A 72,089-nucleotide genomic window follows, 5' to 3' on the forward strand; every position below is an offset into this window, starting at 1 on the left:
CCATGTGAAACAAGTATTGGCAAGAGCCATTGGAAACTGTGTGAAGCAAGCATTGGCAAGAGCCATTGGAAACTGTGTGAAGCAAGCACTGGCAAGAGCCATTGGAAACTGTGTGAAACAAGCATTGTCAAGAGTCATTTGAAACGTGTGAAACAAGTATTGGCAAGAGCCATTGGAAACTGTTTGAAGCAAGCATTGGCAAGAGTCATTGGAAACTGTGTGAAACAAGCATTGACAAGAGCCATTGGAAACTGTGTGAAACAAGTATTGGCCATAGTCATTGGAAACTGTGTGAAACAAGCATTGGCCAGAGTCATTGGAAACTGAGTGAAACAAGCATTAACAAAAGCCATTTGAGACTGTGTGCTTTGAGAAACCAAAGATTGGCAAGAGACATAGAAATGTATGAAGAGGCAATAAATAAGAAGAGGCCAAGGAAGCAATGTAAAGGTAAAACAAGTAAGGTGTATCGGTTGCTTGACCTGTAATGGGTGGACTGTGTGGTCCGCCAACTGCACCTATCAAGCAAACAATAAATAAATAAATACATACATAAATAAAGTAGAGGTTGAAGAAAGAGGGTGTAGTGTGTCCTCCAATTCCCACATAGGACCAGAGAGATATCAACTGGCAAACGTGGATAGTGGAGAACACGCCAGAGGCTACCAGACCGTCCTCAGCGTGCCCAGAGCAGCCGTCCTTCTGTGGGCCAATCGGAGACCCACTCGCCGATATCACTGAGGGTTTCTGGGCACCCCGCCCATCCTTGCGGCCCCGGAGAGGCAGGCATCCGTTCCACCCAGAGAGGTGTACATCCTTCTGGGCATCCCGCCCGTCCTTGCTGCCATGGGAAGGCCAGCATCCTTTGCACCAGAGAGGTGTAAATCGCAGGCAAGCAAGCCTGCCCACCGAGTGCCGGTGTCCATCGCGTCTGGAGATGTGCACCGCACAGGAGCTGCAGCAACACGGTGAGCCGTCTGACACACCCACAACTCACCTCGCACCAGGAGAGAGGCCCGGCTCAGTCAGGCCCAACTCACCGCCTGCCTCACACCACTCGGGAGGCCTGACACCAGTGAGGGGCCGAGAACAAAGAAAAACACAAAGAGGGGGAAGACTTCAAAATCAAGGACAGGAAAGGATGTCAATAAAGGAAAAGAGAGCAAGCTCTGATCACCAAACTGTACACACACTGAATACTGACACCAGCAAAGGTGAACACAGTCCCAATGCCACTAATCTGTGGACACATGCTCGCAGATCGAAAAGGGGCAACCAGCAGAGAGCCAACCTGCCCGCACACCGCCTGGGACACCCGAAGCAGGGAACAGGCCAACCTCCTTGAGACAAACACCCCTACCAGACAAAGGAGCCCAACAAACTGACCAAGATGGTGAACCCAGCAGGAGAACAGGGAGCAGCACAGCAAAGTACTAGCAATGTAGCATTTCTAAGGAAGCCATGCCCATTCAGTCTCCAACCACAGCTGGACAGAGGTCCCAGATGTACTGCATGGGTCGAGGATTTTGTAGGCTTCATCAAAGCCTCAGGGAAAGAAAAGTTGCCAGTACTCAAGGACATCTTCACAAACCTGGCAGGGATGGAAATCAAAAGCATCATTAAAACAGTCCTGGCAGAAGACAGGACTGTGTGCAGCGTTCTTGTGACTGACTTAGACAAGAAACTAGTCTTATAGCCTCACAAGGACTATGAATTTTATGTGTTTAATCAATGCCAACAGGCATCCCATGAAACAGTGGAGGAATCCATCACTTGCCTTTGCCAAAAAGTGTTCCACTGCCAATTCTCAGCCTTTTCAGATGATGAAGCAATCCGACTCTGTGTTATCGAAGGATGCACGTCATCCGTACTTCAAAACAATTCCTGAAGAAGCCCCTAACAATCGATGAAGTAATTGAAACTGCTATGGTCCAAGACAGGGTGGAGATCCAAGCATTCACCATGGAGATGCCAAGGAAAAAGACAGAGAAAGACGACTCAGTGGAGCAAAGGAAGTAACTAAAGAAAGGACTGACTGGGCCCGAAAGGTGAGAGCCAAGGAGTTCGAGGAAGGAGAAGAATGACAGCACGCCTCTCAGAGTGACCGATGTGAATGGGACAATGGTGACAGCTGCCAACCCTCAAAGGGCGGTCACCAGAAATGCATTTTTCTTCAAACAGTTCATGCCAGAGGGAGACCCCGGTGTGGAGAACGAATCACGCCAGGAACAAAGGGTGCCAAAAGAAGAAGATGGAGAGCGAGTGGGTGAGACCCACGTACTAGCAGAAAGGGGAGAAGAAGCTGACCTAGAGGGACGGCATAGACAGATTGTCAAAAGCCCTTCAGGCTCATCGATGGGGAAAGAGCCTGCAACCTTAAGAGTTAAGGAGCAAGGTTGTAAGAGGAGGAGGAAGGGGATGAGCCTCAGGGAGGAAGAGGCGGCAATTAAAATAAAGTAGAGGTTGAAGCAAGACAGTGTCGTGTGTCCTCCATTTCCCACATAGGCCGAGAGAGATATCACACAAAATGCTGGTATTTTGATGGAAAATTACATCAGCGAGTAAAATTCGTCCAGAAAACATGCAGTCTTAAATTAGGTTTTCTGGCCAGTAAATATCGACAGGAGAAAAACGGTCAGTCAGATGTTTAGGGAGTATACAAACTAGATTAATATTTCTCTATCTAGGCAGTAATGTTACTGTTGTAGATATAATTGATTATATTAAATAAAGACCCCTAGACAGATCCAAAAAGAGCCGTTTTTGAAGGTGGTAACCTTATTAGCAGAGTGCAGTACACCTCCCATCTTCCTGTCAGAAGGCATGCACCTTACAGCCACCATAGAGCTAAATTGGAGGTCTCAATTAAAAGCAAACATTTTGCCTACGGTCCAGCAGCTTCCAGGCGTTCATCTCCCAAGGGCCTAAGGATAACTGTGCGTAGTATTTGTAATTTCCATTACCAACAGAATACCAAATCAGCTTTCACATAATGAATAAATGCTGCTTGAATCAGGAGATGGTAAGTTGGAAACTAAAACTTTTACTCTGAACCATTTAACGAACCATTTAATGACCATGAATATTTATATTTTAGGTACTGTTTGATCTTATGTTGCCAATTCAATTGCTAAAACATGGGGCCTCATTACAAGTGTGACAGTCTGGAAACAAGAGTGCCGGTAAGCTTGCCAGAACCCTTGTTTGCAGACCGCCATTCTACGAGTCTGCCTGCCGGGGCCACTGCGCCCGACAGGTCGGAGCCTGCCGGGCACATGCAGGCCCAGTAAACAGATTCTTCATGGAAGCCCCGGCACCGTTAGCAATGGTGCCGGCGTTTCAGTCTCCCCATGCCCATAGAGTCCTACTGGACTCTATGGAGATGGGGAGTTACAAAATCCGACGCTGGACTTCCCGCGCCGCCGGGACTTGTAATGTCCCGGTGGCACCGGGAAGTCAGGTGCTGGAGTCGGTGTTACGGGCCAACCTCGTGATGAGGCCCATATAATATTATATCCAGGTTTAGATTAATTAAATGTACGATTGCATCCTTTCTGTATTTTATCTTAAACCGATTTTGTTCATAGTCCCAGAAAGAGTGGAAATATGTGCTTCCACATCAGGCACCAATTTTCAATTGCACACAATAATACTATCTGGGTAATCTTGAAAGTTCTCTTGCAATAACTATACAAAAATCCCCAGTAAAAAGAGTACCTGGAAAGGGCTCGAAGTCCATTAGATCCGAAGTCTGAGTGCACCCGCTTGGTGGGGCTGGGGAAGTTGATAGTTCCTCAAGTATCTCTAGGCTGGTCATCAGTGATGAGGCTGATCCTGGAGTTGGCTGTGTATTCTCTACAGGTTGAACCTCTGGTGTCCACTGTCAAGCAAGGGAAAAATTGCATAGTTTGACGGTTTCTTATTTACTTATGGATTTGTTGTATCCACTAGAGATGCATGCAACGTCTTTATGGTTCATATCTCAAAATTCAAATGTCAGAGAATATCATGGAAGCCTCAGTCCCCCCCACCCGAAAAGCAATACAAATCCCATTGTATGGTTTCTATTAAAAAATAAGTATGACATCTATAAGGACTCTGCAGTAGGTGTTTCGATTCACTTCACAATCAATGGGTCAATGCTACAATGTATTGATCAAATCATATGGAACATGTTCAATCATGTTTAAATCATGTCCTGAAATGATATAGAAGGAAGCATAGCATTTTGATCGATATTCTTAAAGCATGAAGTATAGATGAATCATTCAAAGCCACATATTGGGGCCATTTTCAATGGCGTGTAAATTACACTGAAAAGGAAGTTGACTGCTAACAGGTGAGTCACCGCTGCCCTCTCAATGTAACTTTGATAGTTGTTTGTTAGGGGTGCAATGAAGACACAGGAACCCTGGTATGGTGTGTTCAATCGGATGTTTCTTGTCACTTGAAAGTGCAGTGAAAAAAAGATTCTCCCAGCGTGTGAATGTCCTGCTGAAAGCCATCTTGCTGGGAAATTGCATGCCTGCTTCTTGAATGCAGATAAAAGCATCCTTAGGTTTTCCTGCCTGTTTCTGAAGTTAGAGGGCCTCAAGTGTGGTGGTGCAGAAAAAAGGGTGCCGGTAAGCTTACTGGCACCCTTATTTTGGGACCGCCACACTAAGAGTCTGCCTGCCGGGGCCGTTGCACTGACAGGTCTGACCATGCCAGGTGTAGCGGACCCGGCAGGCAGAGTTGCCATGGAAGCACCTGCACCCCTACCGGGAAGTTAGGTGCCGGAAACGATGTTAGGAGGTCAGCGGGTTACCGCTGACCTCGTAATGAGGCCCAGAGTGTTTGGAATGCAGTTAATAACAGTCATAGATCTGATTGGCTGTGGTAAAGTGAATAATGACTTCCACATGCCAATATGATTTCTGATTATTTGAGGGCTTGGAAAGTAAATCAGAGCTAAAAAGGATAACCATTCGAAATACTAACTATATAAACAACCAACTCTGTGTCAAGTACCTGGTCACAGTTGGTCCGGGCCCATGGCGGGGATGTTTCGTTTCTGGGTCTTCTTTTGTCCTCCAATATTACAACCTTCTGTCCTCCAATATTACAACCTGTGGCCAATATGGCGTGGAGCCTGACCCCTGAGAACCCCCCTGATTTCAAAAAGGCAGAACAGACTCCCGGGGGCCAACTCCCCATGCCACGAGGTAGCTGTTCCCAGATTTACGTGGCGTGAGGACAGCGCAGGGTGCTGGCCGGGAAAGCTGATAGCGCTGGTGCAATAGATGTTGGGTAACACCAGAAAGGCAGTCCAGGAAGTGGAAATCGACTGCCAGAGGAACTGGATAACAAGGCAGGAAGTCAATGGCTGGAGGCAGCGAAGGGAACCAAGGTAAGGCATGAGAAGGGAGACCAAGGCAAGGGAGGAGAAGGGAGACCAATATAATGGAGGAGAAGGGAGACCAATGCAATGCAGGAGAAGGGAGACCACAGCAAGGCAGTCCCCAAGGAAGAGGAGAAGGTGAGCAGGGGAGAACAGCCCAGGCAGGGAAGGGAAAGGCTGTCAGCAGGAGGGAGGTAAGCAGACAAGTGAATTCTCCAGAGGAGCGCACATACAGAGCAACAGAGCATATTGAGAGGCACCTGTGTCATGGAGAGCTGGATTTAAATAGCTTGCCGTAGCGGGTGTCATTGCCTAGCAACTCAGGTCCATGGGCATAGCTTGAGCATAACTAGGCTGTGTCTGGGCCTCTGCGCATGGCAGTGCATCCCGCAATGGCCACACCCATGCCATGCGTCTACTGAGGATTCCTGCGCTAGACACTGAGACAGAGCCTGGATCCACCACCTCCAGCCCGCCAGCCAAATCCAGCATGACCCAGCCGCAAACAAGGGTACATTTGCCAGGTGAGTAGCCCCGGGACATGGTGGTGAAGAGCCCAGGGCTTAACACTCTGCACCAGATGGTCTTTCTACAGAAGCTATGTAGTTTTGCAGACGACCATGTGCTCAAGACTCACAAGAAGAAAAGTGTTTTTTGGATGTCACATGTTTTGTACTCTCAATCCAGGGTCTTTTATTAGATTGTGCTTAATGTTGTGCAATTATGATATACAAACAGATAACCAATTGTGAGAGGGAAGAGTGAGTGGGAGAATGTATACTGCGAGACAAGCATAGTATCAAGAAATGACACAGGCAAGTGAAACATAGTTTGAAAATCTTTATTCTCAATGGTCAGGATGGTATAATGCCTAACCTGCCTCAAAGATGGGAATGTTCCCTAAAGGAAAGCAAACTAAAGGAAGTCTAAGACTGTCAGTCCAAAAAAAAAAATACTGTCTGTGTCGAAACCTATGCTTGCCCTCACTTCTGTAGAAAAACAGAGTGTATGAGATTTGGTCAATTCAATAGTGTTCAAAATAAAGTTAATGTGACAATGAAGCCATTCCATAGCCCTCTTGCCCAAGTTCAAGACACTCAGGTAATGTTCAAAGTAAAGTTACTGTGACAATGAAACCCCTCTACAGATCCCTTCCCCAAGTTCAAGGCACTCAGGTTTAGAAAGTTCCACAGGTTCTCAGGATTTCTTTGGCAATTCAGATTGGCTTGACAAAACTTCACAGCACCTTTTTCTTGTCAGGATGTACCTCTGCAACAGGTCTCTCAGGCTTCCCTCGCCCCAAATTTTAAGATGGATTTCTAAACTATGACCTGATGGGCAAAGGTTTAGAAGTCCACCATAGTTTAGTGGAACAGGGGAACCTTCTGGACAAGCCAGACCAAACCAGGTAGCTTGGCAGGCGGTCAAGACTAAGTCTCAGGAGGGAGGAGAGTGATTGGAAGCCCACAATGAGAACACACAGCAATGAACCACAGTTTACTCCTAGTGTACATGAAAAATATCTATACATTTATTCTCAACCGGATCAATCGACACATGTAAACTTTATTTATACAAAAACAGTTACATAAGTCCTATACTAAGTAATATATATATATATACAATATGTTTCCTAATGCGACAAAGGAGTCAAACACAGCCACAACCTGTAAATAGAAGGATAGGTTAACACACTAGGAGCCTTAGACAATTCTTCAGATTAATTCCTAACTTTCCAGTCCAGCCCTACCAAGTGTGGAGACTTGTGTTCAACAGTTTGTATTTGTACTTTGCAGCACAGTACAGTTGTGCATAAAAGTGCACACCATAGCGCAAATGGAACGAAAAGCAAGTCTTCTTGAGGGGGCAGTAGTGAGACAGGAAGGGGCTTGAGGTGATGAAGAATTGGTTCCCACTATTTAAATAGGCTTTGCACTTGGCGGCAGAGCAATTTCCAAAAGGTGAGAATGGCTAAGAGCACAGACTAACCCAGCCAAAGCGAATACCTTTCAGGGATATTTGTGCATAAAGGAGATTGGTTGTGCCAGGGGTCACCGGAAAATGATGCAAGTACTCATCGACCCTCGGCACAGTCCAGGCCAATCTTTGCCAGTTTAGTCAAGGTCGCTAGTAGGTTTGTAAGAGGATTCAATCCAGCACTACAGCTAAGTCAATGCCTAGTCTGGGATACTGAATGGAAACCCTTATTGATATATCTTTATGTCCAGTTCAAGAGTTCTGGATGACTACCCCTATATAACACCCCTCTCTTGGAAACCCCCTGACCCCACTGAGCCAAGAAGTAGTTCTGTTTTGCAAGTTTAAAAGGTTTATTTGATAATTTAAACAATATATATATATATCACACTTTATAATAAATTAATAATTGAATATCACACTTAATCTGAGCAGTAATCAATAATGGATAGTCCGGCACTAGCACACTTCTTTATAATCAATGATGAGTGGTTATAGGATGGATACGATAGCAACAATACTTTTATGGTTTCAAATGGATGCAATGTGGAATGAAATGCAGTACAGAAAATAACTTGATAGGATTTCAGCAAAAGACAATGTAATCACTTTCTTGGACAATTCACCCCCCCCTTAATGCAATGTAAGGAGATGAATAGAATGGGACTCAGTTCTTAGGAATGCAATCAAATAGAATTCAGTTCAATTCCCCCCCAGCAGCTTATACAACAGATAGGAGTTTTGAAACACAGGCCCAAGTGCTTTGAATATGGTGACAATGCAATGAGAAATATGCTGAAAATGCTTTTAATTCCCTTCAGGAGGTTCAGGGTGAGTGGTATCTAGTTAATATTAGTCCAGGCTCACTCTAGCAATGATTCAGGGATGGTTCTTAAGAGGCGAACGAAATTTAGTAGTTCAGGCAAAAGCAGCTATCTTTTTACAAGTAAAGAAATCGGGCCAGATCGCAAATCGCGGCAAAATTCGTGGGTGCGACAATCGAGATTACGGAGAAAGTATAAGGAGGAGGAAGTTGGTTCTAGGCTTGTTGAAAAGCTGAGATTCTAAGCTTTCAGAGGAAAGTTAAACCAAGTTCCTAGCACAAACGGTTACGGGGTTATGAACGATTTTGTGAAGGTTGTTTTTCGGATTTAAAATTTTAAAAGTTCAAAGCAACAGGTTACAGCTTGCAGCTAGAAAATGACAGGTGACAGCTTTGCAAAATGACAAGTGACAACTTCTAGGAGGCAGTTCTGGTTAGATTAAAATAGTTTGGATTAGATTATTTTAACTAAGAGATTGGTTCTGCACAGTTCTGCTAGGTACTCACAATATATTTTAAAATAGGCCTCCCCACGGATCTGGTCAGGTTTTGGACTGGACTCCGGTTCTGGTCTCGGCACTTCACAGTGATCTGGGTCAGCTCTCTGGTTCTGCTAACAGCGGTCTGGGTCACTCTGGATCTCTGGCCTCTGGTTCTGGATACTGCTCTGCTTTCTCTGGGAACAGCACTGCTTCTGGATCTTTCTGCACAGCTTTCTGTGGATCCAGCGCTGATCTGCACGGCTCCTGGATGCTGCTACCGCTGTTAGGTTTGCTGGATGCTGAGGCCTACTGAGAAGAGTTCTCAGTTTGTGGGTTTAGGCCCTTGCCTTGAGTTCTGAATCAAGTTCTTTGGAGTTTTAAAGTCTAAGTGTTGAATCTGGTATCTTCTGGATGTTGTATGGTCCGGCAGCATGCTCCACAGCAAATGGAATTGAATGTCCTCTCTAGCTTCCAGTGGCTCTTTTTATGTCTTTTGAAAGAGGGTGTGTGTGCAGCATCACTAGCCAGCCCCTCTTTCAACTTGTCATTGGCCCAATTCTCCCCTCTCCCATGATTGGGGAAGGAACTGTGAGTCAGAGTGATGCTGTAGGTTTTATGGGTCAGAGGATCCTCCCCTGGTCAGTTTGCCCACAAATCTAAATTTGATCAAAATACACATTTCTCAAATACATAGTGGTTTGTCATTGCATGTACATATTACCTATCACATGAGGTAGTCTCTGTCCCAAATCTGCTCTTCCTGAGGGCTTGCATTCAGAAACGGCAACATTTTCGATTTTAGTGGGTTATGCAACCTTGGTTCTTCATTAAAAATTATACACATATACACGGCCTGTCCATACATACTCCAGTAAATTCCCATGTCTCTAGCTTAAACACAGAGTCTGTAGTATCCATAAATAGCGGGGTTTTGCCCCAGAACATCACACAAATTCCCAACGTGTCTTAAAATGTGCACAGAAAAATCACAAGAATTATGGTATCATTTAAATAATTTTGACAAGTCCGCACCATGAGTTATACATCTTTCTTAGAATCATATTCTGGCCAACAGGGGTGTGTCTTTTCAGGTCACATGGTGTAGAAACCAGTTTATCCAGTTTCTACCAAGCTCAGAGACCCTGCCCCTCCCAGCTTCTGCCAAGAGGAAGCTATTTTACGGCCACCCTAATAAACCATCTGCCTGGGCCCAGGACAGGCCTTTGTTCAACTCCCTGTAGCTGCTCCACCCCTAATCTAATCAGAGAGGTGACAACTCCTTTTGGCAAGGGGAAGAGTGGCTGAGCAGGTTTTAACTCCTGTGGGGGTAGATGTCAGGCAGAATTCAGTTTCATTAAGCCAGGTTTCAGATAAAATGTCACTTTTTGTTCCCCAGTTTAAGTCAAGACAATTTTTACATATGCAGCTAGAATGCTGATTCTAAGTTCAAAACTATGACATTTCAACAGTGACAAACTATGTGACACTCAAAAGTAGGTCACTCAGTTAATTTAAACATTTTCGATTTTTGGTAGTTTTAAATCCAGTTTCAGTTAGGCTGCTGCAGACCTGCAGAGCTCAGCCAGTCTTTTTATGAACATTCAAGTCACTTCAGAATATAACTTTACATTGTATCCACCTCTCAGTAAGTCTTTCTTTGGCCTGCTTTGGGTTCATTTATTCAGTTTTACACAAAAGTCTGGTGGTTTTAAAACGCCGGCTTTCTGATAGTGGTGGGTACTGGTAATGCAACCATTTTTGGGATTTAAGAAAATGAATTCCCCACAGTTCTAGGTTGCTTTTGGCAATCAGCATTGCCATTCCCAATGGTTTCAGGCTACTGTGTGGGTAGTCCAATGGTGGTTTTAGGCAGTGCCCTTCTGTGCCCATAACATCGGCAAAAATGGGTGGCAGCCTATTCTTCATGCATTTCCCTGGGCATTTTCTGGGAAGCTCTGGCCATCATGATGTTTTCAATGCCAGTACTGCACAGTTTTTGTGGTAGGGCTCGGATGCATGGGTAAAAACATCCCACAAGCCCCCCTCTTGCGATGGCCATTCTGTTCACTGATGGAACTCGCAAGATCTGGGATGTTTCCTCATCTTCTTCCAATAGATGGCACAGTTCAGCATCTTTTTCTCCATCCGGTCGGATCGATCGGTTCTCCTCGCCGGTCCTGATGGGAAGATTGGGCGGTACCCCGGGCCCCTTGCATCTCTGCTCCCGGTCTCCGGATCGTCCTCCCTGGCCAGTCTCAAGGTTTTCTTTCTCCTAGGACGACAAAGGAAGAGCGGCAATACCTATTCATGGACATTTCTCCCCCACCATTGATATAGTGGGGTGGCATATATATTTTAGAACTCAACAGATATGAACATGCACATTTTTTTAAATTAAGAGACAGGAACACAACTTGAGAAACACAGAATTTGATAGGCTATATGTAGGATCTTTTAAGTTTGGAACTGAATTACTCTGGAGCGGCACCCTCTGGTATTGCAGAGGACTCCTCCAGTTGCTGCAGAGTGTGCCTGGGATGGCAACACTTTAGCTGATTTATATGTACCCACTTGTCTTCCCCCTCTGCCAAACCGCCTTTGGGGATGCGGATCTTGTAGGCCACAGGGGAGATCTTGTCTATAATCTCAAAGGGTCCCTTCCATGTAGGCAAGAATTTTCGCTGTTTGGCCTGGTTCCTTTGGAAATTGTATAAATAGACCCGGTCCCCCACCTGATATTCCTTCCTGGAAGTTTTCAGGTCATAGTGGGTCTTCATACTCTCAGCTGATCTTTCTAGATTCCGCTGAGCATAGGCAAAAGCATGTTGAAGGTGTTTCCTTAAATTCTCCACATACTCATGAGTTGTGGAGGCATTTATCAACGTTTGCTCTTGGGTTCTGTAGAGCAAATGCTGCGGAAGCACCATCTTGCGTCCAGTCATCAACTCGAATGGTGACATTTTGGTTGCAGATGAAGGGGTAGATCTGATGGCCATTAGGACCAGAGGTAATCGGATATCCCAACTTGGCCCAGAATCTGCCACAAACTTTTTTAATATGCTCACAATGGTTCGGTTGTATCTCTCCACTGCTCCAGGAGAAGCTGGCCTGTAAGCAATGTGTAGCTTCCTTTTAACCCCCAGTATCTCCCACATCTTTGTCATTACTTCACTGGTGAAGTGGCTACCCCTGTCTGACTCAATCCTTTGAGGTAGACCGAAACGGGAAAAGATGTGTTTAATCATCAGGGCAGCTGCAGTTTCTGCCTTGCAATTTGGGGCTGGGAGACATTCCACCCACTTGGTAAACAAGCATGTAACGGTCAACATGTACTTGTTTCCTCTAGTCGAGCAAATCACAGGGCCTACAAAGTCGATTTGCAAATCTGACCATGGCAGTGTCATCCCCCTCTTTTGGAGAGGCGCACGGTGTGTGAGGGATGATGGCTGAAATTGTGCACACACAAGACACCCCTTCAAGTATTGGTCGAGGTCCTGCCCCATGTGTGGCCAGTATGCAACGTCTCTTAAGATTTCCAGTGTTGTGTGAAACCCCCTATGACCGGCGGTGGCCGCATCATGGGCGTGACTTAACATCAGGCTTCGGAATGAGGTAGGAACCACCCACTGATCATGGCCAGCTTGGGATTTCCTGACCAGCAAACCGTCTTGGATCCGGAACATTTTTGGACATTTCATCAACACTCTTAGGTCCTCTTTCCCAATGTAATCGGTATCCGTCAGGGGAAAGTTCTCATGGTCCTCAAGGTGTTGGTAAAACTTACCAATAATTGGATCCCCCTTCTGAGCTGTAATTAAATCAGCATCAGGGGTCTCCTTACTCCATTGTGCAGTGGAAAGATCATTGTGAGCATTTGTCTGGGACCTAGTGATAACAGTGACCTGGAGTTCCCCCAACAGGGACTCTGTTTCTATTAGATCCCCTTGGATGGCCCCGGTTTTGGCCAGCTGATCAGCTAAGTCATTCCCAGTTTTGTCTGGTCCCTCTACTTTGGAATGACCCTTGATCTTTTTCCAGTAGATGGTCATCCCATTCGATGTGACCAGATCATCAATGTTTTGGATCAACTTCCCATGTTTCAAGGGTTTCTTGTTAGCATATAACACGCCCCTGTTTTTCCAATTAACCAGGTGCTCCACGAACCCGTTCCGGACATAATCCGAATCTGTGATTATGACCAGTTCGTGGAGTGGATGTTGGACAGCGGTGAGGATGGCTTGATGCACAGCCATCAATTCTGCCACTTGACTACTTCGGGGACCAATTTTGTACCCAGCGGAGGGTTCTGGGAACTCCTTCACCCATGCATTCCCTACGCCGGCCACCAGTTCTTTTTCCCCGTTGTTGTCAACATGGTAAGAGCATCCATCCACATACACAGTGGGCATTCCCTCACACTTGTCTTCTTCAAAGACTTTGTGGGGGGAATTAAGGTATGCCTCCATGTTGTCCTTTATTTTTAGACTTTCGTCCTCGAGACAGTTTTCTCTGGCACAATCATGCAAGTCAGCCAGACCTTGCGCGAGGGGACTCTTCTTGTTTTGGCCATATCTGACCACCACAGGAAAGCCTTGCATTGACAGAATCCAGGAAGTAATTCGGGAATTACTCACATTTCCGGCCCGGATTCTGTCACTTTGGAGATATTGCAGAGGCTGATGTGGAGTCTCCACTATGATGTGTTCCCCCTGGATAAACGGGCGGTAATTCTTCAATGCCCACACCGTTGCCAGGAGTGCCTTCTCACAATCGTTGAATTTTTCCTCCACAGAGGATAAAGTTTTGCTCGCATAGGAGATTACTTTATTGACCTTGTCATGCTTTTGGTATAATACTGCCGTCAAGCACGTATTAGAGAACCCTGTCTCCAGGAAGAACTCCTTGTTTCTGACAGGGTAAGCTAGGCAGGGCGCTTGTGAGAGGCTTCTTTTGAGTTGTCTTACTGCCTCGGCTTGTTCTGGACCCCATTCCCACTTGACCCCCCCCTTCAGGAGATGAATCAGGGGTCTGGTGATCTCTGTGTAGCCCTCAATGAACTTTCTGCTGTAATTAGTCAGTCCAAGGAGGCTCCTTAGTTCCCGCAGAGTTGTGGGGTCTTTCAGTTTTTGGAGTGCTTCCACCTTCTTTTCCTGGGGACAGAGACCCTGAGGAGTAATCTCATGACCCAAGAAATTAACACGGGTCTTCACCACTGTGCTTTCTGAAAGGAAAGTTTTGTTCCGGCGGCCCTCAACTGCGTCAGAACATAACGGATCTCCGCTATGTGTTCCTCCACAGATGAACTTTTGATGAGGACATCATCTACATAAGCCAGGTTACCCCTTGCACCCAGGTCGGGCATGGCCTTGTGTAGGAAAATGTTGAATTCATTGCCGGAGTTGAGGTATCCGAAGGGAGCCCGGGTCCATGTGTACTGCTGGCCCCCAAAGGTAAAAGCCAGCTTGTATTGGTCCTCCCTACTGACAGACACAGTCCAGTATCCATTGGTCAGGTCTATTGCAGTGAATACCTGTGACCCCTGGATCTGGGCCAGCCCTTGGTCAATGTAGGGCAGAGGCCATCGGGAAGTATGGACCCATTTGTTGAGCTCCCTGAGGTCGGCACAGAGTCTCCACTGGCCGTTTGGCTTCAATATTCCCAGCACCGGCTTATTGAAAGTGCTGTGGACAGGACGGATTATTCCCCGGGACTCAAGGTTCTTAATTATTTCAGTAAGGGACTCCATGGATGCGAGAGGCAAACGATATTGCTTCACAAACACTGGAGTCATTCCAGGGTCCGTGGGGATTGTTGTTGTGTGGATGTCGGTGCGGCCACAGTCATATGAGTCTACCGCAAAGAGATCTTGAAAATCCAAGAAAACTTGTTTCAACTTTTGCTTTTGTTCCAGAGTCACACAGGCATCAGCTAGGTTGACTCTCTCTTCCACCATCTGCCTGAAGCCTGGAAAGACTTCTGGTTTGGCTATCTCAGCGGCCTCCTCCAGCTGGGTGGAGAAGTCCCTGGTCAGAGTGCTGATTTGGACTGGAGGCCTCAGGTGGGAAAGGCAACCCTCATGGACCTGGAAAATCACCTCATCCCTCCTGAAGTCACAAGTCACATCTTCCTTACCATAGGGGCAGGAAGTGTACACCAGGAAGTTCCCCCCATGCCGGGTAAAAATCCTGTCTGGTGTTGTATTGTCATCACTGTCACTGTCAAAACAGTCCTTGGGGATTGGTCCTAACAGTTCATTTCCTAAATCGATGGAAAAATGGCGGTCATCAACCGCCATTCCAATAATGGTGCCTGCGGCAAGAGTAATACTCTTTAAGTCGCTGTTATCCACCTCTATTAGAATGGTGTCATGTTCTATGTTGACTAATGGAGTTGGGTTTACCCCCAACCCTTGCTGTTGGAGAGAAGCGTTTAGATGTATGTAAGCATCAGGGTTTTTCAAATGTTGTCCTCTTTTAGCTTTCACTTCCAGGGAGAATTGTCGGGTCCTTTCTGGGATGGTGACTTCCTCTTTGATCTGAATTTCAACTGCATAAGGTAGCAATTGAGCTGACCTAAATGCTTTTTCTGGATCATCAAAGCCCATGGGATTATCCGCTAATCGGGACCAAGCTTTGAAGTTTATTAGGTCCAAACTAATGGCAAAGCGATTGAGAATGTCACTGCCTAAGTAAAAAGCGGCAGTGACGTCTCGCACGACCCAACAATTGTGGACTATGCTCTTGTTGCCAATGGAGATTTTGAGCATACACCTGCTTGGCAGGAGATGTTTAGAATTGGGTGCTTCCAGGTCCATTTCCCATTTGTCTATCAGTTTGAATGTGGGAATGGCTGGATCTTTTGGGAGTTGGCGGAACATGGCTTCGCTGATGAAGCTCTTACCATTGTTCACGCACACTTGAGCGAGAACAGAGTCCTTCCCATCATTTAACTGAACAGGGATGAACAACTGCTCTCCAATTTGCTGAATATCAGCCAGGCTCTGAGCTGATTTCACATCTTTCTGGACTATAGGAGTGAGAGTTCCTGATTGTGGATTAGTAAAGAATTTCAGGGTGTTTCCTTCCAGTGTGGAATACCACCTTAAACTGGAAGGAAGGTTGATTTTCAGAAATAGAGAGGACCCCCCATCACCAGTCTGTTGTCCTACTGCTATTACTGTCACGTCTGGAATTTGGTTGTTCTGGAAGTGAAATTCTACTTGGTCAGATTTTTGTTCAACCATGTGGCAGGTGCCGTTTAAACTAACATGGTTGACACTCTGTTTTAATTTTATTGGTCGGCTAGTCTGGGTCCAGAGGACCTTGTTTACACAATCTATTAGGGGTGACAACCTTCTCAGGAGGTCATTCCCTAGTAAACAAGGGGTGCCCTCTGGAGTCACTACTATGACCGGGTGTTTCACCTTGTGTCGCCCAATTTTAATGTCCAAGTCTGCAGTCCCCTCAACAGGAATTTCCTTCCCGTCAAAGTTCTGCAGTTGTCCAGGAAGAGAGGTGAGAGGAATTTGGTAATTCTCCCCCCTTCCTGCATTTAGTTCATCAAAGGCCCTTTTGGACAGAAGGGTAGCTTGGGATCCAGTGTCCACCAGTGCCAAAATTGTACCCTGCCCCTGTACTTGTACCGGGGCATAGTATCTTCCCTCCTTCTCCTCAAGGGGGCACAGATAATGCACATTTTTGGACAACTGGTGGGCTAACTTTCTGGTTTTGGACATTGCTAGCGAAGAGATTTGGGCAGAATTCTGTGGAGAACCTTGGGAATCTGAAAGAAAAAGTTGGCAACTGGAGATCAGAGCCATTGTGGGTTCCCCTGGTTCCGGGTTCTGGGCCGCCCCCCCTTCTTGGAGGCAGTCACCAGGATGGGTTTGAACCAGGGGATTTCGGTATTGTGGGTTCTGGGATGAGATGATGGGCGGCGGTAGCTCAGTCTCCATATCTCCCCAGTCTGAATTGACATCCCTTGGGACCCATTTTTCCTTGGGAGGAGTTCCCCCATCTCTGAAGGAGAAGATCCTTTTCCCAGGATCTTCTGAGGATCCCTCTCCCTCAAATTGGAAGACCTGAACCTCCTCCACAAAGTGGGTCTGTTTGGGTCCTTTGTTTCTCCTACCTCCTCTCTGCTCCTTGGGTGGCAGACTTTCAGGGGTAGGAGATTTTGTTTCCGGTTCCTGGTTTTCCAGGGGCTGTTTACAAGTTGGGAAGGAAGCTTCCTCCAAGGTTTTACACCCCCCTTCCCCTTGTGCCTCCTCCCTGGGAGCCGGTGTGTTATCGGGGTGCTGCCCCCGTCATTGTTCTGGAGCACCAGGTCCAGAGTTTGGGGCATTCTGCGGTGGCACGCTCATCTGAGGGTTCTGTTGAGCCCTCAGTATGTGACCCAGGCCCCGTGCCATATTTTGGACCTGGCGCTCTAACTGGGAAACCCGCTCAGGCTGATACGGGGCTCTATTTTCTCCCTGGGCTGATCCCGGGAAGGGTAGCTATCCCTTCTCTGGAAGTACCCCTGGTTGGGAAGATTTTGGTGCCCCTCCACCCTTGGCCTCCCATCTCCCGGATTAGGTTGTCTGGGTTCAGGGAATTGGGGAAAGAAGGATGGATGATTTTGGGGCTGGAAATTGGGTGGATACCTGGGGAAAAAGTTCTGCCCAGGATTTGGAGAATTTCTGCCCTCCTGGGGGAAGTTAGGAGGGAAGTTCCCCGGGTCAGGTGCTTGGCTGGATCCCCCCCCTTGGGCTGGAGGAGTCCACACATAACCCAGGATTGGTCGGTTTCCCTTGTAGCGGGGACTTACATAGTCGGGGTAGCGGGGGACCCCATTTGTGGGACTACCTCCTCGACTCCCTGTCTGTGACTGGTCCGAGGGCCTTCTGGGCTGTGAATTATTAGGTGCAGGTAGGTTTTTAGGCCCCCCCATCTCCAAATCCAAAACGGGGGTGACCTTTACCTCTGCCACCTTGGCAGCAGCAGGGGTGCTGTTGGTTTTGGGATTTTTCTGGGTATTGCTTTTATTTTCTATGGGCTTCTGCACCTCATAGATCCGGGTAGCCTGTTCAATGACCCAGTCTAAAGATCTTTTCTCATGAAAATCTCTCACGAGCTGGGTCATTATATATTTGGGCAAGGCATGGAAAAATGTATTGACAAATTCTCTGCTGTCTGTGCGCACCCTTCTGGTGGTCTGCGCAAAGGCACGTTTCAGTTCTTGCACAAATTCTTGTGGGGCCTGATCCTCCCCACATTGCAAATTGTAGGCTGCCTTGCGAGCCTCTTGAGGATTTCTGTGAACAGAAAAATGTTTCAAGATGGCCGCCTTATAGGTGGACCATCTTAAATGATTTTGGTCCTCCAGCCCCGCAAAGAAACTGGAGTATTCTGGGGAGAATGTCCATTTGACGTACTGGATGCAGCTACTGCTGTCCTTCAAATGGAAAGTCTCCATCATTTGCTCATAGAGCTCCAAGTGTCCCCATACGGAATACTTGGCGTTCTTATGATAAGGCGTGATAACACTCCTTATTGCCTTTATTTGCTTTAATGGGTCCTTAAGCAAGGCCCTTTTTGCCTTATTGGCCTTTTTGGTTCGGGTAACCCTGGTCCATTCATCCTCTGACTCCGAGGCACTGCTCCCAGAGGTTCCTGTCTGATCTTCCAGGTTTTCCCGGATTCTGCGAGCCTGGGAATGGCTGGCAGAATGTGGGGACCTGGTCTCCTGTGTCCTGTACCGTTCAGAGGAGTCTTCAGATTCCTCTTTGCTGCCAGGATTTGATGGGTACCCCCCCCACTGACCTAACTGGGCAGAGGTTTTCAGGATGCCCTTAATGGGCCTACTCTCCTGGGGTTCCCCACTAAATTGCACTGTGCTTGGGTGCCCATACCCGGATGCCCGCCCATCCATTCCTGGGAGGTACTGGCCTATGAGCCCCATGCTTCTGGCTGGATAGTAATCTGCCATCCCTGTGGCCCGGTGCTCATGTGCGCCAGGGGACATGGGGGTGGCAGAGTCCAGGGACTGAGAGAGATAAAGGCCTCTGGTACTAGGGCTCCTGAGGTTATGCTCAGGAGTTTCCCTTTCCCAGCGAACCTGGTCTCTATCCGCCCCTGCTCCCTGTTGCAATGCAAGAGCCTGCGCCTTCAGTTCCTCAGTTAAGGCCTTACTAGACTCTATCAGTCTCTCCTGCATCGCTACCTGTTGTTGGAGCCTATCATTGTGCTGGCAGAGAGCCTCATTCTCTCTCTGCGTTTCCTGAGCTGTGTCCCTATTGGCCTGCTCCTGTCTTGCCAGAGCATCCTCCACCCTCCTGGTGTGCTCTAGCAAGTCCTGGTGTTCTTTTTGGAGGTCACCCAGTCCCTAGTGGGCCAGGTGATGTTCTTCCATTTTTCTTCTTAAGTGGCAGACTTCCTGGCCGAAGGTGTCCCTTTCCTGACCAACAGCTTGAATTTGTGACGCCAGGTCGTCCCTTTGCCTTTGGAAGGCACCAGCTTTCTGGCGCTCCTGATCAAACTCTGCCTGGGTATCCAGGTCTTTCAGGATCAGTTTATTGCTCTCCTCTTTCTCTCTGTCTAGTTGGATTTGCAGGGTGGCTACCTGCTCTGTGCATGCCCTGTTGAAATTGATCTGTTGCTCCAGCTTTTTCTGGCTCTGCAGTAGGGAGTCCAAACTGTCTTGGCGTTCCTTCTGCAAAGCCAGAATTCTGGTATCCTGGTCAGCCTTTTCCTGTTGCAGGATATCCATATCCTTCTTTATTTTAATGATGTGCTGTCTACTCTCATTTTCGGACTCCTGGCTTCTGTGCAGCCTCTGCTCAGAAGAGTCCAGATCAGATTGGGCCTTCTCTAACGCCATCTGTCGCTTATTCGCCAGATCTTGGCTTTCAGTACATTTATCCTGCATGTCTCCCATATATAGGTACAGGTATGCCGCTATCCTAACCATCTTGTCTTGTTCATCCTTAGCTTTAGGAGCCATGTATAGTTCACTCAGGGCCACATGTAAGGGACCCTGATCTCTTCATATATCTGACCCTGTTTCAGTGACCTGTTGCGTGATGGCCTGCAACCAGACCATGCAGTCCTGGTGAGTCCACTCACCTCTCACAAATAACTTATGTAAGAAGTGCTCTCTGGCTATTTTCATGTCTACTAAGGTCGTCATTCTAGAGATTGGTCTCTGTCCTGAATTACAGAAGTTTGTATTTTATTTTTGCAAAACAGACCTTTTCCTTAGAGCGTTCCTTTGAGGAGTGCTTTACAGCGAACACAGCGTGGTGATCCGACCGGATATGTGTATCTGGTCAGCTGGCACGCTGTATTAATCTGCACAAGTGATAGATCTAACCCAAATGTCCGGCTCGAGCCCCCAATTTGTAAGAGGATTCAATCCAGCACTACAGCTAAGTCAATGCCTAGTCTGGGATACTGAATTGAAACCCTTATTGATATATCTTTATGTCCAGTTCATGAGTTCTGGATGACTACCCCTATATAACACCCCTCTCTTGGAAACCCCCTGACCCCACTGAGCCAAGAAGTAGTTCTGTTTTGCAAGTTTAAAAGGTTTATTTGATAATTTAAACAATATATATATATATCACACTTTATAATAAATTAATAATTGAATATCACACTTAATCTGAGCAGTAATCAATAATGGATAGTCCGGCACTAGCACACTTCTTTATAATCAATGATGAGTGGTTATAGGATGGATACGATAGCAACAATACTTTTATGGTTTCAAATGGATGCAATGTGGAATGAAATGCAGTACAGAAAATAACTTGATAGGATTTCAGCAAAAGACAATGTAATCACTTTCTTGGACAATTCACAAGCCCCTTAATGCAATGTAAGGAGATGAATAGAATGGGACTCAGTTCTTAGGAATGCAATCAAATAGAATTCAGTTCAATTCCCCCCCAGCAGCTTATACAACAGATAGGAGTTTTGAAACACAGGCCCAAGTGCTTTGAATATGGTGACAATGCAATGAGAAATATGCTGAAAATGCTTTTAATTCCCTTCAGGAGGTTCAGGGTGAGTGGTATCTAGTTAATATTAGTCCAGGCTCACTCTAGCAATGATTCAGGGATGGTCCTTAAGAGGCAAACGAAATTTAGTAGTTCAGGCAAAAGCAGCTATCTTTTTACAAGTAAAGAAATCGGGCCAAATCGCAAATCGCGGCAAAATTCGCGGGTGTGAGAATCGTGATTACGGAGAAAGTATAAGGAGGAGTTGGTTCTAGGCTTGTTGAAAAGCTGAGATTCTGAGCTTTCAGAGGAAAGTTAAACCAAGTTCCTAGCACAAACAGTTACGGGGTTATGAACGATTTTGTGAAGGTTGTTTTTCGGATTTTAAAATTTTAAAAGTTCAAAGCGACAGGTTACAGCTTGCAGCTAGAAAATGACAGGTGACAGCTTTGCAAAATGACAAGTGACAACTTCTAGGAGGCAGTTCTTTTTAGATTAAAATAGTTTGGATTAGATTATTTTAACTAAGAGATTGGTTCTGCACAGTTCTGCTAGCTACTCACAATATATTTTAAAATAGGCCTCGCCACGGATCTGGTCAGGTTTTGGACTGGACTCTGGTTCTGGTCTCGGCACTTCACAGTGATCTGGGTCAGCTCTCTGGTTCTGCTAACAGCGGTCTGGGTCACTCTGGATCTCTGGCCTCTGGTTCTGGATACTGCTCTGCTTTCTCTGGGTACAGCACTGCTTCTGGATCTTTCTGCACAGCTTTCTCTGGATCCAGCGCTGATCTGCACGGCTCCTGGATGCTGCTACCGCTGTTAGGTTTGCTGGATGCTGAGGCCTACTGAGAAGAGTTCTCAGTTTGTGGGTTTAGGCCCTTGCCTTGAGTTCTGAATCAAGTTCTTTGGAGTTTTAAAGTCTAAGTGTTGAATCTGGTATCTTCTGGATGTTGTATGGTCCGGCAGCATGCTCCACAGCAAATGGAATTGAATGTCCTCTCTAGCTTCCAGTGGCTCTTTTTATGTCTTTTGAAAGAGGGTGTGTGTGCAGCATCACTAGCCAGCCCCTCTTTCAACTTGTCATTGGCCCAATTCTCCCCTCTCCTATGATTGGGGAAGGAACTGTGAGTCAGAGTGATGCTGTAGGTTTTATGGGTCAGAGGATCCTCCCCTGGTCAGTTTGCCCACAAATCTAAATTTGATCAAAATACACATTTCTCAAATACATAGTGGTTTGTCATTGCATGTACATATTACCTATCACATGAGGTAGTCTCTGTCCCAAATCTGCTCTTCCTGAGGGCTTGCATTCAGAAACGGCAACATTTTCGATTTTAGTGGGTTATGCAACCTTGGTTCTTCATTAAAAATTATACACATATACACGGCCTGTCCATACATACTCCAGTAAATTCCCATGTCTCTAGCTTAAACACAGAGTCTGTAGTATCCATAAATAGCGGGGTTTTGCCCCAGAACATCACACAAATTCCCAACGTGTCTTAAAATGTGCACAGAAAAATCACAAGAATTATGGTATCATTTAAATAATTTTGACAAGTCCGCACCATGAGTTATACATCTTTCTTAGAATCATATTCTGGCCAACAGGGGTGTGTCTTTTCAGGTCACATGGTGTAGAAACCAGTTTATCCAGTTTCTGCCAAGCTCAGAGACCCTGCCCCTCCCAGCTTCTGCCAAGAGGAAGCTATTTTACGGCCACCCTAATAAACCATCTGCCTGGGCCCAGGACAGGCCTTTGTTCAACTCCCTGTAGCTGCTCCACCCCTAATCTAATCAGAGAGGTGACAACTCCTTTTGGCAAGGGGAAGAGTGGCTGAGCAGGTTTTAACTCCTGTGGGGGTAGATGTCAGGCAGAATTCAGTTTCATTAAGCCAGGTTTCAGATAAAATGTCACTTTTTGTTCCCCAGTTTAAGTCAAGACAATTTTTACATATGCAGCTAGAATGCTGATTCTAAGTTCAAAACTATGACATTTCAACAGTGACAAATTATGTGACACTCAAAAGTAGGTCACTCAGTTAATTTAAAAATTTTCGATTTTTGGTAGTTTTAAATCCAGTTTCAGTTAGGCTGCTGTAGACCTGCAGAGCTCAGCCAGTCTTGTTATGAACATTCAAGTCACTTCAGAATATAACTTTACATTGTATCCACCTCTCAGTAAGTCTTTCTTTGACCTGCTTTGGGTTCATTTATTCAGTTTTACACAAAAGTCTGGTGGTTTTAAAACACCAGCTTTCTGATAGTGGTGAGTACTGGTAATGCAACCATTTTTGGGATTTAAGAAAATGAATTCCCCACAGTTCTAGGTTGCTTTTGGCAATCAGCATTGCCATTCCCAGTGGTTTCAGGCTACTGTGTGGGTAGTCCAATGGTGGTTTTAGGCAGTGCCCTTATGTGCCCATAACATCGGCAAAAATGGGTGGCAGCCTATTCTTCATGCATTTCCCTGGGCATTTTCTGGGAAGCTCTGGCCATCATGATGTTTTCAATCCCAGTACTGCACAGTTTTTGTGGTAGGGCTCGGATGCATGGGTAAAAACATCCCACAGGTTCCAGTCCTGCAGATTTGCGGCGCTTCGGCTCTCAGTGGCTGCGGGATAGAACGATTGTCTGTGATGGGACAGTTGTATTTCCTCAGCTTCCAAAGGAGATACAAAGAGAATTCCAGTACAGCAGGCGTCAGGGCACAGGAGAGCAGGTCAGCAAGGCACCTACAGCGACCGTCACCAACAGGTAGTGACGGGGGAATCACAGATGCATGCAGCATTACACACACTCCTAATTCAGGACCCAGAGGACCTAAGCCTACGAAATTTGGTTGCAGAGGGCATGGGATCACAAGCAAGTGATGTTCCAAGTCTCGGGTTTCAACTCAAGACGGCAGCAGTTCTGCGGGATACCCTGAGGTAGAGCTGGACAGTTCCCAGGATGGCCCAGGAACACTTCTGAAAAGGCTCCTTCGGTGGGTAAGCAGGGGGGTTCCATGTGTTAATAACCCCGCAAAAATATTGCGCTACAAATATAGAGAGTAGTTCCCAGTACTCCAGAGGGGCGAAACACACTTGCAGGCCTTCTTGATCGATGAAGAAAACAGGGGTCTGAAGGAGCAACAGAGGGCCAACGGTGGCAAACCTTCCAAAGTGCCTCTGGCAGATTCACAAGTCAGTTTCTTCATTGCAGGATTCTTGGCTCCTTTATGTAGTTTGGGAAGAACTCGGATGATTGACCTGGAATGGACACAGAGCCCCTTCTCTTATCCAAGATTAGCTTTGCGCCAAAATCAAGGACTCCCAATCGAAGATCTGCTCTCATGCAGGCATCCCAGTCGTGGACCAATCACGGACCACGGTGGTCTCAGTCATTCAGGCATTCCAGGCATCCTGGCACCAGCAGTGTGGATTGGGACCAACCCGCTTCCTGGGCACACACACGTGACATGCAGAAGCCCACGAAAGAGATCGGTTCTTGCAGGTGGCTGCATCCCCAAATAAGGAACACCCGGGTTACTCCACCTGGGTGAAGGCAAGGGACAAAAATGGCCAAAGGAACGAACAAAAGACTTGGCCATTTTGGGACTTGGCCACCGTCTTGAACCAAATGCGTTAAAAGTGATGTGATCCCATAAAAAGAAGTAAACCATTTACAAAAAGTAACTGCTGCCACAAGTTCTTCCTACGCACACTTGTACAATCACCAAAACATCCTTCAAAGGGTATCTAGGGCCATAAAACAAAAAGGACCCCTGTGCACGGTACTGGAAGGTACTTTGTTCACTGTTAAAAAGTTACCAAGGAATGGTAACATACCGAAGACTAATGGAAACATAGTTTCCCAGTACTGACAGTCTGAAAGACGTGCCAGTTTCCCCAATAACAAGTGAGCAAAAGCACAGGGGAGCGCAGTGGAAGGCTGTGCTCCTCTGGCAAAAGTCAGAGTAAGATAGCCAACAAAACAAAAGCAAAAAGTTTGGAGGGTCCACAAATGGAGGGTAAATTACACATTGATGAAATCTTTCCTAACACCGAACCAGACCCTTTTGATTGTTCTCCAACACACAAATGTTCAACTGGTTCAATGTTGCCTCCTGTTAAATACCAAAGTTCAATTCAACTTCCTTTCAGATGGAACTCCCCCGGTCAGAGCGCAGTTGTCAGACCACAGAGTCCACTGATTACAGGTCGCGCCACCAGGTGGCCTATGTTTTACTTGTGTCTTCTTTCCCTTGTAGTGTGGTCTGTGCGGCCCTCCTCTATCCTTCTACTGTCTGGTGGCCACCCCAATGCTTTGTAGTGGGGTCTATGTGGCCAGCCTGGATCAATCTCCCACCTGGTGGCCACCCCAATGCTTTGCCATTGTACTTTCTTTCGTTTCACCCCTATTCCATGTGCTTTAGGGATTACATTTTACTCCTGTCCTACTGTAATTTTGCTCCCACTATGGTTTTTGCACAGCTCCCCCTTTTTGGCCTCTATTTTCTTCGCTCTTCAGCTCTGCGCGTAACTCCCCTTTTCATAGGAGCTTCCCATTCAGCTACAGAGTCTTTCAACAACGTGCATGCGATCACTCTGTTACTTTGTTTCAGCAGAATCCTCTTTGTCAGTGTCATCCGCTGCATCTTTCCTACATGCGGCCGAGCAATAACATTGTATCTTGCTCATCAAACACACCAGGCTTTCACATCACTTGCCTCTATGGTTATGTTTCCTTCCTTTTACTAACAGTGTCCCTGTAGTCTGAGGTCAGGGTCTTACCACCTGCCCCTCAGACACTCCTGGGACTCTGACTCAGCCTAGCGGAACAAGCACTTGGCATGCACATAGAAAGAGATTAGCATGCCCCCCGGCTCCCTTTTCCAGACCCTTTTCTGCAACTCGAGTGGCAGATATCTGGCCACGCTGTTATAGGGCGCTCCCTCGTGGAAGCCCTTAGCGTCTCAGCGCACTGGATATTCCTAGCTGGTCCTGGGCATCTACGGCTCCACAGCTCTCCTCCCAACTCGTTCTAACCACTGAGCTCAACAGGCTGCAGACGGGTACACTTGATTTCATTTGCCTGGCCCTGTTAATGGGACATGTCCATTGAGTATGTTGGTATGCCTCGGATCGTATCTTCTCCATCCCAGTAACATAGTGGTGTTTCACATAGGAAGTCTACATTCTTCCTGACTCCCTCTTGTTCATCATAGTAACTAGATGCTACTTACGGAAATAAAGAAGGTGTGCCTTATGACAGGAAGGTGGTTCTAGTTCTTTCACTCTGGTATTCTCAGTAAATGATGTTAACAGGGAAGGAAAAGATTGGGTCTCACAGTGGTTTATAAGATTAAAGTGAAGGGAGGATAAGTAAGTGTTATAGTTAGAAAAAGGGACTTGCTGCCCTGGGGTTTTACATTCCCTTACTTTCCTCTGACTGTGAGTGTTTTGGCAGGAGGTCTTGGGGTAGGGCAGGACATGGGTGACAATATCCTATGACAGTAGAGGTAGGATAAATCATGATTAGGAAAGGGAGGGATACCATGTCTCACCCTCGGGCATCCCACTTCCATTCTTCATGGACCCTCCATCCCAGTAGTACCCCTTTGCACTTACCCCGTAGTCAGAATATGGCAATCCTCCCATTCTCTTTGTTACCTGAGGGGGGGGGGGGTCTTACGTGGGTTAAATGTGAGAATGTCCTCATATTCCTCACAATACTCAAAGAACCAGCTTAGCGACAGTTTTTGGAAGGCCTGAAAATGGGTACGAATCTTCATAGTAAGAACAAAACAGAGGCCACTTTATGAAACAGCACTTAGGCCTGAATGATGGTATGAATAATATGTACATAAATCAAGGGCCACAACCTCTACAAAAACAGAATAGCAAAGACAGTGATTGTACGAACAATTATTTCACAATGAGATTCAAAACATGTTATGTTATGTTAAAGGTTCTTTTACTGTGTACTACCTGTGTGGGTTCTTGGTGCTCTAGCGGATCTGTAATGCAAGCAGGGTGGGGGGTGGTGGGTGGCTAGTAGGATTGAGCAGGAAAAAGAGAAAGAGATCTGTGATATGCTGTTGCAGCTTCAGTTCGGATACACTGTTCATTGTGTGTAGGTGTGATTTTCGGTTGGTGGTCACTATGTGGTGTTGGGCGAGATTATGTGTGGTTTGTTTCATTATTGTGGTGTTGTGAAGTATATGCCATCTATGGTGCTGTAGAGGTATGGTTGTGTTTAGTTCAGAAGTCTATTCAGAAAGGTGAGTTTTAGTACGGTTTGTTATTGGCAGTACATTTCCTGCCCCGCCGCCTGTTCTGACTAAATGTGATCCATAGGCCTTCCCCTGTCGATCATGCCCTGTGATCAGCCTATGGGCTACCTGGTTTCTGCATCCACCCGTATTCCTTTATGTCTGACGAGTTTCAACCACTGGGTGGTCCGATTTAGTAGGACACAACTCCCTCCCTTGTTACCTCCTTTTACCCTCTTTCAGGATGGGTACAATTCAGGTCTCAAAATAACCCTTCCCAGTCAGATGCCTCTCTCCTCCTCTGCCATCCTCTCCGGTACGGCCTACGGCCCACTCCTTTTGTGTTGTGTGTTGTTAAGTTATTTTCATCCTGTTCAGAGCTGAAGTTGGAAAAACCTAGTTTTGAAACACTGCTGTATTTGGAGCACATCTGTAATGGGTCAGAACACTTACAATACAGCAACAATGGGAAAACCCTTAAACTTGAAACAAAGCAGCAGTGGAGAAACTCTTGGACTTGGAACACAGCAGCAGTAGGAGAAAACACCTACAATTGGAACCCAGCAGTAGGGAAAGACTCCTAGAAAAGGAACACAGCGTTTGAGGGGAAACACCTAGAGTTGGTACACAGCAGTAATGGAAAAAACACACCGAGATTTGAAACACAGCACTAAAGGGGAAACACCCAGATGTAAAACACAGCAGCAGTGGGGAAATACATAGAATTAGAACACTTCACTAGAGGGGAAACACCCTAGAATTGGAACACAGCAGGAATGGGGAACACAATTACCAGATTTGAAACACAGCTTTAGAGGGGAAAAACCCAACCTAAAATGCAGCAGTAGTGGGGAAACACCTAGAATTAGCAGACAGCGCCAGAGGGGAAATACCTAGATTGTAACACAGCAGTAATATGGCGTTAATGCTCCGTTCCAAGGGTTGGAACGGGGGGTTAACTGCCCAGCAGCCCAAGATATTGAGGATAATGAGGGCTTCGGGCCATTACTCCCGTTTCAGCCCTTGGAACAGGGATTAAGGCTATTAGCACCTCGGGTTACCAAAGCAGTAACCCTGGGTGCTAAAATGTTCCTTTGTTCAATAGGATGCCGCGCGCGCCCCATTGAATGAAGGAAAATACTTTGTCAAGATAGCCTCCATGGAAAGGGCCATGGCGGCCTGCGGGAACCGTGAGGAAGGAATGGCTGCGGCAGGGACACTTTCCACTACAGATATAAGGTAAGTGGAGGTCACAAGAGGGGGGAACAAAAAGAAAAGGGATGGCGGGTGGAGGGGGAAGATGGCAGTGGGGGAGCCAGCCATTAGGCGGCATGGAATTTGGCCTTTCATCGCCGATACAAGCCCACATTCCTAGCCACCTGATTGGCTGGTCCCCCTGCCAGGGTGCTAAAGGGGAGTTGAAACACAGCAGTAGTGGAGGAAAGCAGAGTTTTTCCCAAAATAAGTGCAAGATAGCAGATTGACAGAGGTGGGGTATGTTATACGAGTGGTGGGGCATTACTGGAGTACAGTAAGGGCTGAACTCCCCACCCTGACCACACTTACCTTCTCAGCCAATGCTGGTTGACTGCAACAGGCTTCCCAGGCGAACCCGGGCAAACACTGTTTGGAGCTATTTCTTCTGGAGCTGCCTTTTGCCTTGGGGCCCTTAGCCGATGGCTGCCCGGGCAGGAGCCACACTGGGGGTCATTCTCAAAAAGGGTTACTCGGGCCAATCAGGGCTCGGGACAGGCGGGAAGGTGGGCGGTGCAGGAACAAGGAAGCGGGTCGGGGGGCCAGCTGGGATGGAACTTGTATGCAAAGAGACACCTGACTGCCTGAATCAATTGAGCAAAAAAAGAGTTCCTATTGGTAATAGGAACTCCCGTTCCATGCACACCATAAAAATGGAAGAACAATTCCAATCAAAATTCAAACTTTCCGTAATTTGATGATTTCAATGTTGATTTTAGAAAAGTGAGGAAATGTGTACAAACCAGTACACAGTACTCTTTGTCAGATCTTGCTTGTTGTAGTAGCATAGCTCCCAACTCACACGCTTTTGGCGGGTGTCACCCGCCTTGTAAACAGCGGACTCACCCGCCAAACCTCATGCACGCCCATTCATTTCAATGGGCCGCTCACCCGCCAAAAGTAAAATCGGGTGTTTTCACCCGCTTTTGCAACATAAATGGTTGAGAGCTATGGTAGTAGGAGTTGAGTCCTTTGTTTTGTTTTACATTTATCTCTTGCCTCTGTTCTGAACAAATGGAATTAATGGAGAGGGATCCCCCCGCACTACAACTCTCAGAATTCCTTGAAAATAATTGTGAGGAACATGTACGGTATATATTTGCATTTTCTACAATTTTGCATTAAAAAACATACACTGATAATTCGCCCTTATGAAAGTACTGTTTACTGTCATAGAAGTTTTTTAACAATGAAACCAACGATCAGGATAGTAAACATTAGACACTACTTCCAACAGAAACTACGATTCCCAGCATCCTGTAGTACATGACTACAGTAATAGAGGCACGGAAGCACTTAATTACAGGCTTCCCTCAGTTTGAAATAACACAGACAAAAGCTTCATTATAATACCATCTCTATTAGCCCACTGGCTTTATAAGCCTGTTGTTTCTCTGAATAGAAGTTAGGCTGTAAGCGTTTGTAATAGGCACACGACTGGGGAACTACGATTCCCAGCAACCCTGCACATCACATGACCACGGCTTATCTAGTCAGGTGACTATTTAAAAGAACGGTCACTTAGCAACAAGCTTTCTGCACACTCAGAAAAGGAAATACGGTGTGACCATTGTCAATACCGTGCATTACATAGGTAAGCGCTTTGATATGCTTTGAAATTGACCATTTGAGCAACACAGTGAGCAATTTAAACACCATCTCTGTCTTTCCAGACGAATTGGCGTTCTTATTAACAACACGAGCGATATTACCACGTGCAATTGAAAAACATCGAGATGGTGAGTGTGCTCACCATTTAAAACATATTGTTTTTAATATAACATGAAGACAGAAATATACATTTTAACAAATATTGAACCTTATTTTAGGTTACTCAGAAACAAGACCCAGTGGGGACCCATTTACTTGCCATAGCAAGAAGACTTGCCCTGACAATTGGGAGATAATTCTGTCATCACACAGGTACAGACCACTTGGTCATACAACCTTAACAGTATTACATCTCTTATGTCATTAATGACACCAAATACTAACACTAGTATTATGTGATTCACAGATTTAACACGAATGAACACCAACAGATGACGTTCCCATGAACTCACAGCGATATTGCAATTCTCACTCAAAGTGACTTGTGGAAATTCAATTGTCACAATTCGCTTGTAAAAAGTTACTTGAACTAATCTTGACACATTTTCTTGAATGAACTTTGCTCCTGAAGAAGAGAGTAATGTACTCTCGAAACGCGCAGAGCTCTATAATGATATTCAATAATGTGATGTTTTATTTAAAACACGTTTTGTACAAAAAAGCATTATTTTTTCGAATTTTTGTATTATGACTACTTTGAGTAAATTGAACTCATGGAAACATAAATTGTGTGATAAATCTGATTATTATTTGTTAAAAAGCATACGATTATGAAAACAGTGATCATCTATATTAAGTTTATGTGTACTGGTTTGTACACACTTCCTCACTTTTCTAAAATCAACATTGAAATCATCAAATTAAGGAAAGTTTGAATTTTGATTGGAATTGTTATTCCACTTTTATGGTGTGCAGGAAACAGGAGTTCCTATTACCAATAGGAACTCTTTTTTTGTTCATTTAGATGTTGACTTATGATACCAGAGTCATTTCTTTTCTCCCCCGCACACTTTGAATTTAGAATAAGGTCAGTAGCCTGAGGAGATCCAAATATACAAAGAATAAACTTTGTGTTCCGACATCCAGAACAAAGAGGGTGTGCTTTTCTCTTGTATGTGTTTGTTGCCTGAACCAATTGCTAAGGGGCTGGGTGGAAAAAGTAAACAAAGCCAGAAAAAAATAAAGGACTACATCACCAACCCAGGGCATTCTAGAGGCAGATCAGCACAAAAAACGGGTTGGGAGTCAAAGGGAAACAACAAATTAAACCCCTGAGAAAATCAACAGCTTGTCCAAAAAGAAATTGCTAAATACTCACAAATCACTCCACAAGGCAGCCAGAATCCAGCCCAAAAATAGGATTGAAATCAAAGGAAAGCTCTCAGAAGGAACCTGCCAGACCCTAGGACTGCTTACCAAGTGGCCTCTGTACAGGAAGGCTGCAAATTACATTCATGAAGCGAGAGGCAAGCAGGCAGTGCATGGTGCAACAGTAAAAACAATAGAAAATATAGAAATTCTGAAAGACTCTTTCAGGGAAACCAGCATAGCCTAGATTAGTATTGGGCCATGTGATATATGTTCAGGGTAAAACGCTTAAGTAGGAGTACAGAGGGCTATCCCAGTGACCACACACTAAAACAAACGGCATCCCCTGAGAAAGAATTGGGCTGATTGAACAAACAATTGGGCTGATTGAACAAACCCTTGACGAGGATCATCCTGGAAAGGTGTGACTCCACACAGGCAGCTGGAGATGTTCAATTGACAAGTTATAAAGTGTAACAGACGTGTGTTCAAGTTTGAAGAAGAATAAATAAACACAAGGCAAAGTCAAGAGACTTACCAGTGTATCCAGCAATTGGTAAAGCAATTCCCCCATCTGACACTTTGGGCTTCAGCTATAGCTTTGCAATTGTGCTCTAGCTCGCCCAGATGACACCATTGCTGAGCGGACCTACACTTGGGCTTCATCTCCGATCAAGGTGACTTCCATATACTTCAATGGGATAATTTACAGAAACTTACAGAAACTTCCATCAACTTCAACAGGACCAGCTGCCAAAAATAACTGACTTCACTCGTCTTGTGGCCTCAACAGGTTGATTTATATGGTCGGGAGCTGAGAGGAAGATATTCAGTGAAGGTCTTTGCAAAACTTTACAAAGTTTGCTTTGAGTCTCATGCTCTGGGAGAGCCTTACAAAGAGAAGAGCTGTGTACATGAGATGATATGCCACATCATTTGAGGTTGGCTAGCAGTGCCGCAAAGCTGCATTTCCTGTTTGCGGGAGAAAGGTTAATCGAAGAGAATTGTGTCAGCACTCCTCCTTTTGCTCTTGGTCAGGAATTTACGGTGTAAAATATGTATCTAGTCAGGGATCGACAGAGCCATAAAATCGATCTTGCAGTATTGTGGGATTGCAGATTATACCACTCTAACTGACTTACTCTCACTCATGACCTAACTCTTTCTACCTCCCTGCAGCCATTGTGCCCCCTCTATGATCAACTGATGCAGATTGCTTAATGTGACACTTCAAGGAATTTTCGCTCCAACTTTTATCTTTCCTGCTCCGCATCTCATCGACCTTCATGTGAGGAACTTCCTATATGGATTAAGCATTCTGAAAAGTTATGGTGGTACCTCAACACAGTGTGAGGGGGAGTCATTTTCGGCACTTGTTTTCTGGTGCCGTATAAGAAGGAAGTGGACTACAATGGGGCAGGTTTCTGTGACAAATAACCAGGTAAACTAGCCCTCACCCCAATTGCCTGACAAATACCATTAATTACTTAACAGGCATTTCTCTAACAGGCGCAATTCCATAGAGGGCCTCACTGGGCACAGCACTTGATCAACATATGTGACATCAGACGTAGCTCTCAGCCTGCCCATAGCATACTATACAAACATGGATGCCTTGATCTTCATTTATGAAGGTGCTGTTCTTTTAAATCAAAGGTTCATGCTTCACTGAACCCCTAGTGCTGCTCCATTGGCAATGAGTAAAGTCTTTAGGCAGCGCCCAGCTCCTTACATACCACCCCCCGATCCCCTTTTCACACTATATACAATGTATCTATAAGGGGGGGAAAGAGATTGACAGTACTATGTAAGGCAGCATGTTGTGCTTTTTTATACATTGTTATGCCTTTTCATGCTTTTGGAGGTGTATGCTTTATCAAGCTTTTCTGAGCCTTGTTAACATCTTTTACCCACTGGTGTGCCTTGTTAGGCTATATTATGCAATTCTTGGCTGTGTTGCATAATGTCATGCAGGCCACAAACTCTGGGCTTGCAATTTGTAGTCAGTTGGCAGGCCCCCTTCTACCAGTTTACAGATATTCCAACTGTGGCACGTCTCAGTCTTACAATAGGCGACAATGCAACGTGGCTGAATATGCACTAGCAACTGAGAGACAGCCACACACCATTGTAACCATTAGCCACAAAGCCACTGCAACCCTAAAGATCAAAAACTGGCAAGGTATAGTCTACTACTTTTTAGTAATTGGTTATGATTTTCTGCATCCATGCTATGTTAATTCCATTTGTGAGTGGTAATCATGACAAATGTTTACCATTCTTCAATCAACATACTCAGTGACCTTAAATAATACACAATTGGACCAGATGGATGGAAGGAACCCACGTGGCTGCTCCCTGTGCATCACCCCTCCAAAAGCCAATACTTACCATTACCTGATCTTTCAGCCTCCTTTCCTGTCCTGACCAAAACCATGTCCGAGCAGGCCAGGTATGGATGTGGTGCCTCTATTCCCCATCTGTGCACAAGCACTGCCACTATTGATACCACCTTTGTGAAGACAGATGGTGCGGATGCCATCCCAAAATGAAGCAACTTGAACTCACAGCAATGGATCCTGAAGCGCGGGTACCAGCGATGTGTGAGGACGCTGTGGCAGGACCCTCTGCATTGCCCACTGAAAGCCAGTACTAACCATCAACTAATCTTTCAGCCTCCTATACTGCCCTAACCAACACCAAACCCTTTCAGGCCACTGTAACACTGAAACACATCTTACAAGAAGCTTTATTCTAAATCTGAAAGCATGTGACAGACATCAATGCAACAGAATGGGTCACTACACTTGATCCCAAACATACCCACCGCAAGCAATGTGCAGGCTGGATTTTACTATGCACCATGCTTCCAGACACTTCTAGAAGATTACTCACACAGAGCCTGCGTTCTTCCTACCTGCCCAAATGATCCCTGCTGCTACAACTACTTACTCTCATGTATCAAACCCTACTGGCTGCCAACCCCACCCAAAACCATATCTTGCCTGTGAATCGCCACCAAGAGGCCACACAACGGCAGAAATAGTGCTACAGAAGACACAGTAAGATAACATAGCATACTATAAGACTTTCTGTCAAGTCACACTGGGGCCATCAGCTGTCCAGGAGTCTGCTGAAGCTAACACCATACTTAGGTACCCACAAAGTGGGTGGTGTTTAAGGATATAGAGGCCCTGCCAGAACAGCCAGTGCAGACGCACAGGTTCATCAGCTATGGAAAATCAGGGAAAACCTGGTGAGTTGTGGCTGTTGGTAGTGGGGGAGGGGGGTCATTTTGGACTCTGTGAGAGGAATTTGGCACTTTTGGGAGACAGCAAGACCTCTGAGCAAAATGATCCGGGATTCTGGCCACTGCATCCAACCAATTTAATGACTAATGCCAGACAATCACTGCCTTGCCCTGACTCTAGGTACACTGCCCACGATAGGCAAAAGTCCCAGCAGGCCTCTGCGAAAGCACCTGTGCCGTTCCAGCCGCAAAGCCGGTCTGATGGGGACCACGTTTACAATACTGGGCGGTCCACAAATTGAAGTCTCGCAGCACAAAACGTGTAAAGATCTTTCCTGCCACGTCAAGCAATGAGATCGGTCTATAGTTCCCAGGTATCGACCGAGCTCCCTTTTTGTAGATAGGGATTATCACTGATTTGCGCCATGTGTCCGGAATGCTTCGCTTCTGAACGATGTTGAAGAATATGTTATGCAGGATGGTGGACCATATTTTTGGGTGTGCCTTTAACATAGAGTTACTTAAGCCATCCGACTCAGATGCCCGCGAACTACCTGACTTTTTAATGAATTTCTCAATGTCTTCTACTGAGATACAAAGGCGCCAATGCGAGAATTATGTTTTTATATGGCTTTTGGAGTTACATGTTGAGGTGTGATATAGGGCTTGAAAATGCTCTAACCACTGTTGTTCCGTTACTCCATTAATTTTGGCGTGAATCTGAGTGTTACCTGTTGCCTAATTAAGCATGGACCAGATAAGTGCTGTATTCTAACTGTCTCGTTGGTATTTAGCTGCTTGCCGGCCTCGAGTCCAGTTTCTGTATTGGCATTTTGCTGCTCGTAGTGCCTCCGACCTTTCAGCTTCAGGAAAGAATTTGATCGCCTTTTTTTCGTCGAAGGTCAGCTTTCTTTTCCTGTTGCTCTGCATCAAAACGCTGGGCCTTCTGTGTGAAACTACTTACAGAAGTTATTTTGTTCAACTTAAATGGGATTAGTGCCAAAGGGTAGAAGGTGTTTCCATATAAAGATGCATTCTTTGACAGGATATCATTCAAATGTAGTAGTTTTGATTAATTCCATTTAAAACGCGTACCAGCATTGTTGATGTGAAAAGTGGTCTCTTTCCTCTTCCACTTTGTTAAAGTGCCACAGCCAGCACAATGTTAACATGTTGTGGTGACTGTTTTTTTGTTCGATCACTTCAATTTTTTCTGCTTGGTTGTACAACTGCTTATCCATGTATAGGTAGTCAATTGTACTTTTTGACAGACCTCTGGTTCATGTGGCTCGTGGGGGCAGATTCCCTGGTAGGGACCCATTTGCCATTATGAGGCCTCTTTCCTTCATCAACAGTGACCATCTGAGTACTGATGCATGGTTGGTCATTGTTTTATCAAAACAACTCAAATTCAGGTCTCCAACTACAATAGTGTTAGTGACCTGCTGATCAACTGAGATTTTATCTAACTGAGATTTTATATATGTTTTCTAAATCTCAGAAGAAATGATTGTCTAAGATGCCTGCAGGGTTTCTATAGAAGTTGATCATTGCTATTGCGCCTTGAAACACTTGTGTATAGGGACGTTATAAATGCCATATCATATCACACCCTCTTGATGAGAGATCTTGACTAGCTGCATGAAGTTTTTTGGGGTTGTCCATGACTGTACATTAAATCCTGAGCTCATGTTTACTGCAACAAGAAGTCCGGAAGTTGGGTGACCTTTATCGGACAAATTTTCTGGAAGAAAGGCAATACTATGATCGTTCCAAGTAGGAGTATTTAACAGCCAGGTTTCTGGAAGAGCAAGAATGTCAAAATCATTTATCCGATTTTCAGACAAGCTCATAAGATGGACATGCCCACGAGTATTCCAGCTAGCCAAGTTGATTGTTTTTATGTTTCCAGGCTCTCTTCAATGTTGTGGCTCCTGAGTAATGCATCGTTATGGATACTGTATGTTTTTAAGTATCTGTGGTGCTGGATTTTGCAAGCACACACACATGTTTCTCCAGTGTGGTGTAAGGAGTGGACGTTGGTACTGGATGTAAGATCCTGGGCTATAATGAATCCAAACTTAAACAAGTCCACTTTTGCCAGCCAGATCGCATTACGTACTAAGCCGGAAGGAATCCACAAACGAACTGTGGTGGGATCATATACATTTATAAATTCCTCCTGGTCAATGTCAATTGAGGTTATGTAATCTAATGTTGGAGTATCTTCAAAGATGCTCAATATGTTCGCTCGACACATGGTAAACTGCTTGTGTGGCGCTGGTCAGAATTTCATAGTCAGAGTATGTTGTATGGATTTAGCTTTGTCATTATTGTAGGTTCGCCTACTGCTATTAGTTGCAGTTGGTGCTGCGTGTTCTTGTGCTCTACTATGTTGCTGCATTGAAACTAATGATCTACATTGAGATTCGGTCATCTGTCGCAAATGATTTCTTGAATGATTAAGTAATGCCTGGTGACTACACATGCATTCTTTAACCGGAGCAACAGTTTGCTGCTTGCATTCTTTAACCGGAGCAACAGTTTCGCTCCTAGCACCATTTCCTTGAGTGTACCCCAGAACTTGTTGCGGGTGTTGTGTTCTTTCAGAGGTTAGATATGCTTCAACAGCCTCTCTGATCTCCTTGCGGCGTAATTCTAAATCTGCCGACTCTGCTGTTGTACTAGTGTCTGATTTCTTCTTTTTCTCTTGTGCTTGCTGAACTTGGTTATAAGACACAATTCCTGATTTTTCTTTCTTTTGTTTCGGTAATCTCCATGATTACCTCATCTAGTGGAGGGTACGTTGTTTGAAAGGTGCCTTCAGTATACTCCTCCGATTTCTTTTCGTAGGTTTTTATACTTCTTTACCACTGCCAAGCTAGCACTCTGTGTGCTTTTTTGAGTTACTGCAAGTGATCTAATTAATTGTTTTGATGCTGGTTTGGAATTACAATTCTTATTTTTCATGTTTTTAATTTTCTTGGTTTGAATATTCTTTGTCGTTGTTCCTTTACCAACCTTGGCCTTCTGATTCTGGGACTGATCTGTTAGAAACATGTCATATGTTTGTGTAGTGATCAGTGTCTTCTGGTTCAAGCTTTGTTTAGTTGTAACCTTGTCTCCTTCGTTCGTGATTACAAATGCATTGTCTTCTGTTATCAGACGGGTTACTGCGTCAAAGGTGGAGAGAACAGGGTTTAACACACTCTCATTTGTCATTGTCTGGGTCGCAATATGTTGCATGGACATGCTAATTTTGCTATGACTCTTCAAAGTCAATGACTCATCAGACTTCATACGTTCGAATTTCGAAGTGCAGTCTGTAATTTGATTTTGTATTGCTTGCTTTATCAGTTTATGGTCCAAAGTTTCAAATAAACGCCCCAAGCTATTTAAAGCAATGTTAATTGCTGTTAAAGTTATTTCAAACAAAAGAGGTTGTTTATTGTCTTCTTTGTGTGTAAATAAAGCAGCTGGGTGCCTTGGAGTCAGAGCAACGAAGGACACTGATACGTTTGCTGAATCACTGGCATCCTGGTTGAAAATGGACTGTGAACATGAAATGTTTTGAACGTTCACAGACTCTGTATAACTTGCTTGCAGTGAGATCTCAGGAATAGAAGAGTTCACTGAGTCTGTGGAAGTAGGAGGGCTGATAGTCAATGGCGTTGAGGAGTTCACGGTTCCATCTAATGGGGAAATACGTTTTGATGGACTGGTGGATCTGTTTTTGGCAGATCGTTTGTCCTCAGCTTTCCTCGTCCCTGGGGCCATCATTGTACTTGTTAACCCCATGTTATTGTTCAGCCTCTGTGCGGCCCTGTGCTCAAAGCATTCGCTTGAGATTGTCACCGGTGATTTATCATCTTCTTCCTCGTTCACGGGATCATTTGGTGTAGCCATTTTGCTGCAATCTTGTGTTGGGTTTGTAATCAATTGATCCGTTATTGCAGTTGTCGTGGTAGGAGTGAATTGTGAAGTGAAATCGCCTACACTGTGTGGAACGCAAAATCCTCTAATATCTACTACTGCCTGTTGTTTTATGTTCACCAGAGTTAGTGTGATGGCTTTCTTTGAGACACGCCTCGCTGGCTGCACTCTCGGGCAGTGAGTGGGTTTCGAAATGTTTGGCATATTTGTTTTTAATGTATATGGTACTATAAACATTTGCTCAAGCAGAATATTGGAGATTTTTGTTGTGGGTGCATATAAACCACAATATTTTAACAATTTCAATCAGAAGCAACTATAGTCACAATATGATATTGACTTACTGAAGACAAGTATAGTTAATTTCCTCTCAGTTTCGATACATTTTTTTGCTGTTTTTCTCATAAATGTGCTAATTCCCTTCACCTTAGAGACCCCCCAACAACTTTGCTGGATGTTGAGGACTTCATTTTTTTACCTGGAGCGAGTGTGAGCCTTTTTTCCCCACTCTCTCATGTATTTTGATGTGTGTTTTACTCTTGTGTTCTTTGATTGTGTACTTTTAGACAACTCCATAGGCATCATCTTTTCATTTGTGTCACACAGCACCCTCAATGGAGTGACACAGGGAAGCCTTTTAGGCGGTCCCAAGGTTTAAATACCTTCTCTGGGATAAACTTCAGTTTCCCTGTGAAAGTAAAGTGACATTGACTTTACTAGTATTTCCAAATTCCTAGACCAAGCACACACTATCTTACAATAGAGTGCTGGAGGGGTTAAGTAGTATCTCCTATGTCTAGAAACTCATGTAGCAGTCAAATGCTACCCTTTCCTCTTGAAATGGCTGGGGGCAGTGGTATTACAATGAAACTACCATGATTGTTTCCGACCGCGAACACTGCTAGCGTTAAATAGCGGGAGCCATGTTTTTCAAGATGGTATCTGAGCCCCCTTTGTTTAAACAGGTCCCAGTCTTCTTTTTTCGCCATTTCTTTTTGGAAAGGTCCTTCTAGAGTTTGTCTCTGCGCGCCAAACCAAGTTTGGTCCCTTTGTTCCTACGCCTTTGGCGGGCTTCAGGACTGGAGACCGCATCTAGCGCCCGAGTGTCTGGGAACGGCAGGAAGTGAGGGAGGTGCCCGAAACTCCCTGTGCTTATTTACCAAGAAACCTTGAGTATAAGAGTCTATTTGGATACTTGTAATTATAGACCTCTGTGTAACATCCTTACAGCTCACATTCCCTCTTGAGATAAGCCTGGCTGCTCAGCAACGCTACCACAAAACTGTGTAGTACAGACTTGTACCAAAGGTTGGTTTTGCTTACACCTGTAGTCCTAGTTGTGTGTAGTGGTCCCAAAGAGTACTGCATACAAACTTTGCCTAACATCCCCCACCGCCCCCAGCCAGCCCTAGACAGCCGCAGACAGCCCTTACAAACAGCGCTTTCACAAGAAGCGTGCGCACATGAAGTGCAAGATTTTTGTTATAAATGAATTTGTCACACGCAAGGACTGCTGGCGTGTGTGGAGACGTTGGCGTCTGGGCGGCCATTGGACCGGGCCGTCATGCTTCCTTGCTTCCCACACCCGTGGTCTAGTCTTTTTGTCATTCGGCCATCGGCCGTCCTTTTACGTGGGCCAACCCGGAAGCCCGCGCGTTGCAACCTATTCACGTTAGGCTTCTGGGTTGGTACGCTGTGTTTTCTCTCCCCCTCGGCAGTACGCTGCTTGTGTTTCTCCCTCCTCTGTCTCCGTGGCTCGCTAATTTCTCCCTTGTTTGTGCTCCACATGTTTCCGTGCTTACTCCGCGCCCATTCCGGTGTTTGTTGCCTGAAGCTTGTTCTCCTGTGCTCTCGCCCTATTTCTTCAATCACTTATCTGGCCATCCTTTGCTTACCCTCGGGGGTATTTTCATTTAACTGAGTAGTACACGTCAGCTCAGAAGAAGGTTGGAGCAACAGATCTGCTCTGACACTGCAAACCTTTGGGACATTTCACTCGGCTCTTCATTGTGGTGCCAGACTGTCCAAACCCAGCTCAGGAAGGGGTTTTTTGTGCCTGGCGGCTTTTTCCCCTAATCTGGTCTGCTCCGGTACAGGGGCCCCCCAAACCCTGGGCCTGAGGGGCAGGGTGGCTTCCTCCCAAGGCAGACCTTATCTACAGTCAAGAGAAAAGGCCCTTTGGAAGAAGCGATTTGTAGTCGATCCTGAGCAAGAAACCACAGGTGAGAAAGAAGGGGAGTGGGGTGACCTGGATGCAGGGGCTAAGTTGACAGATCCTGGGAGTTCGCATGACAGAATTCTGGGCAATGTGTGCAGAGGCAGTGGGATTTAGAAGGAAATCCAGGAAAAATCTGTGTATGGTAAACAAAAGTTAAAGTTAGCCAAAAAGTCAACAAAACTGCAACTGCAGCGTCTCTTTGGGCTTAACTAAATCGTACCAGTTGTCCACAAATTGCTGGCATTGTTGAACTGCAGCCAGCAGGCAAACAGGCAAATAAACGTAGCAGAAGCAGGAAGGACAGCGTCTAGCGTCTCCAGCTGCAGACAGCCTTACAAACAGCACTTTCACAAGAAGCGTGCGCGCATGAAGCGTGATATTCTCGGTATAAATGAATTCTGGGCAATGTGGGCGGAGGCAGTGGGACTTAGAAGAAAATCCAGGAAAATTCTCAGATGTCCACAAATCGCTGACGTTGTTGAACTGCAGGCATCAGGCAAACAGGCAAATAAACGTAGCAGAAGCAGGAAGGACCTAGCCTAGGCCTAGCCATTAGCAAATCAACACTAGCCAAGCCACAATTAAGATCTCATCTTTAGCCCCCACACACACTCCCACATAAGCAGCTAACTAGATCCAAAGCACTGTAGTCTATTATATATTGGGCTCTTCCCTATGGCCAACAAACACTAGAATGTCTTCCTCAAAATGCATAGAAAGCAGATTGACACTCTGGAATCTGGCACTTACAAAGTGCACCCATAAAAACGACAGATTCTGCATCTGCCTTTCCAACCTTCCACCAATGAAACCCACCCCCTTTTGTCTTAGAAAGCTAAGTGCAGTGATGCTACCATAGTGGCAGACATGCGGTTCCAGATTAACAGCTGCAATCATTGAGCTGGCATAATGAGCTTGTGCAGAGAATTGTTACGTTTGTGCGGGTAATTGTTGACACTTCCAGGACAAGAAGCAATCCTCACTGATTTAGTGTTATGTTACTATTGTGCAGACGTGGCTCATAAGATAAGAGAATGAATTATGAGGGTATGTGTCATTTTCTAACAAGAAATGGCAGCACAATGTCAAGTGTGGATTTTTTTGTTACCCATTTCACTTTTCAAACACTATCGGGTGAAAAAATCTGAAGGACTTCGAAATTTAATCCATTGTAGCATTTTAGCATGATATTTTCAGTTAGTCGAATAAAGGGTATCAAATGTTGGATTTTGCCTAGAAACCATGCCAACATCTGTCCCTACTTCCATTGGTGCAGATACTTGGTGCCAGAATGGTGACTTGATATCCTAAGGAGGATTTCCACAGATATGTAGTATCAGTAGATTATCAATGCACATCACTTGGTCATTCCTGTGTGTTCTCCTGCGATTTTGTCCCTCTGACATTTTGCTCCCTGGTGTCTCATTGTGATTTGAAAACCTGGTGGTGACCAATGCAATTAGTACCCCACTGTGATTTTGTTCTCTCCTACACCCAGTGTAATTCGCATGACTGGCTCTTGGATATCACACCTTGACCTCATAGCATGCTGCGTTGTTCTTAGGAACCCCACCAGGACTCCACTTCTCTGGAATACATGCCCTGAACTTCACTTGGGAACTATTCTCAACCACTATCAACTTAATTCCCACTGCTGCAAACTTCCTATGGCTTACCCTCCTTCTGTGTTCCCCCACTCTCGTCCAGGGCCAGCCACTGTGCAGTGTACACTGTCAGAGACACCAGCGTACTCAAGAGTGCCTCTGGACATACCCTCGCAAGTACCTTACCTGAAGGGCACCACTACCAGTATGTCTACCAGTATGTCACCCAAAGTATAGTCCTACCGAGAATTATGATGATGGAATTAACATCGCTAGGACCAAAGAGTGCTTCGACCTCACAGACCTGCAAGGTTATTATCAATGCAGTAATGATGATGATGGGAACCTACAAGAACCATCCGTGGTCGATCTACGAGTTAATCATGTGACCTTCAACTCCAAAACTGACATCTTTAAAAGGTCTTTTATTCTCAAAAAGGGCTTCAACTGTCAAACAACTTACTTAGATGACTCCTGCCAAGGGTGTCCAGTTAAGGGTGAAAGGAATAGCACATCACCCCCTCCCTTTAGTGGTGCCCTTTTGCAGTCCTCCCTCCAGCTCCTTATCAGCATCCTGTGATCTTTCAGCTACTTCTTTCACTTTCAGAAGAGGACTGGCCTTGTGTTACCTGTTGTAGTATGTCCGGGTTACTTTAGATTTTGCCTTCCTACCTGCTGCACCTGCGATTACCCCCAGCTTGTTAATTTTTGTGCTGCCTCCACACTGCGGTACTCATCTATAATGCATTCACACCTGCTGCTCCTCCTACTCACCTCTCTTTACACTTTCTTCAATCATGCTACAAGTTCTTCCTTTCCTATCCCTATCACTAAACTCACATCTCGACACTCCCACTACTCCATCTCTGTAGCGTCTCTTACTTCCTACAAACAAAGCCGATGAAGAAACCACACCTCCCTTAACACATATCCACCCCACCTCTCTTCTTCTGAGACTCAACTTCTCTACTCTTCTTTACAGCATCAACTGAACATTGCACACTGGAATGCTCAATCTGTTTTCAACAATATGTCCTCCATCACTAACTAGTTTCATGCCATCTCTCCTCCCCTAGATCTCCTTGCTGTCACTAAAACCTGGATTTCACCATCTGACACTGCCCCCTGGCTACCCTACACACCTCCAAACTATCCTTTAATCACTTTCCCCGTCTGATTGGCAGAGTTGGGGATGGACACTGTGATGCTGGAAATGCATTGGAGGGACAGGGCCTCCCTGTCATTGTTCTGTAGTCCTTTTTTGTGTATGTTCTGTGTTATTTTCTGCCCAGGAGTCCATGTGGAACTCCTGGCAGTGCAGTTCTTCCTCTTTTTGTTCATGGTGAACAGACACTTGGGATACCCTTATGGCACCCATGGGTGGGAGTACAACCCTGTACTCCTAGGGTATGTTTTTGGGCACCTATGTGTGGCCCGCAGGGTATGGGCTGGTGGCCACTCTGTGCTGAATTTGACAGGTACTCTAAGTATCCTCCATTTTGGCATACCCAGGCCCTGCCATTGGAATCAGCCCCTGCGGCCTCTTGCTTTCTATCGCCTGTTACCTTGTTTTCCCAAAGTCTCGGGAAGCCCTGACTCTGTCCTTCCCCCTTGACTGGCTGTTGGGTGGAAGTTCCATATATGGCATTGTGGGGAAGTCCAGGCCAGACTGGCTGGAGCCTTCCCAGTTATTGTATGTTGTGTGTACACCCTTGGGGTGGGACTTGGGTGAATGGAGCGTGTGACCAATATGCACTTCTTGTTATGTGTGTCTGGTTTCTGGTATGTGACACAAAGACTGAGACGGCCCTGTCCGAAACTAGTATGAATGCGTGTGAAGTGCTGAAGGGCTGGGTACTTGTCCCAATATACATTCCTTGTTGTGAGTGTCTGGAGGGAGGAGAATTGCCTGAATGCACTGTGAGCCTGATTGGCTGCCTACCTGCATGAATGCCCTTCTGGGTGATTGGTTGCCACAGTGTGACCCAGCAGAGTGAATGAGAGACAAAACTGTATATCTGGGGACCTCTCACTGATGTAAATCGTTCAGAAGCTGAAGTTGATACTTGATGCTTAACCTTGAAGCCCACTGGAAGAAGAATTGCTGCTGCTGTCCTTTGCCAATCTGAAAGCTGCTGTGCCTTCAAGGAACTGATCCAAGAGAGGACCTGGCTAGGAGACCTCTCCCTGAGCTACGAGAGACCATTGTGCATCAGCTAACCTTCGCCGAAGCGCCCTGGAAGTCAGTCCTCGAAAGGCTGCCGAACGGAGACTGGGACCACCGTAGAATCACAAAGCAAAGTGCCCAGACATTGAAGTCCATCACCGTCGGCGACGATCATCATCAACCGGAGCTGCAATGCTCCATTGCCTAAGACATTTGAATGAAGGTCGCTCTTTCCTGTATCATCGACTGATTTGTCCTGCCACAGAAAGTCGAGGCCGCTGATGTGCCGAGGAGCATCCACTGGTGGGTTTCCCTCCACCTGAAGATCAGAAAGACGCTGACGACCCAACGCCCTTGCTGGGCCAAAGTTCTTCATTGACTCTTTGCGGCAACAAACTACCATCGCTGAGATGCACCGCACGCCTCATCTTTGCAGCACGTCGACGACCGATCATCGACAAGCACCACAGGACCGAAGCTGCTCCGATGCCGTTGTTCACCTTTTCTTCGTGGGATCTCGACGATCCGTGACTCCTACCTTAAAGGGGGTCACTCAAGAAGGATCCGTCGACGACCCGACGTTGAACTCTGCTAAACCAGGTACATTGTGGCAGTAGAACTCTTATAGAAGGAGCTAAGACTCTCATAGACAATATACGGACTGGGATTGTCAATATACTGTATTTACATGTTGCCCACGTGGGGGTATCCTCGCACAGAACTGTGTCTAGGTAGCGGGGCCAGTGTTCTGCCTATTGTTTTAACCAACCTGCTTTCCTCCTATGTCTATTGTTGGTTCACTTTATTAACTGATTTGTGTGACATTTGAACTGAGTACAGTTGATGCATTTTTGTGTAAATAACTTGAGCCTATTTATATAAAAAGAAACTGTGTTTTCACTAATATAGTGTGTGGACATTCCTTTGTGGGTGCTGGGGGACTTCACTGTACTCCAGTACCAGCCTGCAACACCTCCTGAGAGCTAAGTCTTGATTGCCCGTCCATTGCTACCAACAATAGAGAATATTGGCTGACTGGGGAGCTCTGTGCCTCTACTCTGCCATACAGAGAGCAGGAGTACATATACCCCCCTCCCTCCAGCCTTTACACTGGTGGCAGTGGTAGGATGCTTATGGTTTTAAGAATCAGTGTGTAACCTTGCCACTTACAAAATATCTACACTTTGTTAAATTAAGGTTTAGTTTTGTACTGGATCACTACATTACAAGCAATAGAGTCTGTTGCAAATGGTAAATTGACTAGGATAAGCTTAGAGGCTCTCCAGAGTGCTTGTGAAGCCAAGGAGCTAGACTTTGCGGATAAGTATAGGGCTGAGCTGATAGATGCCCTGGTGGATTACCAGACAGATTGTGAAATTCTTGCTGAAGGGGGGATTGCAACCAATGAAGACCCTGCCCATGGGGCTGTTGTTGAATCTGAGTCTTGGAATGCAACCATTCCTGCTGCCTCTGTTCCGAACCCCAGCACTGCTCTTCAGGGGGAAGCCCTGAAGATTGAACTTTTAAAATTGGAGCTACAACAGGAACAGTTAGCACTTCAATATCATAAATTGGCAACAGAAGCTAAATTGAAGAATGAGGAGTTGGCACAACAAGTGATATTCAAAGATAGGGGCACTGAGCACCAGAAAATTCAGGTGGAGAGCGCTAGAGTGGAGACTTCAACGAAACCAGTTCAGAGTGTCAGGTCCCCAGCCACCAAGTTTAAGAAAGATTTGGTTGGTGTGTATGTGGAGGGTTCTGATATCCTCCAATGGATTGAGGCATTTGAGATGGCTTGTGGAATCCATGATGTTGATAAAAGAGATTGGGCTAAGTGTTTGTTTATCAAAGTGCCTCAGACTGGATATGACTGTATTCTAAAACTGAGTGTGGAAGAAAGGGGTTAGTATGAGTGCATGAAGTCTGCTTTGATTGCCAAGCTTGGCAAGACGCCCACCCAATACCTTAAAAGGTTCAGGGAATTTAAGAAAAGAGAGAATGTGTCTTGGGTTGACTGGTGAGTGCCGCACATATGAACATGATGGGGTGGATTGATGGATACAAGATGAATCCTTTTGTTGAATTGTCCCACCTTTTGTTTTTTGAGCATTTCTCTGAAGCCTGTTCACCAGAGCTGCATCAGTATGTTGCTTTACATCCCTTTAAGCTGGCCAGGCTGGCTGACACGGGGGTCTCCCACCGGGTGTCCCCTAAGGATTCCAGTGGGAAGTACAAGGACCAAGAAAGGGGACCTCTCAGAAGGTTGAGGAGTCCCAGAAGCATTCACAGTCGGGTAAACCAAAACCTTCCTCTCCTAAAACCCAATAATCTAGTGGGGATAAGCCCTTTGTGGGTGGGAGTAAGAGTAGTGGTCCACCTGCTGCAAAACAGGCTCCCAGTGGCTCCAGTACCATACCCCACATTCCTGGCACTTGTTGGGACTGTGGGGCTCTGGATCACAAGAAGGGTGACCCCAAGTGTAAAAATAAGGCACTTGGAGTCCAGGCTGTCCGCCTGACATACCCTTACCCCATGCCTGAGTTGGAGGCCACTGTCCTCCCCTCCTCTACAGGAATCACATTTGGTGCTCCTGTAGAGTTTTCCCTAGTGTACCTTGGGGCCTGGGACCAGTACGCAGAAGTACTGGCTACAATCCCACAGAACACCCGTAGGTTTCTGAGAAGTGTCCTCTGGGCTCCACCACACATCAAGAAAAAGCACTGGGATAAGTTTCATCGTCTTATTTTGAAATGTAGACCAGGTCCTTTTCCCTCATATGTTTTGAATAGGACTAGCTTACAGGAACAAATCGAATTCATTAATGACAAGGATGTCTCCATAGTAAGATTATGGCTGCACTCTAATTTAGTAAGAAATGCCTTCTGGCAGGCACGACCCTGTCATGATGGATAATAAAGGCAAGCAAATACTAGGGAAATTTACAAATTCTTCAGCTCCTGCTCTGTCAGAAGCAATTGTACAACATGAGGAACGAAATAACATTGACCATGGCTTACACATTGACCAATGTGATAGAATGTTTGAGCCCACTCTATAACCAATAGTTAAGCATTATCTCCAGCCTACTTCTCTTATTAGCTGGAACACATGTGGGTTCTATCATTTATTGGGTTAAAGGGCAGCTTGTCTTGCAGAACATGATATCATAGTTCTGCAGGAAACCTGGCTACTTCAGCAACCAATATGGGAGGACCACATTATCATACTACATGCTGCTAAGTCTTCTGGTCATGGTCGTCCTTCCTCTGGACTTTTAGTTGCCACAAGAAATCACAAAAACTGGCTACTTTGCCTTTGGGTTGCTCCCAATCTGTACTTACTTATGGTTAAACTATCCTTTCCGGAAAGTGTGGTAGCCATTGTCAGTACGTATAAGAATCCAGGGGGAATAACAGACGATGTGTTTTTTTCAGATCTGGAGAATTTGATGAATGTGATTGCTGAAGCAAGTGAAATTACAAAGGTTGTATTGATTGGTGATCTGAATTTACAATTGCTACCTGTGAATAATCCAAGGTTCAATTTGTCATGCTTGAGATGGAGGTCATTGATGCAGGACAGAGGAATGATAATGTGAAATGGGGCTTTGCCTGGGGACACTCCTCCAAGGGTTACGTGGTGCAGAGGTATGAGCAAATCTATCAATGACTATGCCTATGTTGACCCTGGTACTTTTGAAGTGGCTGTTGTTTTTAAGGTTATTGCCCAGAACTATAGCGACCACAAAAGGCCGAATTTTATCTGGCAGACGAACAAGCTGGTGGTCGAGTCTGTCTCTCCAACCTTCAAACAGCCCATGTTAGTCAATAATGCAAGAACACGCTTTACATAGAACTTACATGCATTAACATCTTTCAATAATAATGTGGAGAGTACGTATCGTGATGGCACTGCTGCAACGACTGATCAAACTTCTTATTTGCATTTATATCAGACCCACGTTAAATCAAATTCGTTGGTTCAACACAAGCCCACTCATGAATTTGATGACGCGGTTCAGCATAGAAAATATTTGTTACGCAAGCAGAAACAGACAGTTCTTGCGTCAAATTCTATGAACAAGCGTGAACAGCTAAGATCTTTTCAATGTCAATACAGGAATTGGATTTGTTCCCATCAAATTGTCTTGATGTAATCTGGTGGGGAGGCCATGTTGTGCAGTATTTCCCAGAAGAATACCGCTCAAACATGGTCTCTCATCAATATTGCTAATAATGCTGCTCAAAAGCCGGTACAGCTCAATGGAGTGAATGAGATATAGTGGGTGTCGTTCTTTACTAATCTTTACATGAGGTCACCATTTCATCATGATGACAGACCACAGAGGTGTCTAAATTTGAGGGTTTGTTGATCTCTGAGGAGGAAATTCTGTATTCCATTAATAAACTTAACAACTCTCGGGCACCAGGCACCGACGGGCTTTGTAATCTAATGTTCAAACAGAACCTTCCTCTCTGGTCAGAAATCATGTTCAGTGCATTCATAAATCAAATTGTAAACACAAATTAAATTCCTCTGTCATGGCGCACAGCTGTGATCGTCCCCGTCCCCATCTTTAAAAAGGGTGATCGCTCACATCCTGGCAATTATAGACCAATTGCGCTTTTGGACGCACCTGGTAAGCTCTGCTCTAAATTCAGCCTGCAAGATTTTGACAAAATGGACGTCAGACTATCAAAAGAGGCACCCCTTTCAAACTGGATTTATTCCAGGTATGGGCACCAGCGTGAATTTATTAGTACTCACCTCATAAATAGAGCATCATCGCATTTTGAGCCAACCACTGTATGTTACCTTCATTGATCTAAGAGCTGCCTTCGACTCAGTTTCGAGGAGCTCTTGTTCCAAAAATTGCGCCATTTTGGGTGCCCCCCTCATATAGTGTCTCTCATTGAATCTCTTCACACGCAAAACACCATTTGTGTGAGATTAACATCTGACGGAAAATTATCTGAAGCAATAGCGACATTTAGAGGGTGAGACAAGGTTGCACCTTGGCCTCGGCCCTTTTTATCTTATTTCAGATATTGGAAGAGCTTTTCTCCATCTCCTCACTGACCTTGTGCTTATTTCATAAAAGCCAAAGGGTCTCCAAATAGCCTTGGACGCATTGGCTGGCTACACTGAAGAAAATCTTCTCACAATAAATTTGGAGAAGACTAAAATCATGCAGTTTCTATCAGTTAATAGGTCCATCAAGAAGACCTCCAAATGGTTTCTCTGTGCTACTCAGCTCGAAATTGTTAAACATTACACTTACCTAGCTACTTTAATTACCAGTCAAAAAAGACAAAATTAGTACTTCAATTCAGCAGGCGAAACGTATACAAGGCAAGTATGGCAAATTTACACTTGCTCCGGCATTGACATACTATCGGCAGAAGACAACACCTATTCTTCTTTATGCATCTGAGTCAAAACCGACACTGTCAAAAGAGTATTGGTCAAGGCTTGAGGGCAAATTTTAGCGAAACATCTTGCAGCTCCCACAATCAACACCAGTAGCCCTTATATTAAATTAATTAGGACTGATTTCCTTGCATGCACGGTATATGTGGCAGTTGGTTGCTCTTTTCAGAAAATGTCTGTTAGCTTTTCAAACTTGTTCTGTGCTAGGCATACTATCAGAATTTGTTCTTTCGTTGACTGACAAATTCATCTCCAACTGGTGCAAGCTAGTTATCCACGGCCTTGTACTTGCAGATGTTTCTCTAGCTACCCTTTTACAAAACCCAGTCCAAGTCAAGACCAAACTCTTTCAGAGAGACTGGATCGATACTAGAGAAAAATTTAGTCAATATCGAGACTTTGATCCTGAAATGTTTGTCATAAAAAACATAGTGCACCTGAATCCTATCTCCTGCAATTGCAATTACAGAGAAATGATTTAATTTGCATAAGGTTGAACTTGTGGCCCACAAGACAAGTCTTGGCTTGACGGAAAATAATCAAGAGTTCTGCCAACTACTGTCGCTTCTGCAAAAGATTGAATCAGGAGGAAACGCTTTACTATCCTTTCACAGAGTGTGAATCTCTGGTCGACCAGTGGCTCACACACTTTAAACATTTGATGGAGCTTTTTAGGCTTCTTACACTGGAAACTTTATGGAAGCTAATACACTCTGGCACCTATATGCAGACAAGATTAAGAACAATTGTGTTTCTTTATGCGTTGAAATTACAGGAGACCAACAAGCACATTGTGTAGTAAGACTAACCTGTATGTATATGGCTTTGGAATGTTAACTCTGGTGAATTTTCATTTAACGTTATCTCTTTGGTTGATTAATTGTGATTTGTGTTTTAGTGTATGTAACTGTCACGTTTTTCTTTTTTATATTTTTAATTTTTCAAGTGTATAATGGATTCTAACATTGAATTTATTGTGATGTTTTTGTTAACAATAATATTGTAAAGTTGATTTATATCAGCTATGTCAATAAAAATAAAAAATTAAAAAAGAAGTGTCCTTGGTGCCAGAATGGTGACTTGATATCCTAAGGAGGATTTCCACAGATATGTAGTATCAGTAGATTATCAATGCACATCACTTGGTCATTCCTGTGTGTTCTCCTGCGATTTTGTCCCTCTGACATTTTGCTCCCTGGTGTCTCATTGTGATTTGAAAACCTGGTGGTGACCAATGCAATTAGTACCCCACTGTGATTTTGTTCTCTCCTACACCCAGTGTAATTCGCATGACTGGCTCTTGGATATCACACCTTGACCTCATAGCATGCTGCGTTGTTCTTAGGAACCCCACCAGGACTCCACTTCTCTGGAATACATGCCCTGAACTTCACTTGGGAACTATTCTCAACCACTATCAACTTAATTCCCACTGCTGAAAACTTCCTATGGCTTACCCTCCTTCTGTGTTCCCCCACTCTCGTCCAGGGCCAGCCACTGTGCAGTGTACACTGTCAGAGACACCAGCGTACTCAAGAGTGCCTCTGGACATACCCTCGCAAGTACCTTACCTGAAGGGCACCACTACCAGTATGTCTACCAGTATGTCACCCAAAGTATAGTCCTACCGAGAATTATGATGATGGAATTAACATCGCTAGGACCAAAGAGTGCTTCGACCTCACAGACCTGCAAGGTTATTATCAATGCAGTAATGATGATGATGGGAACCTACAAGAACCATCCGTGGTCGATCTACGAGTTAATCATGTGACCTTCAACTCCAAAACTGACATCTTTAAAAGGTCTTTTATTCTCAAAAAGGGCTTCAACTGTCAAACAACTTACTTAGATGACTCCTGCCAAGGGTGTCCAGTTAAGGGTGAAAGGAATAGCACATCACCCCCTCCCTTTAGTGGTGCCCTTTTGCAGTCCTCCCTCCAGCTCCTTATCAGCATCCTGTGATCTTTCAGCTACTTCTTTCACTTTCAGAAGAGGACTGGCCTTGTGTTACCTGTTGTAGTATGTCCGGGTTAATTTAGATTTTGCCTTCCTACCTGCTGCACCTGCGATTACCCCCAGCTTGTTAATTTTTGTGCTGCCTCCACACTGCGGTACTCATCTATAATGCATTCACACCTGCTGCTCCTCCTACTCACCTCTCTTTACACTTTCTTCAATCATGCTACAAGTTCTTCCTTTCCTATCCCTATCACTAAACTCACATCTCGACACTCCCACTACTCCATCTCTGTAGCGTCTCTTACTTCCTACAAACAAAGCCGATGAAGAAACCACACCTCCCTTAACACATATCCACCCCACCTCTCTTCTTCTGAGACTCAACTTCTCTACTCTTCTTTACAGCATCAACTGAACATTGCACACTGGAATGCTCAATCTGTTTTCAACAATATGTCCTCCATCACTAACTAGTTTCATGCCATCTCTCCTCCCCTAGATCTCCTTGCTGTCACTAAAACCTGGATTTCACCATCTGACACTGCCCCCTGGCTACCCTACACACCTCCAAACTATCCTTTAATCACTTTCCCCGTCTGATTGGCAGAGTTGGGGATGGACACTGTGATGCTGGAAATGCATTGGAGGGACAGGGCCTCCCTGTCATTGTTCTGTAGTCCTTTTTTGTGTATGTTCTGTGTTATTTTCTGCCCAGGAGTCCATGTGGAACTCCTGGCAGTGCAGTTCTTCCTCTTTTTGTTCATGGTGAACAGACACTTGGGATACCCTTATGGCACCCATGGGTGGGAGTACAACCCTGTACTCCTAGGGTATGTTTTTGGGCACCTATGTGTGGCCCGCAGGGTATGGGCTGGTGGCCACTCTGTGCTGAATTTGACAGGTACTCTAAGTATCCTCCATTTTGGCATACCCAGGCCCTGCCATTGGAATCAGCCCCTGCGGCCTCTTGCTTTCTATCGCCTGTTACCTTGTTTTCCCAAAGTCTCGGGAAGCCCTGACTCTGTCCTTCCCCCTTGACTGGCTGTTGGGTGGAAGTTCCATATATGGCATTGTGGGGAAGTCCAGGCCAGACTGGCTGGAGCCTTCCCAGTTATTGTATGTTGTGTGTACACCCTTGGGGTGGGACTTGGGTGAATGGAGCGTGTGACCAATATGCACTTCTTGTTATGTGTGTCTGGTTTCTGGTATGTGACACAAAGACTGAGACGGCCCTGTCCGAAACTAGTATGAATGCGTGTGAAGTGCTGAAGGGCTGGGTACTTGTCCCAATATACATTCCTTGTTGTGAGTGTCTGGAGGGAGGAGAATTGCCTGAATGCACTGTGAGCCTGATTGGCTGCCTACCTGCATGAATGCCCTTCTGGGTGATTGGTTGCCACAGTGTGACCCAGCAGAGTGAATGAGAGACAAAACTGTATATCTGGGGACCTCTCACTGATGTAAATCGTTCAGAAGCTGAAGTTGATACTTGATGCTTAACCTTGAAGCCCACTGGAAGAAGAATTGCTGCTGCTGTCCTTTGCCAATCTTAAAGCTGCTGTGCCTTCAAGGAACTGATCCAAGAGAGGACCTGGCTAGGAGACCTCTCCCTGAGCTACGAGAGACCATTGTGCATCAGCTAACCTTCGCCGAAGCGCCCTGGAAGTCAGTCCTCGAAAGGCTGCCGAACGGAGACTGGGACCACCGTAGAATCACAAAGCAAAGTGCCCAGACATTGAAGTCCATCACCGTCGGCGACGATCATCATCAACCGGAGCTGCAATGCTCCATTGCCTAAGACATTTGAATGAAGGTCGCTCTTTCCTGTATCATCGACTGATTTGTCCTGCCACAGAAAGTCGAGGCCGCTGATGTGCCGAGGAGCATCCACTGGTGGGTTTCCCTCCACCTGAAGATCAGAAAGACGCTGACGACCCAACGCCCTTGCTGGGCCAAAGTTCTTCATTGACTCTTTGCGGCAACAAACTACCATCGCTGAGATGCACCGCACGCCTCATCTTTGCAGCACGTCGACGACCGATCATCGACAAGCACCACAGGACCGAAGCTGCTCCGATGCCGTTGTTCACCTTTTCTTCGTGGGATCTCGACGATCCGTGACTCCTACCTTAAAGGGGGTCACTCAAGAAGGATCCGTCGACGACCCGACGTTGAACTCTGCTAAACCAGGTACATTGTGGCAGTAGAACTCTTATAGAAGGAGCTAAGACTCTCATAGACAATATACGGACTGGGATTGTCAATATACTGTATTTACATGTTGCCCACGTGGGGGTATCCTCGCACAGAACTGTGTCTAGGTAGCGGGGCCAGTGTTCTGCCTATTGTTTTAACCAACCTGCTTTCCTCCTATGTCTATTGTTGGTTCACTTTATTAACTGATTTGTGTGACATTTGAACTGAGTACAGTTGATGCATTTTTGTGTAAATAACTTGAGCCTATTTATATAAAAAGAAACTGTGTTTTCACTAATATAGTGTGTGGACATTCCTTTGTGGGTGCTGGGGGACTTCACTGTACTCCAGTACCAGCCTGCAACACCTCCTGAGAGCTAAGTCTTGATTGCCCGTCCATTGCTACCAACAATAGAGAATATTGGCTGACTGGGGAGCTCTGTGCCTCTACTCTGCCATACAGAGAGCAGGAGTACATATACCCCCCTCCCTCCAGCCTTTACACTGGTGGCAGTGGTAGGATGCTTATGGTTTTAAGAATCAGTGTGTAACCTTGCCACTTACAAAATATCTACACTTTGTTAAATTAAGGTTTAGTTTTGTACTGGATCACTACATTACAAGCAATAGAGTCTGTTGCAAATGGTAAATTGACTAGGATAAGCTTAGAGGCTCTCCAGAGTGCTTGTGAAGCCAGGGAGCTAGACTTTGCGGATAAGTATAGGGCTGAGCTGATAGATGCCCTGGTGGATTACCAGACAGATTGTGAAATTCTTGCTGAAGGGGGGATTGCAACCAATGAAGACCCTGCCCATGGGGCTGTTGTTGAATCTGAGTCTTGGAATGCAACCATTCCTGCTGCCTCTGTTCCGAACCCCAGCACTGCTCTTCAGGGGGAAGCCCTGAAGATTGAACTTTTAAAATTGGAGCTACAACAGGAACAGTTAGCACTTCAATATCATAAATTGGCAACAGAAGCTAAATTGAAGAATGAGGAGTTGGCACAACAAGTGATATTCAAAGATAGGGGCACTGAGCACCAGAAAATTCAGGTGGAGAGCGCTAGAGTGGAGACTTCAACGAAACCAGTTCAGAGTGTCAGGTCCCCAGCCACCAAGTTTAAGAAAGATTTGGTTGGTGTGTATGTGGAGGGTTCTGATATCCTCCAATGGATTGAGGCATTTGAGATGGCTTGTGGAATCCATGATGTTGATAAAAGAGATTGGGCTAAGTGTTTGTTTATCAAAGTGCCTCAGACTGGATATGACTGTATTCTAAAACTGAGTGTGGAAGAAAGGGGTTAGTATGAGTGCATGAAGTCTGCTTTGATTGCCAAGCTTGGCAAGACGCCCACCCAATACCTTAAAAGGTTCAGGGAATTTAAGAAAAGAGAGAATGTGTCTTGGGTTGACTGGTGAGTGCCGCACATATGAACATGATGGGGTGGATTGATGGATACAAGATGAATCCTTTTGTTGAATTGTCCCACCTTTTGTTTTTTGAGCATTTCTCTGAAGCCTGTTCACCAGAGCTGCATCAGTATGTTGCTTTACATCCCTTTAAGCTGGCCAGGCTGGCTGACACGGGGGTCTCCCACCGGGTGTCCCCTAAGGATTCCAGTGGGAAGTACAAGGACCAAGAAAGGGGACCTCTCAGAAGGTTGAGGAGTCCCAGAAGCATTCACAGTCGGGTAAACCAAAACCTTCCTCTCCTAAAACCCAATAATCTAGTGGGGATAAGCCCTTTGTGGGTGGGAGTAAGAGTAGTGGTCCACCTGCTGCAAAACAGGCTCCCAGTGGCTCCAGTACCATACCCCACATTCCTGGCACTTGTTGGGACTGTGGGGCTCTGGATCACAAGAAGGGTGACCCCAAGTGTAAAAATAAGGCACTTGGAGTCCAGGCTGTCCGCCTGACATACCCTTACCCCATGCCTGAGTTGGAGGCCACTGTCCTCCCCTCCTCTACAGGAATCACATTTGGTGCTCCTGTAGAGTTTTCCCTAGTGTACCTTGGGGCCTGGGACCAGTACGCAGAAGTACTGGCTACAATCCCACAGAACACCCGTAGGTTTCTGAGAAGTGTCCTCTGGGCTCCACCACACATCAAGAAAAAGCACTGGGATAAGTTTCATCGTCTTATTTTGAAATGTAGACCAGGTCCTTTTCCCTCATATGTTTTGAATAGGACTAGCTTACAGGAACAAATCGAATTCATTAATGACAAGGATGTCTCCATAGTAAGATTATGGCTGCACTCTAATTTAGTAAGAAATGCCTTCTGGCAGGCACGACCCTGTCATGATGGATAATAAAGGCAAGCAAATACTAGGGAAATTTACAAATTCTTCAGCTCCTGCTCTGTCAGAAGCAATTGTACAACATGAGGAACGAAATAACATTGACCATGGCTTACACATTGACCAATGTGATAGAATGTTTGAGCCCACTCTATAACCAATAGTTAAGCATTATCTCCAGCCTACTTCTCTTATTAGCTGGAACACATGTGGGTTCTATCATTTATTGGGTTAAAGGGCAGCTTGTCTTGCAGAACATGATATCATAGTTCTGCAGGAAACCTGGCTACTTCAGCAACCAATATGGGAGGACCACATTATCATACTACATGCTGCTAAGTCTTCTGGTCATGGTCGTCCTTCCTCTGGACTTTTAGTTGCCACAAGAAATCACAAAAACTGGCTACTTTGCCTTTGGGTTGCTCCCAATCTGTACTTACTTATGGTTAAACTATCCTTTCCGGAAAGTGTGGTAGCCATTGTCAGTACGTATAAGAATCCAGGGGGAATAACAGACGATGTGTTTTTTTCAGATCTGGAGAATTTGATGAATGTGATTGCTGAAGCAAGTGAAATTACAAAGGTTGTATTGATTGGTGATCTGAATTTACAATTGCTACCTGTGAATAATCCAAGGTTCAATTTGTCATGGTTGAGATGGAGGTCATTGATGCAGGACAGAGGAATGATAATGTGAAATGGGGCTTTGCCTGGGGACACTCCTCCAAGGGTTACGTGGTGCAGAGGTATGAGCAAATCTATCAATGACTATGCCTATGTTGACCCTGGTACTTTTGAAGTGGCTGTTGTTTTTAAGGTTATTGCCCAGAACTATAGCGACCACAAAAGGCCGAATTTTATCTGGCAGACGAACAAGCTGGTGGTCGAGTCTGTCTCTCCAACCTTCAAACAGCCCATGTTAGTCAATAATGCAAGAACACGCTTTACATAGAACTTACATGCATTAACATCTTTCAATAATAATGTGGAGAGTACGTATCGTGATGGCACTGCTGCAACGACTGATCAAACTTCTTATTTGCATTTATATCAGACCCACGTTAAATCAAATTCGTTGGTTCAACACAAGCCCACTCATGAATTTGATGACGCGGTTCAGCATAGAAAATATTTGTTACGCAAGCAGAAACAGACAGTTCTTGCGTCAAATTCTATGAACAAGCGTGAACAGCTAAGATCTTTTCAATGTCAATACAGGAATTGGATTTGTTCCCATCAAATTGTCTTGATGTAATCTGGTGGGGAGGCCATGTTGTGCAGTATTTCCCAGAAGAATACCGCTCAAACATGGTCTCTCATCAATATTGCTAATAATGCTGCTCAAAAGCCGGTACAGCTCAATGGAGTGAATGAGATATAGTGGGTGTCGTTCTTTACTAATCTTTACATGAGGTCACCATTTCATCATGATGACAGACCACAGAGGTGTCTAAATTTGAGGGTTTGTTGATCTCTGAGGAGGAAATTCTGTATTCCATTAATAAACTTAACAACTCTCGGGCACCAGGCACCGACGGGCTTTGTAATCTAATGTTCAAACAGAACCTTCCTCTCTGGTCAGAAATCATGTTCAGTGCATTCATAAATCAAATTGTAAACACAAATTAAATTCCTCTGTCATGGCGCACAGCTGTGATCGTCCCCGTCCCCATCTTTAAAAAGGGTGATCGCTCACATCCTGGCAATTATAGACCAATTGCGCTTTTGGACGCACCTGGTAAGCTCTGCTCTAAATTCAGCCTGCAAGATTTTGACAAAATGGACGTCAGACTATCAAAAGAGGCACCCCTTTCAAACTGGATTTATTCCAGGTATGGGCACCAGCGTGAATTTATTAGTACTCACCTCATAAATAGAGCATCATCGCATTTTGAGCCAACCACTGTATGTTACCTTCATTGATCTAAGAGCTGCCTTCGACTCAGTTTCGAGGAGCTCTTGTTCCAAAAATTGCGCCATTTTGGGTGCCCCCCTCATATAGTGTCTCTCATTGAATCTCTTCACACGCAAAACACCATTTGTGTGAGATTAACATCTGACGGAAAATTATCTGAAGCAATAGCGACATTTAGAGGGTGAGACAAGGTTGCACCTTGGCCTCGGCCCTTTTTATCTTATTTCAGATATTGGAAGAGCTTTTCTCCATCTCCTCACTGACCTTGTGCTTATTTCATAAAAGCCAAAGGGTCTCCAAATAGCCTTGGACGCATTGGCTGGCTACACTGAAGAAAATCTTCTCACAATAAATTTGGAGAAGACTAAAATCATGCAGTTTCTATCAGTTAATAGGTCCATCAAGAAGACCTCCAAATGGTTTCTCTGTGCTACTCAGCTCGAAATTGTTAAACATTACACTTACCTAGCTACTTTAATTACCAGTCAAAAAAGACAAAATTAGTACTTCAATTCAGCAGGCGAAACGTATACAAGGCAAGTATGGCAAATTTACACTTGCTCCGGCATTGACATACTATCGGCAGAAGACAACACCTATTCTTCTTTATGCATCTGAGTCAAAACCGACACTGTCAAAAGAGTATTGGTCAAGGCTTGAGGGCAAATTTTAGCGAAACATCTTGCAGCTCCCACAATCAACACCAGTAGCCCTTATATTAAATTAATTAGGACTGATTTCCTTGCATGCACGGTATATGTGGCAGTTGGTTGCTCTTTTCAGAAAATGTCTGTTAGCTTTTCAAACTTGTTCTGTGCTAGGCATACTATCAGAATTTGTTCTTTCGTTGACTGACAAATTCATCTCCAACTGGTGCAAGCTAGTTATCCACGGCCTTGTACTTGCAGATGTTTCTCTAGCTACCCTTTTACAAAACCCAGTCCAAGTCAAGACCAAACTCTTTCAGAGAGACTGGATCGATACTAGAGAAAAATTTAGTCAATATCGAGACTTTGATCCTGAAATGTTTGTCATAAAAAACATAGTGCACCTGAATCCTATCTCCTGCAATTGCAATTACAGAGAAATGATTTAATTTGCATAAGGTTGAACTTGTGGCCCACAAGACAAGTCTTGGCTTGACGGAAAATAATCAAGAGTTCTGCCAACTACTGTCGCTTCTGCAAAAGATTGAATCAGGAGGAAACGCTTTACTATCCTTTCACAGAGTGTGAATCTCTGGTCGACCAGTGGCTCACACACTTTAAACATTTGATGGAGCTTTTTAGGCTTCTTACACTGGAAACTTTATGGAAGCTAATACACTCTGGCACCTATATGCAGACAAGATTAAGAACAATTGTGTTTCTTTATGCGTTGAAATTACAGGAGACCAACAAGCACATTGTGTAGTAAGACTAACCTGTATGTATATGGCTTTGGAATGTTAACTCTGGTGAATTTTCATTTAACGTTATCTCTTTGGTTGATTAATTGTGATTTGTGTTTTAGTGTATGTAACTGTCACGTTTTTCTTTTTTATATTTTTAATTTTTCAAGTGTATAATGGATTCTAACATTGAATTTATTGTGATGTTTTTGTTAACAATAATATTGTAAAGTTGATTTATATCAGCTATGTCAATAAAAATAAAAAATTAAAAAAGAAGTGTCCTCCTGAATGGCCAACCTTCTACTGGTTTGAGAGACACTGGGGCAAACATGACAGTGGTGAACAGGTCCCTGCTCAAGCCAGAGGACTATGTAGGTGTTCCTCTGAGAACCACCAGGCTGGTGGGCCTCCCAAATTATCGCCTGTAGCCTTAGTCAACATTATGATTGGAGACAAGACAGCAAAGCTTCCTGTCCTGGTTCAGGACAATGTACCTGCTAAATTGTTGTTAAGCAATGATCTAATGGAGTTGGGGTTGATCTCTGATGATCTTCCCCTGACTGCTGTTGCAGTCACTAGGTCACAGGTACCACCACGTCTGACTGCCAGTCAGGTACCCGAGCCAAAGGGGCGACCCAAGGTGAGAAGAAGGAAGAGTAAGAAGGCCACCTCTGGGAAGGGGGCCCCTTCTCTTTCTGCTGCTTCAGCAGCACCCACTGGGATCCATTCACCGGACGGGCTGGGTCCAGTGATGAACCCAAACTTAACTCCTAACGGGAGAAGAGGCAGAAGACCCTCCTGCGGGAGAGCTGCTCAACCCAGAGGATCACCCCGACCTTCAATGCCTGCTGGCTGAAGTGGGGACCTCTAGGGGAGACTTCTGTGAGGGGTCAGTAAGTGCCACTGTCTCGAGGGTCTGAGTAAACGGGCACAAGGAGAAGTGCCTGGGTCATTCAGGATATATTGGGAGGGTGAGCTCCTTGTTAGTGAGCCCACAAAGCCTTAACCTGGTACCCTCAGGAGGTTGGTGGTACCCCAGGTTTACAGGCCCTTCCGTCTGCAGCTGGCGCATGAGGTGCCTTTAGCTGGTCATCTTGGTACCAAGAAATCCAAGCAAAGACTCTCTGCCAATTTCTACTGGCCCAGGATGGGAGTGGAAGTGGAGTCCCACTGCAGGACCTGCCCAACTTGTCAGTTGTCTGGCAAGACTGGAGGCAGTGTCATTGCCCCACTGCAGCCGTTGACAGTGGTTGGCACACCATTTGAGAGGGTGGGCATCCACATTGTTGGTCCCCTTGACCCTCCCAATTCAGGTGGATATTGGTTAATCCTGGTCTTGGTAGATCATGACACCAGGTACCCTGAGGCTATACCCCTTCGGACTGTTACTGCCAAGGGTGTTGCCAGGGCTCGCCTGTGCATTTTTACCAGGGTTGGATAAGGATATTGTCTCTGACAGAGGATCCAACTTCATATCTAGTTACATGAAAACAATGTGGAAAGAGTGTGGGGTAACCTACAAGTTCTCCACCTCCTACCACCCCCAGACCAATGGTCTGGTTGAGAGATTTAATAATACTCTCAAGGGCATGATGGATGCTTTGGAAGAGCCCCTACGGAGGAAATGGGATCTCCTCCTGCCATGCCTGCAGTTCGCTTACAGAGAGGTACCTCAAGAGGGTGTTGGTTTCAGCCCCTTTGAGTTACTCTTTGGACATCCCCTTAGGTGGCCCCTTACCTTGATTGGAGAAGGTTTGGAAGCCACCCCTCCAGGTCATGCCAAGCAAGTGTGTCAGTCCAGAAATAGGTAGGCACCCCTCAATCATGAGGCAATGTACTTTGTTGGCCGAAGACCAACCGCCACATTTGTTTAGTATTAGAAATATATAGCCATAAGCTTGACTGAAGTGTGGCCATTTTGAAGTGACTGAAATCGCCATTTTGTTTTCTAACGTTTGCCTTTTGCTTTCTGTTAAAACTGTTAAAACTTCTGAAAACTTATTCTGCTCCACTAGTACATTATTGTTCATGTAAAGTGCAAGGTCGCGAGAGACTTGTTGAAACATAACGCAGCAACCCAGACAGAAATGCCCGGTCTCCTCCCTTACAAATCCTTGGAAGTAAGCAGCGAGGCATTCTAATCAGTACACAGGTGCCAGCTAGTCTCGTTAATACAGTAGAAATGTTAGAAGCGAACATTAAATGGCTTGAATTATGCTCTTCTTTGCAGCCCCCCTTTCCTGAGGCCTGTAGAACCCCGGAGAACAAGTTGACCCCCAGTACATGAATAGAAACTAGGAGATAGTGAGGCCTGGAATGTGTCTCTCCCCTGCATGCAGCTTGCTGGCAGAGAACAGAAGCAGTGTGTTCTTATAACAAAGAATTGTGTCTGCCGGCTCATGAAATTGCAAACTGTCGCTAAATAAATGTCTGAAGGTGTCATTCTCATCACAATTGTCAATCATCATGACCAATTCAAAGGAAATACATTAGGTGTGGTATTGAATGTGTCACTACTGATTGTAAAATGCTTGCTTTGTATATATGTAACTGCTGTACGATGATTCTCACTCTCTTGCGTCCCCCGGGGTCTGGAAACACACGTCGCGGGGCGTGGGACCCAGTTGGCCAACTGAGACTATTTGCTTTGCAATAAACCCTAGCTTTTGGGAATACAACCTCGTGTCTGGCGTATCAGTTTGTGCGTGGTGATTGTGCCTTGTTTCCATACGTGAGGTTCCCCTAGGGGCCCCTTCAAGATGGCGCCCGAATAGGGACCCTCCCCCAATTGTTCCATCGTGTATGTTGTAAAATAAGGAAGGCAGAGAGAACGGCGAGGACGAGGTGATTGAGCCGGGATCAAGAGGTGTTCGGGGCGCCCCCGTGAAAATGATGAGACTGCTTTGCAGATCTGCACCCAACTGATCCCTGATCGACGTGTCCGGTCAGAGAACAAGGAGGCGAGGTTCCCTAAACGAGACAGAGTGAGCCAAGATACGCAGACATGATGCTATTGGTTGTGTCAGTATACGGACGAATTGCGTGTTAAAAGATGATTTGACTGATCAGGTGAGTCATGTCCCGATTCAAAGTAACCCTGATATTGGTTGAGAGTTGATTTTGCAAAATCAAACACCCAGTGTAAGGTTGATTAGCCGAGGGTAAGGTTAAAACATGCCTGAGGTATTGTCCACTTTAGTGGGATTTTTCCACTGCGGTAGACAATCTTTGGAAACTGGCCAGTTCGCGCCACCCGGAGGGTCGCTGGCGTATGAGATGTATGTGAAATATGGTGTGGGAGCGATAATGTTTTGTGAGAATTGGCATATGCAAACCAGAAAGGAGGAAGACCTGCAATGGCCGAATCACAGGAGTTTTGAGATTTAAGAATAAATAACTTGGAGAAGGTGTTAATGAAAAAGAAAACACGTCCTACAGCATTTCATATCCTTAGGGACTGGAGAAGGGAAGCTAAGCTTTGTTGGAAAAGTAGAGAGAAGAGCGCACGCAGGCATAAGTCGAAAGCAGAAAGAGTGAAAGAAAAAGGAGGAGGAGGAATGGAATGATAGTTTGAGAAAATCAAATAGACGTGGTCAGTTCAGTATAGATAAAATATACCCACAACAAGAGTTGCATTCATCAGATGAATTGATAAATAAAATATTGACTGATACAAAGTGAGGCCCAAGGGGAGAGACTAAAAAGACCACGTCAGTGACTATAGCTCAGCCCTCTCCTTTTGCTCAGCCCCTCCCTACTTATCAAATCCCAGCACAGCCACATACCACACAATCGGCACCTCCCATTAGCCAGCCAACACTGCAACAGTCACTTCCCGTTGTCCCATCTGCACCTCCCTCCCAAGATATTGTTTCTGTCCCATCGCCCCTCCCATAATTGAACTTGAACTCATTGAAACGAAAGAGGGGACCGGACAAAGTGGATGCGCGAGAGTGACCCGTAGCGCGATCAGCAAGGAGAGAAAACAAGAGTTGCAAGAACAGGCAGAGATGTACATAAACAGGAATGATGAAACATCAACGCTAGCTTCGATGTATGATTTCAGGAGGAGCAATGAAAGACAGGTTTTGTTGGAATGCATGGGGGAATATTTAACGGTGAGATGGAAACGGTTAATTGGAAGGCGACCGCCACAACAGTTGTTGGATTTGAATGCATTAGCCCGTTGTAGAGAGAGGGATGAAGAAACAAGGGAGCATGTAGACAGACTTTTTGAATTTAAGAATGAACTTGATGATCAATATGCTGAAATGGTTGCCACACCGGGGAAGAGGAGTAAAGATATTAGGAGAGATAGGAAGGAAGCGGCGGTGCCATATATACAGCGGCGATTTTTGCCGTCGTCAAGACAGACAAGTGATAAACTAAAAGTATGCATACGAGAGGCGTTAAAATGGATTTCAGATCATAGTATCCCCACAAAGGAAATACATGAGATATTTGATGAATACCCCTTGCCAATGAAAAGAAAAGCACTGCAGACAATGGTTGAATATTTGATAGACAAAGATATAGATGAGAAGAAAGCCAGCCCCCCTGAAATGATGGCAGTATACAAGAGAGCATTAGAACATGGAACAGGAGAAACAGCTTTATCACTTGATTTGGGAATATTATGCATATGAGAGAAGGGGAAGGAACAGTGAGTGCGGTATTTCCCATGAGAGAAGTCCCACCTACTTTTGTACCTAAAGTAGAGATTCCTGCAGCAGGCGGCCAACCAGCGTGAGTAACGGAAGCACATTATACAGCACAATATGTGCACGTCCCCATCTCCAGACAGGAAGTGAATAACAGAAAATAGACGATTCCCGATATAAGAAAGAATCCGGCGGGATTCTATAAGAAAATAGAGTCCTATTTGAGATCGTCCATGTTTACTATGGATGATATAGATCTAATATTCCCAGTAGTTCTGCCAGCAGACATGTGGAAGCAAATAAGAAAAGTGGATGACGAAACGGCCTATGTCGCCACTTGGGCGAATTTAGTAGTGGAGGATAAGGAGCGAGAAGTGGGAGGAAAACCAGGGGCAAATATGGCAGCGTTACCAGCATGGATAATACAAAGATTGAAAGAAATTATTTCAGAAAAAAGAATTAAATGCGACAAATTGACTGCATGCGTTCAAGGCAAGGATGAGTTAGCTACAGATTATTTTAATAGATTTGAGGAAGTATTTACAGATTTTAGTGGACAGGATGTAAGCACAGAAGCGGGAAAAAGACTATTTGTTGATAAGTATGTGAGAGGGTTAATACTTCCAATTCAAAACCTAATAATGACATCAGAAAGTGCATGGCAAGCAAAAACGTTGAGCGAAGTATTGCATATGGCCCAATATTATGAGAACAGAGTGAATGCAGAGAAAGAGAAAGAGGTGAAGTATAGGGCGAATTTGAAAACTAGGGTGCTACTTCAGCAAATGGCGGGACACAATAGAGGAAGATGAAACGCACAAGACCGAGGTAATTCGAACATGCATGGAGGGCCTCTAGGACTAAATCAATGTGCATACTGCAGTGAGGAAGGTCACTGGCAAGGGCAATGTCCACATTTATAAAATAGAAATGGGTATGGCCAGAGAAGGCAGCATAGGGGGCATCCAGGAACAAATGGGCAGAATAGAAACAACATGCAGCAGCACCAAAATAGCCAAGGAAATGGTACCCAAAATCAGAACCAAGCTCAGAATCAGACTGCTTTTACGCCGCATCAGAGCCATCAGAACACGCAAAGTGGAAATAGAGAAAGGGGCCGGAACATTTTTGATACCCAATCAAATAAGTACTATAGTAATAGCAGCGGTTACACATCGGATGATGTGTTGTTCCCTCAATATGATGGCCCAAGACAGGGGTCGGAACTAGTGCCTATTCCTGTGAATCAAAAAGGACCCTACGTAGAAATGAAAGTCGGGAATAGAGAGCATAACTTTCTCGTAGATACGGGGGCACAAAAGTGCTCGATGGACCATCACTTGGTTCCGGAGATACCTCTGTCAGTGCAAAGAAATATTTCAGTAGGGTTCGCAGGTACCCCAGTGATCAATCCAGTATCCCAACCAGTAGCAGTGACATTAGGTCCATTCACTGAATATTGTCAATTTCTCTTAACAGAAAATTGTGGGGAAAATCTTTTTTGGGTTAAATCTATTGAAAAAACTGAGTGCAGTTATCCATTGCACACCAGATGGAGTGTTCTTGACAATTTCGCCACAGAATGTTTGCCAGGAGAATTGAGTGAAGTGGCAACCTGTATATGGGCGATAAATGACAATGATGTGGGATGCTTGAAGATGGAGCCAGTAAAAATTGCTCTAAAAGAAGGAGTAACGTTACCGCGTATTCCACAGTACAAAATTTCAGCAGAAGGAGATTCAAAAGTATTGTTTCTGATTTGGTAAAATTGGGGGTGATTGGAGAGATTACAGGCAGTACATGTGACAGTCCCATTCTCCCGGTGTATAAGAAATGAGGTAATGAGGTACCATATCGATTCATGATTGATCTACGTGCACTAAACAAGGTAGTAGATCCTCAATTCCCATTGGTCCCAGACGTCACCACAATTTTGACAATGATTCCTCCCTCGGCAGAGTACTTCAGTGTTATTGACTTGAAAAATGCCCTTTTCAGTATTCCAGTACACAAGGAAAGCAGATATTTGTTTGCCTTCACATTAGGAGGGCGATCATTTACATTCACATGCATTGCACAAGGCTACACAGAGAGTCCGAATATTTACAGCAGAGCATTGAAAGAACAGCTAGATATGCTAGAATTACTGGCAGGTTGTGTAGTGTTACAGTATATAGATGACTTATTGATCGCTGCAGATACAGAGGAGATTTGTAAAAAAGGTACTGTTTTACTGTTAACACACTTAGCAGCACATGGCCATAAAGCAAGCTTAAAGAAATTCCAATATTGTCGAAAGGAGGTGGCTTATTTGGGTTACCTACTTTCGAGAGAATGGAGAAGACTTCCGCCAGAGAGAATAGAAAGTAGTTCTGGTATGCCTATTCCAAAAACACAAAAAGGAGTCAGAGCTAAAATATGTATGGCTTCATATTGCCGGCAGTGGATTGTAAACTTTGCATTGATTGTGAAGCCAATGGTGGAATTGACGAAAAAGGATGCTGTGATGCCTTTGCAGTGGAATGAAGAATGTCAGAGAGCATTTGATCTGCTCAAAACTGCATTGTGTTCTGCTCCAGTTTTGGGCACACCAAATTATGAGAACATTTTCAGATTGTTTGTACATGAAAGTGAGGGCTGTGCGTTGGCTGTTTTGACACAGGAACAAGGTGGAAGAAATAGGCCATGCAGCTATTTTTCTTCCGCGCTGGACCCTGTAGCGCGCGCTACCATGTTGTTTGCGAGCTGTTGCAGCGGCTGCTGCATCAGGAAACAAACCGAAGGAATGGTATTGGGGCACACCTTAATTGTGATGGTGCCACATGCCATAGACGTTCTATTAAAAAGAACCCAGACGCAAAACTTCACCTCTGCTAGATTGACTAGATACGAAATTGTCCTTTTTGTGCCACACATCCAAATTATGAGGTGTAGCGCTTTGAATCCTGCAGAATTAATGCCTCTGCCCACGGAAGAACTAGGTGAAAATGAATCACCTCCCCATGATTGCTTAATGGTTACTGAGGAAGAAAAAAAAGGAAGAATTGATTTGACAGATACCCCACAAAAAGAGCCAGATGGAAAACTGTTTTGTGACAGCTCCTGTTTTAAATTACCTGATGGCACATCAACTGCTGCCTATGCTATCACTACGTTGAAGAGTATAGTAGAAAGCAAGAGAATCCCCTACAACTCTGCACAAGCCGCGGAGATAATAGCGTTGACTAGAGCCTGTGAGATTTCTGAAAATCTGAGTGTAAACATATATACTGACAGCCAATACGCCTTTGGCGTGGTTCATAACTTTGGCCGACTTTGGGCTGAAAGGGGTTCTTGACATCACATGGGGCCAGGATTCAACATGGCCCTTTGATTGTACGATTACTGTCTGCACTTACGTGTCCAAAGCGCCTAGCAATAGTGAAATGAGAGGCGCATAAAAAAGTAACATGTAAAGTGGGAGAGGGAAACGCATTTGCAGACAGAATTGCGAAACAAACTGCTGCTGATTTGAATACTAAAATGTTGACAGTACAATCTGAGGAAGTGCCCTGCATGATAGAAAATGGAATTGCCACTGTTAAATAGATGCAGGCAGAGGCTACTTCTGATGAACTACGAGGGTGGGCTGAGGGCTCTGCAGAATTAGATCTAGAAGGTTGCTGGGTAGACAAGAAGAGTACAAATTGGATGCTGCCCAACTCCTATGTAACTGCAATGGTCACGATGGCCCACAGCCCTACATACATTTGTGCCAAAAAGATAGTTCAGCATCTAGCTACAGTATGGGAGAACACACACATAAAGAAAAATGCCGAGAGGCTGATCCAGAATTGTATCACGTGCCTACAACACAATGTGGGGAATGGAACGGTGACTCCAACAGGCAGTTTCGGCCCTCCCTCTATGCCATTTGAGGTAATCCATTTTGATTTCATAGAGATGGAGGGATGCCAAAACTTGAAGTATGTCCTAGTGGTTATATGTGCATTCAGTAAATGGGTGGAAGCATATCCATTAAAAGACTTCACCGCGATGAGCACTGCAAAAGTAATGTTAAAAGAGTATTTTTCCCGTTTTGGTCTGCCCTGTGTCATATGGTCAGATAATGGTCCGCATTTTGTGGGCGCAGTGATATTACAGATTTGCGCAGGTCTCCAGATTGACAAGAGATTCCATTGTTCTAGACATCCCATGAGTGCCGGTCTTATTGAACGCCACAACGGCATTTTGAAGGCCAAAATAAGCAAAATTTGTGCAGGGAACAAGTTGAGTTGGGTGGACGCATTACCACTAGCGTTACTGTGCATGCGCACATCTGTGCAGGCAAGAACTGGGCTCTCCCCATACGGGATAATGATGGGGAGGCCGGCGATTGTTTGGTGTGCACCGCAGCATAAGCGGCTAAGGGAGCTTGAATACCCTGTATTCAACATTTATTGTAATCTGTTAATCCAAAAATTGTGTTTGATTCATCAGCAGGTGCAGGAGGCGTTACCAATCAGATACACTGGTCCAGGGCATGCACTGGAACCCGGAGACTGGGTCCTGATCAAGAACTTTGAGAGAAAAACATCACTGGCACCTAGATGGCGTGGACCCTATCTGAAACTTTTAACAACCCAGACCGCCATCCGCGTGGATGGAAGGAAAGCGGGGATTCATGCAACGCACGCTAAAAAGGTCCCATCATCGTCCGAGAAGCTGCCTGATCAAGACGTCCAGAAAGAGACAGCGGTCCCAGAAACGAAAGAAACCGTTGCCAGTTTTTTGCCTCAAAATCTGTCTGATCCTGAAATAAATCATGGAATGAAGCCTGAAAAGATTGCCATAAAAGAGGAAGGGCAAAGAGTGCCCCAACGTTGTCCAGCAGAACCTGCATCATTGCTGGCTGACACAAACCGTGTACCACTTTGGCGGCCACCATCTTTCATTGCGCCGCAGCCTGAAACAAAATCTGCATCATCACTTTGGCGCCCACCATCATCTGTGATTGCGCCACAGGCTGACTCTGAGCTTGAGTCTGGAAGTGCACCCGCACTATTCATTGATCACACGATACCAGGAGCAAGGCGGTATAATTTGCAAAACCGGAAGAAGAAGTGATCAAATCTTCTTTTCTTTTGATCTTTGTTGCCTCTGTTTCCTATTGCGGATGAAGTAGGAACCAGAGGCCTAGACGAGAGTGGCGTGAGGGTTGTGCAAATCGGACAGCCCAAGAGCAAGGCTCCTCGAAAAAAATCCATGTGCGGGTCACCCCTTACGGACAAGAGGGGCTCACATGGTACGAAGGCAATTGATAACTGCTCTGGAGTCATTTGAGCAATGTGCAAATGCACAGGGATCTTGCCCAACGTATAGCAATCCAGGCTGTTAAGAACTGGCAGAACAAACTGTTGACATTTACTGAAGTTATTGACATTCGAATGAATGCAGCGAGAAGAGACATTCACAACGAACATTGTTGAAGAAGAAGAAAAGCGAGAGAAAAATGCCAGAACCAGCTTTTGCCCCCTCCTGCACCACTGCTGATAATGAGTTAAACATAGAGACTGGAAGGTTACACAAAAACAATTGCCGAACAAATTGTATGCTGATCTTAATGATAGTTATGTGCATAATGAGTATATTAGCCCCAATAATGACCGTACTGGTATTATGGTACTTGGAAGAAATACACCCCTTAGAAGTACTTTTGCCTGTTAGAAACATTTCCACTACTGAAAGCCCGGATCATGTAATTACGTATACTCTGTCCCCAATGGAGGAAAGACACAGGGGCCCTCATTACAACACCGGCGCTAAACCATGGCGCTATTAGCACCATGGTTGGTGCCGGTGTTGTAACGGGTCCGCCATGGTTCAATGGGGAATTACCACCCCATTCCAAGGTTGGCGGGGCGGTAATTCCCCATTGAACCATGGCCCTTCCCCATTCCCATTTTCGCCCCATAGGGCTCTATGGGAATGGGGAAGGCGCCAAGTACGGTACCGCAAATTGCGGTACCATACTTAACACCAAGGTCCCTTTGCGGGTCCCTACTTTAACGGCTGGTGTTCACCAGCCGTTAAGGTCGGGTCCCGCAAAGGGACCTCGTAGTAAGGCGCTAAGTGTTTAACGGTGCCGCAGTCTTTTACGGCGCCGTTAAACACTTAGCGCCAGGGTCCTAATGAGGCCCAGGGAAGGTTATGGGAATAACACACTACTGCTAATAATGAACATTACTCAGTCCATATTAAGAAAGAATAATTGTTGGGTATGTGCCCACTTGCCGCAGCATGGTGGTAAGGGAATTGGTTGGTATGTGCAGCCCCTGCCATTGAGTTCTGCATGTTACGCATCCCTGAGTGCATTATATTATGGGAAATGGAACGAAAGTGAAACTGGTCAATTGGATAGAACAAATATGAATTAATTCGAAGAGATCATTATGAAACCCGTAGGTTGTTCTATATTTCACAAAGCACGACTGATCACACCAGTAGTGATGCCACGAGACAGATTATTTGTGCCCTATAAATCATCTCTAATCACGTTTCATATGAGCCCAGAAGGAAATAAAGATACAGTGCCCCCCTCCTATACAGTAAATTACAGTCCACGCTCTGTCCCCTTTTGCCTGAGGAAAAAGGGTTCCTATTTGGTAGGGACATTCACTAGATGCATGAATATAGCATTCCTTGATAAGGAGGTAGAGCCAGTTTATGTAGCTGATCCTGTTTATTTTATATGTGGAGAAAAAGCGTATCCCTGGTTACCTAGAAACTGGGGAGGTACTTGTTACTTGGGAGTTTTGTTCCCAGGGGTATTCCTTTCAAGAACAGCTGATATAGCAAAACTGGCCAGGTCAAGACCACGGCGGAATGAGGAAGGAGGTTTGAGCACAGAGGACATAGCAAAATCATTCATACCATTTTGGGGCCAAGCAATAAACTCGTATAATATAAGACAACTGTCCAGAATACTAGAGAAAACGATAAATGAGACAACAGATATATTACACAATATGACATTAGAGGAAAAAGGAATTAGATTAATGACACTCCAAAACAGAATGGCTCTTGATGTAATCCTGGTTGATCGTGGCAGTTTGCAAAATCGTGGGATCAGCATGTTGCTTATTTGTGAGCGACTCCTCCCCTACGATTTTCGAAGCAATAAGAAAGTTGCACGTTTTAAGCTCTGACCTTCACCCCCCTGAAGGGAGTTGGGAATTAAACATAAGCTGCCTGGTTCTGAGAGGTATTACACTCATGGGGATGGAAATTATTTGCGATCCTAGTAGCAGTGCTAGGAATATTCATGACATGTTGCTGTTGCATACACTGCTTACCCATAGTATGTACTGAAATAAATGAGAAGTGCGTACAGATGGTAGGAAAAAGAGCACTACTAAATCAAGTACTCACGGTAATGAAGAATCAAAGACAGTAAAAGAATTCATGTCAATCAATATTGATGACAATGAGGAGGAGACAAGTAGTGTGCAAGAATCAGAATCAGATACTTGGTCAGAAGAGGATGCAATGTACGTATGAGGCATTTTGGCATACGGCCAAAAGAAGGGTTTGTCAGTCCAGATAAAGGTAGGCACCCCTCAATCATGTGGCAATGTACTTTGTTGGCTGAAGACCAACCGCCTCATGTGTTTAGTATTAGAAATATATAGCCATAGGTTTGACTGAAGTGCGGCCATTTTGAAGTGACTGAAATCGCCATTTTGTTTTCTAACGTTTGCTTTGCAAAACTGCTTTGCTGAAAACTTATTCTGCTCCACTAGTACATTATTGTTCATGTAAAGTGCAAGGTCGCGAGAGACTTGTTGAAACATAACGCAGCAACCCAGACAGAAATGACCGCTCTCCTCCCTCACAAATCCTTGGAAGTAAGCAGCGAGGCATCCTAATCAGTACACAGGTGTCAGCTAGTCTCGTTAATACAGTAGAAATGTTGGAAGCGAACATTAAATGGCTTGAATTATG

General features: G+C 45.1%; 1 long non-coding RNA gene across 1 annotated transcript; it reads left to right on the plus strand.

The window, feature by feature from the left end:
- Positions 1-29,688: 29,688 nt before the first annotated feature.
- LOC138513057 (uncharacterized) lies at positions 29,689-30,677 on the plus strand. The gene is made up of 4 exons (XR_011281679.1): positions 29,689-29,751; positions 29,831-29,896; positions 29,987-30,080; positions 30,175-30,677. It is a non-coding gene; the product is annotated as an uncharacterized lncRNA (long non-coding RNA).
- The last annotated feature ends 41,412 nt before the right edge of the window (positions 30,678-72,089 follow it).

Source organism: Ambystoma mexicanum, chromosome 12, assembly GCF_040938575.1.
Source record: "Ambystoma mexicanum isolate Mex_15411 chromosome 12, UKY_AmexF1_1, whole genome shotgun sequence".
Classification (NCBI taxonomy): domain Eukaryota; kingdom Metazoa; phylum Chordata; class Amphibia; order Caudata; family Ambystomatidae; genus Ambystoma; species Ambystoma mexicanum.